Source organism: Echiichthys vipera (genome assembly GCF_963691815.1).
Source record: "Echiichthys vipera genome assembly, chromosome: 6".
Classification (NCBI taxonomy): domain Eukaryota; kingdom Metazoa; phylum Chordata; class Actinopteri; order Perciformes; family Trachinidae; genus Echiichthys; species Echiichthys vipera.
In genome coordinates, this window is record NC_139831.1 from 21,885,529 (window position 1) to 21,956,945 (window position 71,417).

At 39.7% G+C, this 71,417-nt stretch overlaps 6 protein-coding genes across 6 annotated transcripts; 3 read left to right on the plus strand and 3 right to left on the minus strand.

Annotated features, from left to right (window-relative positions):
• Positions 1-2,705: 2,705 nt before the first annotated feature.
• Positions 2,706-19,188, minus strand: lonrf4 (LON peptidase N-terminal domain and ring finger 4). The gene is made up of 12 exons (XM_083915637.1): positions 18,422-19,188; positions 14,635-14,753; positions 14,033-14,155; positions 10,793-10,981; positions 10,581-10,704; positions 10,162-10,237; positions 9,818-9,932; positions 9,290-9,411; positions 8,987-9,145; positions 7,656-7,818; positions 7,401-7,550; positions 2,706-5,900 (listed from the first exon to the last, which is right to left on the minus strand). The coding sequence occupies exons 1-12, from the start codon at positions 18,717-18,719 to the stop codon at positions 5,751-5,753; spliced, it is 1,788 nt and encodes a 595-aa protein (XP_083771763.1). The 5' UTR covers positions 18,720-19,188; the 3' UTR covers positions 2,706-5,750.
• Positions 19,189-20,343: 1,155 nt separating this feature from the next.
• On the minus strand, positions 20,344-22,724 carry med7 (mediator complex subunit 7). Its single transcript, XM_083915026.1, has 2 exons — positions 22,616-22,724; positions 20,344-21,369 (listed from the first exon to the last, which is right to left on the minus strand). Exon 2 carries the CDS (start codon positions 21,358-21,360, stop codon positions 20,596-20,598), a length of 765 nt encoding a protein of 254 aa, XP_083771152.1. The 5' UTR covers positions 21,361-21,369; positions 22,616-22,724; the 3' UTR covers positions 20,344-20,595.
• Positions 22,725-24,967: 2,243 nt separating this feature from the next.
• itk (IL2 inducible T cell kinase) lies at positions 24,968-31,688 on the plus strand. The gene is made up of 17 exons (XM_083914714.1): positions 24,968-25,118; positions 25,250-25,354; positions 25,464-25,545; positions 25,670-25,795; positions 26,047-26,084; positions 26,599-26,750; positions 26,886-26,951; positions 27,066-27,120; positions 27,575-27,654; positions 27,973-28,115; positions 28,255-28,329; positions 29,002-29,170; positions 29,258-29,474; positions 29,566-29,630; positions 29,762-29,880; positions 31,067-31,224; positions 31,329-31,688. The coding sequence occupies exons 1-17, from the start codon at positions 24,981-24,983 to the stop codon at positions 31,392-31,394; spliced, it is 1,854 nt and encodes a 617-aa protein (XP_083770840.1). The 5' UTR covers positions 24,968-24,980; the 3' UTR covers positions 31,395-31,688.
• A 1,849-nt stretch (positions 31,689-33,537) lies between these two features.
• On the plus strand, positions 33,538-59,458 carry cyfip2 (cytoplasmic FMR1 interacting protein 2). The gene is made up of 30 exons (XM_083915627.1): positions 33,538-33,673; positions 42,392-42,541; positions 42,644-42,733; positions 43,478-43,555; positions 45,024-45,125; positions 45,248-45,429; positions 45,512-45,608; positions 46,218-46,346; positions 46,448-46,552; positions 46,630-46,718; positions 46,856-47,093; positions 47,236-47,388; positions 48,542-48,681; positions 48,807-48,954; positions 49,345-49,498; positions 49,690-49,846; positions 50,580-50,676; positions 50,792-50,868; positions 50,951-51,059; positions 51,167-51,286; positions 51,386-51,585; positions 51,669-51,756; positions 51,902-52,045; positions 52,187-52,277; positions 55,446-55,576; positions 57,518-57,590; positions 57,698-57,792; positions 58,384-58,622; positions 58,840-58,987; positions 59,137-59,458. The coding sequence occupies exons 2-30, from the start codon at positions 42,425-42,427 to the stop codon at positions 59,302-59,304; spliced, it is 3,759 nt and encodes a 1,252-aa protein (XP_083771753.1). The 5' UTR covers positions 33,538-33,673; positions 42,392-42,424; the 3' UTR covers positions 59,305-59,458.
• Positions 59,459-62,025: 2,567 nt separating this feature from the next.
• hmmr (hyaluronan-mediated motility receptor (RHAMM)) lies at positions 62,026-69,448 on the plus strand (the record flags this gene model as incomplete). Its single annotated transcript, XM_083915849.1, has 20 exons — positions 62,026-62,071; positions 62,375-62,473; positions 62,565-62,641; positions 62,749-62,826; positions 63,012-63,200; positions 63,339-63,425; positions 63,564-63,675; positions 64,006-64,071; positions 64,257-64,330; positions 64,419-64,489; positions 64,564-64,931; positions 65,033-65,181; positions 65,265-65,500; positions 66,329-66,445; positions 66,550-66,750; positions 66,841-67,518; positions 67,638-67,710; positions 68,506-68,682; positions 68,822-68,975; positions 69,110-69,448. 20 exons carry the CDS (start codon positions 62,026-62,028, stop codon positions 69,124-69,126), a joined length of 3,069 nt encoding a protein of 1,022 aa, XP_083771975.1. The 3' UTR covers positions 69,127-69,448.
• Positions 69,449-69,908: 460 nt separating this feature from the next.
• insb (preproinsulin b) lies at positions 69,909-70,923 on the minus strand (the record flags this gene model as incomplete). The annotated part of the gene is made up of 2 exons (XM_083915028.1): positions 69,909-70,054; positions 70,734-70,923. The coding sequence occupies 2 exons, from the start codon at positions 70,921-70,923 to the stop codon at positions 69,909-69,911; spliced, it is 336 nt and encodes a 111-aa protein (XP_083771154.1).
• Positions 70,924-71,417: the final 494 nt, after the last annotated feature.

Below are 71,417 nucleotides of genomic sequence, written 5' to 3' on the forward strand. Positions count from 1 at the left end.
TGAGGAAGGTGAAATTCTTTTGTGCGCCTCACAAATCACAAGTTTCAGGTTTTTACCATCAAATGACATCTTTGGAAGGAAAGAAATAGCTTTCAGATGAAGACAGGAAAGAGTTTTGCTGGCTAATCCTGTGACACAATGCTCCTTCCCCAGCCTTTTGTTTGTTTGTTTTTTTTTTTTTTTTTGGATGGCTGTGTTTCTTTATATCAGAGTGTTTATGATGTGTCCCTTGGTGCAAACAAATGCAGGTGGTCATTATGTCTACCTTGGCACTCAGAGACACTGTCACACAAGAGCATACTTGTGGCTTTATCATCATGTTGACACTCAAGGGGATTATACAAAGACAGAAACAAGCATGGTTTATCAGCCTCATACCCACAGGAGAAAACATGAACCACACATACTGACACACCATGGAAAACTCCAATCCTACATAGAAGAGGAGCAATGAGCACTGCAAAAACACGTATACATACACACAATTTGGCAACTTGAGCTCTTTGTCACTATCTCCCTTTCCTCTGCAATTCATCACACTCCTATCTTTGGGAATTAGCTGCCTGCGTGTTGTCTTTCAGGCTGGGTAAGGTAAACAAAACGCTTTTCACTTCAAAGACAACAATTTCCTAATTGATAATCCAGCTCTTGACATTGAGCTGGGTTTTGTTCCTATGACAGCAGAGCTGCATACAGTACATCCTCTGCTGCTTTCTGCTGCTCTCTCGCTGTTGCTCTATGTTGCACCGACTATATTCACTCACAAACACACGCTCATTTATGCATTTGACTGAAAATATAGTCTTGCTAAATCTCTCTCTGGCACTTTAGCTTGACCCTTATTCCAACTTAAATCCTAAACCTATATTCTAACCCTAAACTAGCCAAAATTGTATTTTTCTTTCTATCCCAATGAGGGAATTTGGTCCTCTTAACAGCAGAAATACAAGAACACGCACACATCTAGGCACACACAGCCACAGACGGTTCCCCCTTTGCGATAACTCCTACAAAACGCCTGTCATCCTTACTCAGTCATACACAAGCAGGGAGTCAGCGCAAGCCGATGGATCAATTTAGTACAGAAAAGCTGTGGCATTCTTCAAATGTAATGGGCTTTGATGTAGACGCTGAGCTGCATTACAGAACCCTGCTGAAGCCACTGAAACCTCTTTTCATCTGCCTGCTTCCTATGCAGAGAACGTTGGCAGGAAACGTGCCTCACTTCTGCTATGCTGTTTTTTTTCTTCTCATGCTAAGAGGAGTGCTGTTCATGCCATGCACACCTAAACTCACACATCCTCTTTTACTTTCTATAATTTATGTTCTTTTAAACTGCATGGAAAAAAACTACCTCCTTCCAACTTTTCATATGACTGGTTCTACCTGCCAGCCAGAGTATCACTTTTGACCCCATTTGTAACACTAACATGATCACTTTGAGCCTTTATGAAATAAAAAAGGCCATATTCTTATGAGATGTCTCCTCGTGTGTAAAGTATGATTCCATCAGTGTAACTTTGGATGGTTCTTCCATAGCTACAGACTGCCCCCTGGTGGAAGGTTTGTTCATAGCATGTGTTTGAATTGCAGTGTTTCCCTGTAAGGACAGGTTTGTTCACAGTTCTTTCGTTGTAGTGAGGATGACACTTTGCAGTGACACCCGTTTCGGATTAAGTGATTGGTCTGGATTGGATAAAAAAAACTAGCAACTGTTTAAAGGAGACATATTTTCAGGTTCATACTCAATATTTTTGGGTTTTTCCTTGAACATGTTAATATGCTTTAATGTAATACTGTCTGTCTGTTCATACCATGTACATACCTGAATTCACCCTGTCTGAAATGCTCCGTTTTAGCTCCTGTCTCTTTAAGACCCCCTCATGAAAAAGCCCAGTCTGCTCTGATTGGTCAGCATTTCCAGGTCTTAAGCATCTGTGTTCTCTGCATCACAGCTTGGGAATGACTTTAACGGCACGTTCTACCAATTTATAGTATAGTTGTGACATCACAACTGTACAGAAGTCCTTGCGGCTCGTTTAAAGGCACAGTTTCTAAATACAGGCTGTGTGTATTACTCTGTGGATTGAGCGTTTTGATATTTTTCGAGTATGTTTATAGCACATTCACCTTCTTTATAATAAAAAAAGAAAAGACCAAAAGAAATCTCACTTTTTACAATATGGGACCTTTAAATCCCCCAAACTATCAGAAAGATAATATCTCTTGCCAATGGCGGAACTTAACAAACATTATTATTCAAAAATAGATAACTTTGATACGATAACTCATGCCATTTCAAAGTTATCTAATCATCCAATTAGTTTTGCACTGTGAATGCCCATTCTGTCTATTCTAATTGGAATTTCTAACCACAAGAGTAAACCAAATGCCTCTTTCACTCTGCAGCTGCAGCACTTCACAATTCTCTCAGTAATTATAACTGTTTCAATGCCAACGTGTCTTGCTATCTGTATGTGAGACACGTTTCACTCCAATCACCCCTGCTTTCTACCAAATTATGTCATGCTGTGAATTACAATAGATCCCGCCACTTCCATTTGCCTTGTAATGTCATCTTAACAACCAAAAAATTGGTCGCATAACAGTCAAATCACTGAGAAACTACATTAAATAGAGACCATGCATAATTTGCTTTGAAAAACTTTATTTATAATAACATTTAAAAAGTCATCCATGGGGCAAGCAGATAAAACAACAATGAGATCAAGATAATTAACTGCTCTTGGCTTGGTGGAGGAATTAATACAAATTCATCATCAGACATAAATTTCTTTCTTTTAAATCTACTTGGTAAGTGTTCATACTGCCTTCGAACCACTGATCATCAGACCACATCAGCCAACATATCCTGTGAGCCAGAGCACATAGCAAGAACACGCCATCATGGTGCTTTTCACAGCCTTTCCCAAGTGTAAGACTCATTCTCACGGGGGAGTTGCTGCCAAGAACGGGTCACTTATTGTGCTCCTTGTTCTGCATAAGAGACAATGTGAATTTGGTGAAAATTGTTGCAACCATGTTGGTGGACATTTTATGTTATTCTGCAACTAATGGACATCTGCTAGAGCTGCATTCTAAGTGGGATTATAAGTCATGATTGTGCTGCAATTCATTCATTTGAACTATTAATACACATTAAATTTAACCAATAGTGTTGGTGCTAAGTTCTGTTTTAAAAAGAGTAAACCAATATGAGACGGATTGCTTCGATCAACATACATCACCATTTTATTCAATGAAAGCCTCCATCTATAAGTAATAAAAGAGACAGGAATATGTATGACTTGAAGAGGAGAAACCTGTGAAAAACTGCAGCTGAGCATCAGAAAAAGAAACAAAATAATTTCAGTGTGCAAAAATATTTTCTTCCCTGATAAGATGTTGAACAGAGGAGTGAAATTCACCTCTGTGGCTGTGGTTGGCTTGTAGTCATGCATTTACTTCAAAGGCTTATGAGGACGCTTGTTCAAAAGATTCTATGAGGATCCCAATCCCTTTTTATTTGTGAGTGAGCTCTTTATCATGTCCGGTAGCAGCAAGAATGGACCTTTATGATACATGTGATTTTAAAGTGAAATCAACAGCTTTGGAGACATGCTGTGATAACTAGCACATTAAAAGACTTTGACTCCAACTTCAATCCCAGGTGGCTTCAAAAACATCAGCATTTATTGCTTAACCCATCTTCAGAAGATGGTAAAGTAGTAAAGTTCCGATGTAACCAATGCTGCCCCAGTATCCATCAGTCTATCCATTGGTTCGCCCTTTAGTGGGATATCTTGGTGCATGCAAAGTCTCATGATTACGACTTTCATTCTAAATGGTTCATGGCAAATGGACTTGTACTTTCATAGTGCCTTTCTGTTCTTCTGACCAATCAAGGTCACAGAGGCTGCTATACAAGGGACCACCTACCCGTCAGGATCTTATCTAATCATTTAGATTTCACACACCGATGGCACAGCCTTCAGGATTGGGGATTAATGTCTTGCCCAAGGACACTTCAACACAACAATTCAAACCTACAGTACCACACTCTCAGGGCTGCTGCTCTCTATCACACAAACTGTATCTATAAGTGCTTTTGCTGGACTAATTCTGACTGTTTAATGTGATATGCTAGCCATGATAAGATAGTTCAACGTCCACCATATAAAAAGGCATGAAGACCAACCTCAAAGTACATGATGCAGACAAACCTAAACACAGTGACTTTTGAGCTAACTATTCCTGTAAAACACAACACAGAAATATCTATGGCACATTTATAAAAGTATTTGTTAGTAAATTAACTCTACGTAACATTGCAGCTTCAACATCCCATGGAATGTAGCACTATAACAATAAAAATCAATGGCAAACAAGAACAGAAATCACACAGTCCATCACATATGTGGTGTAGAAACTCTTAAGACTTTCCTGTCTCCTAATGAGTTGGCCCAGGCACTCAAAGGCACCATGACGGGTCAGACAGGCAGGGAGACACAGCCGGGACCACACGTAGGTGATTCAGCTTACACAGAGGCACCGCAGGGGGACTCAGCCCTATTCAGACCCTTGCTAGATTATTTTACGGCTATCTCTGCACAGGAGATGTTAAACACTGTGATTTGGACTGACACGTCATTTATAAGCACAGCACCTCGAGGGAGCGCATGTGCCAGTAGCTGTGCTATGTGAAACTCTAAACAGAATAATCAGATAATGAGGTTGGCTACTGAGATAAATTACTTCTTATTTGACACACATACAGAGCTGCATCCGTCACCGTACATAATCACACAGGTTCAAACTGTAAAACAAAGCTGGTGTGTCTCCTCATTGTCCCATTTTCGCAGAAAACTTTTCCCACCAGATGATTTCAAATGGCATCTAGAGAGACATCTAGCAGCCACAGTAGCAGCTGCTTTCATTCATTAAAAAAGATCCTCCAGTTGCTGCCATTCCATGTGAAACTTAAAAACTATTGCAATATTTAATACTAAATAGGGATTTTTAAAGATTATTCTATAATATAAAATGAGCCATAGTCAATGGCTGCCAAGGCCAATAGATGAAACTCAAATGTAAGCACTACAAGCAGTGCCATTCTGTAATATCCAAATAATGTCAACCCTCTGATGTGCATAGTCCTGAAAATGGTCTACAAATCTCTACAAATTGTGTGCTATTAATGTTTACCCACTCCAAACTAAGCTATTTTACTGCACAGAATCTGATTGGAATAGGCAACACATGAGAATACAGTACTGTATTAACTTGGCTTATGCTGCATGTTCTTCATGTTTATAATAGTTGGAGAAAAAACAGTGACACCTAGTGCTCATTTTCAGCAATATTATTTGATCTGATTTGGTTGATCAACAAAATAATAATTTACCACTTTCGATGGACTTAAATAAGAAGCATCTTTGGTCAACCATGTAATTCTTACTATTGCAGCAAGTGCAATGTGTATATAGAAACTACTCTGAATCCTGCAATTCCTGGGGATGAAAACTGTATGAAAGAAAACGCATGCAAACCCAAACAGAAAACTCAGTGCAACTGCACTGTGTTTTGTCATAAAAATCACTTCCTCTCTGCTATTGATCAGATGATTTGGCCTTGAGTTGTGACTTTAAGATTAAGAGTAGACCCATCCCTCAAACTGTGGTGCAGATGCATTCATTGGTTTCCATTGACTCTCAGCTAGTTGTGGTCACAATACCACTGAGCTTTGGGGTCTAGCTCTGAGAAAAGTACTCCAGGACGAGGCGGAGGTGTCCCAAGCGGTCTTTGAGTGAAGCCAGGGACAGGACAGTGGTTTGATAGGCAGGGTCCAGCTGGAGGACAGACAGCAGCCACCAGCACCAGGCCGGACCGTTGGACGAAGCCTAGAGGATAATAAAAGAGGATTAGAATAGAAACATGTTTATCATGAGAATGCATTAAGATTATTAGCTTTTTTAGTACAAATCACTTGACATAACTGCTTCCCAACTGTGGTAGAAATTGTTTTTCAACATGAAGAAATGTATGTTTGTGCATTGTCATGGTTTGGTATTTTGAGAGGCCTTGTATAAGGCCATGTGTCCACCAGGGATGGGTACAAAACTTGGTACTTTTAAGGTTACCAATCAATTATGAAGTCAAATCAATCAGTGCCACGTTTAGATACCTGAGACTGCACAACTGTCAAACTTCTCTGCCCTTTCCTCCGCATGAATGACAGAAAGCAGGACTCAGCTCCGACACATACACACGCAGAGAGGGAGTAACACTATGCTGTCTCTGCAGCCTGTTCAAGTCAGGGAGTCCGAGCAATGGCAAGATGAAAGCAGTCACACGTGTGGTTAAATCTTTCAAAAATTGACACAGACAACGCTCGCTGCAATATAATGTAATATAATGGCGAGTCAAAAGGGGTTAGCTCCACTTCCTGTGAGACACAGACTACAGAATTCTCCACACTCTGGTGACGGACCGACAGGCTGGAGGTTATTGGGACAGGTTTGGGAGTGGAGAAGGAAGGGGTTTATTTTGTGTAAAATGTTCTAAATGAAATGACAAAATGTTCTAATAGGATAAAGAGGTTTGGAAAGTACCGCACAAAGGTACAGTTTGGCACCGGCACCGAATTCCAGGTGAACAGTACCAAACCCTAGCTTCCACCAAAGAATGTTTGGTTTTCCCAAGATGAAAACATCATCCGCTCTTCTGAATAAGCCCTGCTGGGAGTGCCTGATAACGCTTTGGAGGTGCAACGTTCTTTTCAGCTAAGATGCCTTGGTTGTGTCTTGTTGCTATGACATGGACTATACCCTGAAGTAAACATGTCGACACACGGTAGAGTACTTGCTATGGCCCTTGCTCTGAATGTAGGGAAGGCTGAAGCACATAGGGAGAGAGGACAGTTCCACTGTCTATATGAGTTTATTCAGGAATACTCTGAGATGCTGCTTGCCTTGTACCATAGCTTAAATATGCGGTGCTATTACTGCAGAGCATCAGCATTAAACAATAACTGAACTTTGAGAAAGTTCAATTAATGAAAGCAGATATTATTTTCTCTGTGAAGGACATATCTGCCTGATGAAGGTCTCGTGCCAAACGTCTCTAATAAATGTATCCTTGCAAGTTAGAAAGCATGTGATAATTTGTTTGCATTAATTACTTTTTTATTCCATCATGAAACTAATAGGTGAATGGAGCATGGACAAAACAGAAAAAATAAATTAAAAAAACGTAAAGCTATTAGCAAGTGGACCTGCTTATCAGCCACTGAATGACAAACAACCAATAATTGTTCAGTGGTTCCTGAGCACTGTTATAGACATATGTTGTTTAAGAATTAGAGCTACAGTAGGAGAATCACACTTGTGCTAAGGCCCAACCTGAATATTTTCCTCCTTATCTGGCATGGTGCCGTACTGTCTGTTGATCTGCTCACGAATGCGGCTGCCAAGGCGCTGATACCAGTCCTGAGCCTGCTGGTACACACTATCATGGAGAACCTCCAAAAGCTCCAACTCGCTACCATCGACCTGGAATAGATAGGATGCATAGACAAGAAAAAAGTCAAGGGATCAAGTTGTAATATTCTCAGAGTTTGTCATCTTTAGGCATTGCTGTAGTTCATGATGTCTGACCTTGAGATCCTCCAGGTACTCTATATCAGCGGTGTGGTAGCCGTCTCTCTGACCTCTCTTAAGCACCTTGAATCTGCTGCCACCCACTGCGTCCACAAAGGACCGTCCATCAGGCAGAAGCTCCAAACTGAGGATCTCCAACATGCAGCCATAGTCTGCAAACCTGAGGTAGGCAAAAGCATCACAGTCTTTAATGCCTAAACCTTTATTCAAATATTAATGTGATTTTTGCTGCATAAGTCAAAAAAAAATGTATTGACTTTATATAGTGCTTAATCTATAGCAATATATGGTATTTCATTTGTTGATAATATTTAGTATTAATAATCTGGATCTGTAAATAACTAAAGTAACCATATGAATGTAGTGGGGTAAAAAGTACTATATTGCCTCTGAAATGTAGTGCAGTAGAAGTATAAAGTAGCATAAAATGTAATTACTCAAGTACCTCAAAATTGTAAAAAATGAATGAGGATAAAAGATCATGGAATAATTGTAAAACATTTTAGATTTGTTTGATCTGATAGACAGCTAACTGAACAGATAAAGCAGCAGGATTAATAAATAAATCTCCACGGTAATTTAGGTGCCTGTGCTTTCGTGCAACCGGATCATGGACAAAGTAAGCCAGGATAACCGGAATATCCCTTTCATAGGTTTTCGTGCAATAGCCCTCTGGATTTTCCCCTATGGGGATCAGTAAAGGTCGAAATACAGTTTATAAACCCTAAAAGTTTAAAGGTAAGGATACCTCTGCATGGAAATCACTGAGATCATCAAACTCTTCTACATAGTTCCTTGCTTTTGCCATTTATGTTATTGTGTAAGGGGGAGCTAATCGCATAAGTTAAAATGAAACATTTTAGACAATAGGTTTATAAACTTGCACAATATAATAAGATAGAGAAACAAAATGCTTGAATACAACAATATTATGCACATTATTTCCATGTTTAAATATTAGTTTTGATGATTGGATATTTAATAATAATTATGCAGGGAAATGCAATACCATGACAACATACAGTGAAACTCAGAACAAATATGTGGAGGAATACCCAGCAGGTCTCACACCAGACTGGTGATCCTGCTGCTATTTCCCACCTACTCAGGGTCACTGATGACTGATTAAACTTTGCTCACTGTGCTGCCTGCTAGTTCTAGCATTTCTGAAAAACCCATCACGCTCCATCTAGCCTGCTGTGAGCCCAAGTTAGGTAATTGTCAAACAAGGTTTCTCTGTGCCCAGACAGTCTGGTCAAAATAACTGTCACGCCTGTGTAAATATAGGTTGCAACAGATAATTCAAACGACAAAAGGAAATGGCATACCCCTTGCCATGCTCATAGCTGCACATGCCAAACTTTTTGGTGCCAGTCTCCATGCAGCGACGCATCATCAGCCGATATCGGGGCTCGAAGATGTGCAGGGGGCAGGCCACTCCAGGGTAGGCCACCGTGCAAACAAATATAGGGATGTCCTTAGTTAGACTACAAAGGAAAACACAGAAGAAGGGAAACAAAAAGAAAAAAACAAAGATGATAGTAGGGAGAAAACGATAAAAAGAAAGTGTGAGGATAAGGCGCGATTAAAGTTGCTAGAATGAATCACAACAGTAGATTGTGGACAGTTACTTGGACAGTTCAGCCATCTCAGCATCGTGGACCTGTTTCCTTTCAGCCAACTGTGAGGGAAAAAGGTGGGTCATGATGTCCTGAAGCAGAACTGTGGGGTTGTACTTCCTGTTTTTAAAGAACTGAGAAGAGAAAAGAAAGAGCAATCAGCCATCATAGCAACATTATGACGCTTATGAGCAATTATACAAAATATATTACAACAATTCCCTCTACTGCAACACAGAAAACATGAGCATTAAAATGTGTTCTTCTTGCAATAAAGTCCTGCAATATGTTAGTAAAAAAATAAATATATATAAATGCACATAAATTAAACTGTTATGACAGTAATATTCATCATTGATGTGATCATTTATCAAGAGCAATGTATAAATGAGGTTCCAATCAAAATTGTGATTAGTAAAAAGTTTGAGGGCCCAACAGCAAAAAGCCGCTTCTAAAGTGGAGACATTCACATCCTGAAAACAATATCTAGCAACCTTTTTTTGTTTAAATAAATGTATGACAGTGTCTGTGGGGGGTTACCTCTTGTAGTGGCTGTTTGCAAAGTGGACAGCGGAGGTTGTGGTCCAGACTCCTCTCTATGCAGTTTTTACAGAAGGTGTGGCCACAGGGAGTAGTGACTGGCTCAAAAAATAACCTTTGGGGTACAAAGAAAGAAATGACTTCAAACTGCCTAGCTAGAGTAAGGATGCACATGCTATTTGTACAGCAGCTGTTAGTCTGATGAGTCTTTGTGTGCATACTGTGTGTGTGCTTAACATTAACCAGTGAGAGAGGAGAGCAGAATCAACCTGATACACGACACTGCCGGAGACAAGGTACACACAGCAATGCATTATTGATTAGAGTGAATCCAGGACACCAACCTAATGCAGAGAGGGCACTCAAAGTCTGACAAGGTGAGAACACCCAGAGTTTTCCCTCTGATGTGACCACTTTCACCTAAGACAGAGAGAGAGAGAGACAGAGAGAGGGAGAGAGGGAAAGAGGGAGAGAGAGAGAGAGAGAGAGAGAGAGAGAGAGAGAGAGAGAGAGAGAGAGAGAGAGAGAGAGAGAGAGAGAGAGAGAGAGAGAGAGAGAGAGAGAAAGAAAATACTTTATGATGAGCATGGCCCGCTGAGGAAGAGCTAGCAATTATTAGGCTATTTCAAACCATCTGGTAGGTGTTATGGTAAAACTTTTTGCAATGACAAAGATGATGAGGACTATGACAATGAAGATGACAGTCAATCTATAATAAATGTATGTCTGTGCGTTTGCAGGTGTTGTGTGCGTGTGTGCGTACCCATGCCATGCCCATCTTCCTTCCTCATCATCTCCTCATCCTCTTCAGCAGCAGGGAGGAAGGAAACAGCTTGGCAGAGGCTGAGGCAGCACTCAGTACCCGTGTCATGCTTCACCCTGGAGCCCTGAAGACACACAGGATTAATAGCACCTCCCATAACCAAGCATCAAAGAGCCGTTAACATTCTCCTCACCAAGTGTGAATGAGCTTACCAGCTGTGCCTCTCTACTCCCTTTTCCCTCTCCGTCCTCCCCACGTGGATGTTTGAGACCCTCAGGGTGAGTTGAGACCTGGGAGCTGCTGAGGCTGGTAATGGGGCAGGAACCTTTTAGGTACTCAGACACCACTTGCATGATGCAAGTCCCCTCGTCCGGCACTGCCATGCCCTCTGCCTCCAGAATCTGCCAGTTGAATCCATGTCATAAAAATGAGTCACATAAATCTATTGTTTGCCATTTGGAAATAAAATTTGAAGTTAAATGTGGATACACTTTGCATGTGAAATGCATGTTAACTAATTTCTAAAATTAAAGATATAGTGTTTGAATGACAGTGGAAGTTAAAATGTCTTCAGAAGTAAATAAGTATCAATACATTTAGCACTTAACTTTGCTTTACTACCACCACTACTAATGATAATAATAATAATAACAACAACAACAACAACAACAACTGTTGTATGATAAAAATAATAAATTCCCACTATCAAATACCCATAAAAAGTAAATTGTATTAGTTTTTATAGTTTGGCTTCTGAACATATGAACCATAATGTGACCCAAAGACCAAAGTCTTTCAAGTAAACTTGTTATTTGTCATTGTGCAACTCGCTGTGCTCCTTTGTTAAAAGAAGTAAAAAAGTACAATGATATCTATCTGCAGTTGTATACAAAGCGTGTTAAATTACATTGCCAGACTTTAAGGTTATAAAATGTCTTTTGAGGTGGTGCCAAATTGCATGAAAAATATCTCCTCACAGGATTCACGTATTTAAATATGGTTCGGCTGTTTCTTTTTCCTGTAATATTTTGATTGGTTTTCCACAGGCCACCTAGGGTCCGTTTCAAAAAGCAGGTTCAACAAACTCTGAGTCTAACCCGGAACTCTGAGTTGATCTACTCTGAGATAGGAAACTCTGAGTTTTCAGTTCCAGAACAGCAGATTTGCGTTAGTTTGTACAACTCGGAGTAGTTTGACCTGGAGTCAAGCGCGTGCACCACAAGTATAAAAAGACAGCATCAATGGAGCCCTGTTTCGACGAGTCACCATGGCAACGGGGAAGAGGCGTGCTACGCTACTACTGGAATTGGAAATATTAATGCACTCATACTGAGAGTTTGAGCAGGTTTACACCGCTGCAGCAGCAAAAGAGAGGGAGACGGCGTGGGAGAACATTGCTGCTCGGGTCAATGCGTAAGTTTAAATGTAGTCCTGTTGCAATCATAATAATATCACAGGGGGAACTGCTTGAGTGGTAGTCTATTAGTTTATTTCATTTAGGTGCAGTCCCACGGGGGAGAAGCACACTTGGCAGCGGCTTAAGATGAAACATAAAAACATTGTTCAAACAGGTAAAACATCGGAACAATCTCATGGTGACGCCTCATTTTGAGCATGTTTTATATGGTAAAGTAAATATTACCGTAAGTGACTGTTTTATATGTTGTATAAAAAAACTCCCATTTGCAAAAAATGCAGCGCAACACACAATATCTGCTGGGATGTGAGAGCATGACTTTGGTTGTTAATGTTGGAAATGTAAGGACGGATGAGGTTGTGTATGTAAATGATGGACTGTGACATGAAACGGTGTTGTGCTGTATTCAGCACCCCTGCCTGAAATGCACCCGCTCGCATTATAGATGATATTCTGCATCAGAAGGCTGTTGTTTGGACCTATAGGAGTAGTTTATATACTGGTAACCCAATTAAAAGCACACACTTTTGAACCTATGAATTGCAAGAAAAGCTGGGATTATATTTAGGAAACGCTGAGTCAAATACATTCAACTTGCTCAAAAGATCCATTTCATTCATTTTATAATTATGGCTGCAGTATATTTCCACAGAACATACAAAAAGGTGTTGTTTTGTGTTCGCTATTATCCAAGGTTGTGACTTTAAACTCTTTAAAATAGTTTAAAGACTGTAAGTAACCAGTGTTCTGGCCGTTGTGGGTTACCAGGATATATATATATATATATATATATATATATATATATATATAAACTACTCATATATATATATATATATATAAACTACTCCTATAGGTGGAAACAACAGCCTTCTGATCCAAAATATCACCTATAATGCGAGGGGGTCCATTTCACGGCAGGGGTGCTGAATATGGCACAACAACTACGGTACCGCTGGAAATGCAAGGACGTCTATGCGCGGTCTGATAATCAACTCCCGACGAATATTTAATTCTCTGTGGAGTAATTCTGCACCTTCATCCACGGGATCCTTATCAAATGGACATGCCATGGTAGTGGAACTATTCACCACCTAATATAACTTCTAATGTAGGCCTACTGAATGATGTTTGCAATGATTTTCTGAAAAAACTGGCGACAGAACTATACTACGCCAAAACTCGCCTGCTGACTGAATGAATGAGGAAATCAAAGACTGTGTGTGGCTGAAAGAGGGCGGAGACAGAGAGAAACTGGAGGTTTGCTGAGAAAAACCTGGTCCCGACCAGGTTAGGTTCAGAGAGCATGTTACCATGGTAACAGACCGAGAGGTTAAGTTACCTCTCTTTGTGAAACAGGCTAGAGATCCCCCTATCTCTCTGGTTTGAGTTAGCTCCCTTTGTGAAACGGAAAACTCAGAGTTTCCCTCATTTCAGGGTTAACATACTCAGAGTTTTCACTAAACCTGCTTTGTGAAAAGGACCCCTGCTCTCAAGAAGATAACAAGAGTAAAGAATTAAACAAAACAATAACTAAGTTAAGGGGGTTCCAGAGAAGACACTAAGCTATCTGCTGTTTCTGACAGTTGCTAGTATCTAGATAATAATGTTTTTCGTTATTAAGGCCAAAATGCAAAATCAAGGAGAGGAATTTACTTTAATTTTGTGACTGCTTAGCTGGGGTTTTAAGATTAAAAGGACTGTTAAAGTGGATGAAAGGTGGATATACACTAAGGTGCATGTGTCATAATGTGGAGAACTAACCCTGTGAGTGTGAGAACAACCAGAACAGCCTTACTGTTTAAAACAAGGTTGTCAACAGTTCCAAGCAAATTGTAATCAAAATGTATTTTTTTTGTTTTAACACAGTTTCATTTACTGAATCAGTGGGACACAGTTCATTGCATTTGACTACTAATTATTCATAATGATCATAAATTTGATTACTTTGGGAGATTTTACATTGGATCCCACATCTTCCAAATCAAGTCTAGCTGTAACTTTACCATCTGATGAGCACTCAGTAAGATGAACAAACCTTCTTGATCTGGCTCTGTGCAGGAAGAAAGTCAGCTTGAATTTTTAGGCAACGATGGAACTGGTTGAGGGCGTCGGTCTGCTGGCCCATTTCCAGCAGGACATTCCCTTTACGAAAGAAGCCCTGCATAAAGAGAAAAGGGACATTAGCTTATCCCATGAGTGAATCAAACATCGCTTGCATCTCACTGCCAGTAGCATAACAACTCTAGCTAAAGTCATCAGTAAACACACACACACACACACACACACACACATTTACTGTTGGCTGAACACATCGTGACATTTGTAAGTGATATAACATATCTCAGTATAACTGATTTTGCATTTCTGCATTTGCAGTGAGTCACCCACTGGCCCAAAATGGTTAAATGACATTATGACGTAAGTAGCTGTTTGCATAACTTACTAAATGACATAATGTCAATACAAGCAGAGAAATATTGCTCTTAAAAAGGGGTCAGCTTTGCACACTGAGATAAAATCTAAAAATAAAATAAAACAGCAGATACCAACCAGTGGAGAACATGTTGGGTTAGATTCAGCACAGATTTAAATCCGCTATTGCTGATGTGTCTGTCCAACACTGCCAATGTCCCTCACCTCAGTCCAGTTAGGATGAAGGCAGCAGAGGTAGTTAAGGTCTGTCAGAGCATCAGAGAAACGCATCAAGCTCAAGTTGGCTTCAGCTCTGTACATCTTCAAGCTTTGATCATCTGGAACTAAGGAAGCAAAAAAAAGTGTGTGAGAAAAAGAGAATATAAGAGATCAAGAAAGGTTCTTTGAAGAGCTGTGGTTTCAATCTTTAGGTATGCTTCTCTGTACACACCTTTTAATATCATAACATTCATTAACATGTAATGACAGGCAAGAATCAGTCAAGCTTGCTTTGAAACATGAGGGAAATCCCAAAACTGCACTGCAAGACATTACACATCTGCATTAAATACTCTTTCTTAGTCAAGTTCTTTATAAAATTGTAAAAGTGCAATTTGTATAATTGTATAATCTTATAAAGGTCATTTCATATTTCTATAACAATACATATCATGATATATGCTCTCTGGTAGTTCAATAAATAAATACACGCTTAAGATACAGTCACAGAACTACAGGTGTGTATTTAAGATCAAACACAATTAAACACTCATTCTACCACCACACATATTCCGCTCTCAAATTTAACACTTTAAACATTCTTTAAACATTTAATGTACCCATGAATCGATGTGCCGGTGGATCGTTAATCCTGTGTTGATTATATATTTAACAAACCCAAAGAATATTGAGTATTTTACTCATTTTATTAAGAACTTTAGTGCAAAATATAACCTGAAAATATTCCACATCAGATGTTCTTTTGAGCTTTAACTTAGTTTGTGCTTGTTATTATCAATTTAGATGTAATTGTGTATCACAATATCTCATCGGGATTCCACTGAAAGATGATAACTTATCAAATTGAATTATCACAGCCTCAGAACAGTCTCATTAAAATGTGCACAAGTCAAAAACAATGTTAAAGGTATCAAACTGGTGCAAAATATCCGTTATTGGCTAGTTTAGGTAACAGTATAGGTTGGTCAATTTTTGTGCTTTTTCATGCTGAATTGTGAGCACATCTCTTGTCGACACAAAATTTGAAGTGGTGCTTTGGCATGATTCTTTAAACTCAGTTTTACAGATCTGTCCATCAAATCAATGTATTTTTCGAATGTAAGTCAACTAAGAATTTATTTAATCAAGAACAGCCCTAGCATGTGTCTCTAATCTCTCTCAACTATTTTGTTCATCGATAAAGCATCAAGTTAGATTTGTAGACCAAAAAGTTAAAAATCCCAAAACATACTGAATTGCATGTGCTCATACATGCATATCCGTTGATGTTTAACTGTGCTTATATGTCAGTAAAACACTTACTGCAACACCAACATGTACACATTTAAGGTTCAAAGAGTCACTATTAACTAAAGCTGTTGCTCCAGTCAAGCTGTGTTTATTGGCAGGCTTAAATTAAAGACAGCGCTTAACAATGCCCACATTATGAAAAAATAACATTAACAAGTCAAGGCACGCACCTAAAACCTCCAACAACAAGGAGAAAACTGAAACAAATCTGACTGGAGATCATTACACAAGATGGTTGGAGCAAGGGAAGCAGCAGTATTTAATTGGGTTGGCAGAGATGGCTAAACATGTAGGTAATTCAACAGTATAAGCTGATTGACTACTACGATTCCCAGGACACCTACTGACTAGATAAACTCATCTAGGGCAGAAGTTGTCCCTCTTTTGTCCTTGCTGCTGCATGAAGAAACCAAGGTCAAATCCACATACAGAGAAAAGTGCAGAGGATCAGTAGTTGTGCAAATAAGGTAGTGACAATTTGTGTTTGCAGTATTTTTTTAAGTTATCTTGCTATTAAAGCTGTTGTACTGCTTCTTATGTGTGAGTGACAAAGACAGTGATGGGAACATGTCGAATCAGACTGATGCAGGGAAACTTTCTTCAGTGCACATTTATAATGTTGCATAATACGTAGTCATATAGCCATAGATGAAGTTAAAAGGAGCGCCTGGAGATCGTTTACTGACCCAGTTAGACATTCAGGTCATCAAAAGCCTTAAATAGTTGAAGACTCTACTATCTGTACCCTCAAATTTTACTAACACCATTGATCCTCGGGGTCAATTCGACCCCAGCAATTTAAACATCCATAAAATTATCATAATCAAAGTTGTTACTCAAGTTTTAATATCAGGTAGTAAATGTGTATTGGTTGACTATCTAAATAGCATTTAAAATTAAACACAGCACCCCAAACACCTTCTTAAACATCATATACCTATAGCATGGAAATATACAGTACATAAAAAAAACAAAATATTTTACAGATTGACTTTTATCGAGGGATATTTGTTTTTGTTTTAATGTAAGTATATTATTTGTAAGTACTATTTTGTGTTATTTATAATATTTGGAATGAAAGCCATTTCCATTATCAAGGACAGAGGCATGTATTACGTACAGGGTCAATGTAACCTCAGGAAAAACAAACAAAATTTCAAGCATTTCTTAATATTTTAATTGTATAATAGATAATGATAATAATATAGATAATAATAATGATTATAATATAATATATGTAAATAGATGATTATCATTTTAATGACATTAGCAGCACTAAGTTGACTCTGTCGTTCAAGTGAACGGGAAAATATGAACTTTCCATTTTTGGAAGGTAACGTGTCTGAGAGGCCACATGAGGTTCATCACTTAGGGTCTCACTCTCAGGGTCCTCCTCAACATTGTCCTCTGTCTCAGACACATTCTCCACTATGTCACTTTCACTGTAAAACAGCTGTGACAAAACCTCATTGACAGCAAACCTTTTCTTAGACATAATTTTCATGAAGAGAAAGCACACAGCACCAACAGAAATGGCCTAGAAGGCTGGGGTGCAGGCTTTTATATGTTTGCTCCACCCTTGAACTTTCACCAAATGTCCCTTCCCACAAGTCACAGGAAATATTAGTGGTTCTTGCACTACTACCATGGACATAGTCAGAAACGTCTATATACTATTGAAACAACGTTGGGATTGTTTGTGAGAATTGCTAACAGGTGTGGTCCCTTTGGGGGTTGCCAGCTTGTGTGTGTGTGTGTGTGTGTGTGTGTGTGTGTGTGTGTGTGTGTGTGTGTGTGTGTGTGTGTGTGTGTGTGTGTGTGTGTGTGTGTGTGTGTGTGTGTTAGGGTGTTTGGGTGTGCATTTGGTGAACTACATATTTCAAAGACAAACTTTTAAATATCATATTGACCATAATGTCATCCTAAACAACCAAAAACAAATGTGTAAAATAATTATTTGTTATGTGTTTTATACAGTTAAACAGCTTGGGGTAAAATTGACCTCAAGGATCCCCCATGCGATGGAAGTATGTGAACAGGACAATTAACATTTATAATCATGTCATTTTTAGTTTTTTTTTCCAGTTGTCCTCGTAAAATTAGGAAAAGTCATTGAATATGAAGCAAAAAACGATGTCAACAATGTATTTAGAGATGTTATGCATTGAATGGGGTTAAATTAACCTTAAGGGTTAACAGGAGGGTTACACATCCTGTATCTGACTGCAGCGCACATTATGATTGAGTTCTGCAGAGAAGATGGGGATGCACCAACAGTCACCTTCACTGGCCCACCAGCCCAAACTGTGAGCAGTGCGTAAGAGTGGGTTTCCACGCTGTAAGAGTGGGTTTCCACGCTGTGAGTGTGTGTGTGTGTGTGTGTGTGTGTGTGTGTGTGTGTGTGTGTGTGTGTGTGTGTGTGTGTGTGTGTGTGTGTGTGTGCGTGTGCGTGTGTGGGTGTGTCTGTGTGTGTGTGTCTTACCTAAGTGTAGCCCCTCGTTCGCGATGCGTAAAGCTTCCGTAAACTCGTTGGCCTTGAGCTTCTCCAGTATATGACACTTCGTCTTTGTTTCTTTGGGGCAGCACTTCTCCACGACGCTGATGATCAAAACGTTGTTCTTCATGCTTTTCACCTCTCTTTGTTTTAACCTCTCTTTGCACAACGGGCATTTGGACGGGAGGTAGCCTCCCACGCATCTCCGGCAGAAAGTGTGACCGCAAGACATGGTCACCGGCTCGCACATCAGGAAGAGACAGAGCGGACACTCCAGCAGATCCATGGCAAATGGGTTATGTCACCGTAAAACAATTATTTATTTATTTATACAGCGTTTTATCGGCAAAGCAATGCAGACGGAGATGCTTCTCTGTGGGATATGAGCTTATTGCCTGGACTATTTAAATAACATACTGACAGCTAGCGATACTATCCCTTCTTTAATCATCTACTCAAACCCGACCAGTTTCTATCTAGCTAGGCTACTGCTAATTTGAGCTATCATATGCTCACCTTACAAATTCCCTTTGTAGACAAAAATGTATCCATTGACATTGTCCATTTCCAACCCTAACTTAGTCTTTGGTTTGGGATACATAACATTGTCCTCTTTCAATAAACCAAAACTCAGCTTCCAGCTCAATGCGCCGCTCCCCCCTCCGCTCCGAACTCCCTGAACGCAACACGAACCAGTCCAGAATATTGTCCCATTAATATTTCTTCTTTTTTAGTTATCCGTTGTCCGCTTTTAACCCCTGTTGAGACCCATACACCGCCACAAAGCTGGGTTACTGTGTAACACCATTACATTACATAAATAAAGACCACGTGACGCAGCAGCGCGCGTTCCTATTGGACGAAATAGTGACTTTCCGCCCTGTTGTGAAACCCGAGGATCCCGAGTTTCATAACCTAATTCCTGCGACAAAAAGTTCTTGGATTTTTATTCTGTTTAATTACAGCACCTGGGGGGCATGCACTGATAGGCTCGTGCGTGTAGTCACTGGAGCAATAATAATAATTATTAAAATCAAGAGTAGCGACGTGATATGGAAATCACTCTGTCGCGGTGAAGGGAATCCCTGCAGCCAGGGGGAGGGGTGACAGGATTATGACACAAACCCAGTTGTGTTCACCCCCAGCTTTTACATACATACCAGAAAGATGAAGCCACGTGTAAACATGCGTACATTTGGTAATGTTAAAATGAACTTTTTGGAAACTGCACACACAGGCTTATGTTACTGTTTTCTGCAGTTTTGCTCATGGCAGAACATAAACCTCTATACATGTTTTAACAGTGCTGTGAGGTGGGGCAAGAGCCTGCGGCCTGCCAGGCACATACACTTATTCATTCACATTATGTAAACACACACGAAGTCATGCTTACATAAATCCAAATGTCATCTTCCAACCTGCATTCTTCTCACCGGACACTGAAAGGTTTTACTTTTGTTAATCGCACCCCTGAAACAGTCTGTGTGTGAACGCTCAAGACAAATTTTTAAAATGACTTATTTGGCTCTGTTTTGCAATGAGAAAATTAGAGCTTTCTAAGGCAATGTGTGCTTGGTAGAGTTTACATAACTAAAAACAAGTGCTGCTGCTGCTGCTGCTGAAAACTGAAACACAAAGAAGGCAACTAAACACTGGCTTTAGTACTAGGTTTTTTTTCTCCACAAAACACTAATGAGAAATGGCTTTAGGAGGAGTGACTGCATACTGACCTTTCCATGACCATTCTCACTGGATTAGACAGAATGCAAGGTATGCAACAGGAATTAAGTGTTTTGTGAACATAACATATCAACACATATGACTGAAATACATGGAATTATCTGCGATATGATGCAGTTTCCCTAAAAACAGGTTTAATGAACATGATTGTGAAAGCAATGCCCTACTACTGCAATTGAAAATGTCTTTATTGATTTTGTTACAAAACTGAAAGTAGGCACCCCAGTTGATTGATTCACGGTCTTCAACAATCTTCACAGAACTAATAATAATATCTACATAATGGCTTTTTATTAAAATCCCATTCCACTCAAGACAGGATTTCAGGCCCAGTGAAAACACAGAATACATACGGAGTACAGAATACGAAAAGAAACACAGTTTAGGTTTACAAAAAGTAACACAACTAGTCAACAGAAAATTTAAGCAATTTCATCAATAATACTGCACATGGCAGCATCCTTGTCCAATATTTTGTCCCTCTTTGAAGTAGGGACGCTCTTGTCCTGCTGAGCTGCAGCCATACAGCTGGCACCTGCTTCTTCTACATCCATTGGTTCCGTTTTCAGCCGGGGGACCTGCCCTGAGGAGCAACCAACACTAGCTGCTGCAGACACACTCCTTGTCCCATCACTACCACCATCCGGACCCTCCATCTGTGGTAAGTCATCAGGTAAGGAGGCAAGACACCCCTGGATCATCTCCACCACTCTCTCCAGATGTTTCTGGAACCTCTCCGCTGTCTCTAGCCTCTGTCTCTTCTGCACCTCCATCATCACCCTCAGTGTCTCCCTGGCTTGATGTGGCCTGTACTCATTTATCAGGTGGTGCATATGAACAAACAGAAGCTTTAAGTCCTCCAGCTTCTCTTCACGCTTTATACTGCCAGGGCTCTTAATAAGAATGTCCAGCAGGTCCAGAAAGTTCACAAGAATGGACATGTTGAGCTTTTTAAGCTCCCGTTTGTGGTCGAACTGCATAGGATGGAGCCTCTCAATACCTTGGCTCTCCAGCGGCCGGATGATGAGGTCATCACACTGGAACTGGTTGCCAAACATCATGTAGCTGTCTCTGATGGGTGGAGGTGGCTTAGGAGCCAGACCCTTGCGGATGTTTTCATCTGTGTACTCTTTGATGTACTGCATAGGTGGAGGAGGCAGGGCACTAACCTGTTGTGGTTCACCCATGGTGCTGACCTGAAACAGTAAAAAAACATGTTAATCTGTTTTTATTACCAGGCAATGCAAAACAAGTAGTTCTCCCATTTTTTAAATAAGAAATAATTTACATTTTTGTACACCAAATGTGAGTGTAACTTCAACCCCAGATCTGAGCCTAATGGCCAGGCCACACATCTTGCCTTATAGGTTGGTAACATGTTTAACTTTGAAAATATAGATAAATCCCAACTGCTCAACTCATTGGACTTGCAGGGTAAGGGCTGATTTAAAACATGAGATTGTGTGTTGAGTAACTTCCAACTCATGAAATGCAGATGAATTCATGCATTGGTGTGCATTATTTAGTTTACAGCTCAAAAACATTTTTCCAAGTGTGCAATACCTCCTTAAATAGCACTTAAGGTTTCCTCCTACTGATATGCATATGCATAGGTGAACAGGTAATCGAAACAAACAGGCTGTGCGGTAAAAAAAAAAGTGCGCACAAGTTGTGTAACACTGTAGTGCTTTAAGTTAAGTACAGCGATATGTAGGGTGTAAGATTAGAAGCGCCTGTTCCAAAGAATGGTCACTTTCAGAGTACACTGTATTGAAACTGTATTAAAAGAGTAATGAGTAGGACTTAGGTAAGCCTAGATTTTGCCACTAATTTTTTTAACTATAGTATTTCAATTTACAGCGATGTTTACCTTTGTATGTAAAATAGGAATCAAACTAACCTCTAACTGCAGCTGTCACTAAAACATAAACAAAAAAATGTTGTGGGGTAAAATGTTAAGTGGCAACACTGGAAGAACACAATTCACCAGTAAAATAGCCTATTTAAATGAATTAATTGTGTACAAATATCTGGTCAGTTGGCAGTCGGCAATATAGGGGACATTTGACTGCTTTTCTTCGCAGCAGCGTTAAGATCTTCCACATAAAAGTATGCAAGAACAAAGTTAGCCTGCCTGCAGTAACGTTACGGGTGAAGGATAATGCCGCGAGCGACATTGGCTCAGCTAATTTATGAACAGACATTATCATGTATTATGAAAAACGTGTATTCATGTTGGTGAATGCCTAACGTTAGCTCTCCACTTAGTTCTACATTAGTAGAACCAGTTTGGTTTAGATAAAAACGTAGCTGACGTTAGCTCAGGTGGCTAGTGCTAGGCTAGCCATACTTCTGCTAACTAGCTTAGCTACGCCGGTGCTGCAAACTAACTACAAAAAGGAGCGTGTGGAGAAAAACAACAGCTATGATGATTCTACACACCTCTTAAATTACTTCTCAGTTGCTGAATGTAGACGTTAGAGATGGAATTCCAAAGAGGTATCCAACCGGACGGTTTAGCTCATGACTAGCTTAGCTGCTTCCATTCAATCACCCGAACGTTCGTCCCAATCCCATTGGCTGCAATGTGCGCGTGACACCGTTTGGGTGGTGCGGATTGGACTGTACCTGTTAACAAACTTAACGCTGATTGGTTCGCAAAATGACAGCTCGTTTCTTCAACAAGTTAGTGGTGGTATTATATTTAATTTAAAACTCAAAAATTATAAATCTACTAGATTATTTAGCCATTTCAGATTTACTCCCGTATTTTGGCAGACCCATACGTTCTTGTTTTTGTTGTTCTTCATGCATTTTCTAGGTTTTGCTGTCTTTGTGCAGTATATTTCAATGTATAATATTATTATCTACACTTTGAAATACATTGTTGGCATTGTTCATAACGCTGGAATACGTAAGAAAAACTATGTTTAACTTTATCGATAATAGATCATTTATAGGGCACATTTCAAGCAAGAAGCACAATGTGATTTCCAAAATTAGAAAAGTAAATGACAATGGCATGACATAACCAACATTAAAACAGTTGCCTGAGGTAAACCTTTACACGCCATTGTATGACTTAGTTTATAACCAAGTTTTAAAAAAGTAAACTCACTATGAAATAATTGAAAATCAAGAAATTAGCTGTGGCAATGGACATATTACATCTTAAATTTATTAGTTGATAAGAAAAAAACAAAAAATATTGTTTTGGCTTAAACGTGTCAAGCCCAAACAATGTGTAGCCTATGTTATAAAGCAATTTCAATTATTCTAAGAATTATTATTATATTATTAATATACCGATTTATATATATATATATATATATATATATATATATATATATATATATATATATATATATATATATATATATATATATATATATATATATATATATATATATATATATATATATATATATGCAATGCATTAATACTTTTTTTTTACCCCTACTACTAGACATTTTTTTTACCCTCAATCCCAATTTTGTGTTATTTTCTTTTGGCCTCTATCTGCTCCTTTTAACAAAAAAGTGCCATACCTTCAATGAAAATTCATCCAAACCAGATGGTAGTCCATTTTCATCCAACATTTGAATTTTCCTGACGGTCTAAATCTTCCACATTTTGTGAGGATGACTTATTGAGGTTTTAGCTCTCTGTCCTTCTACAATTTTACTCACAACCATTGTTTTTCCCTTTATAACTACTTGAACCCAACTTTTGTTACTTAAAGCTTTAATCAGCATTGTCTTTCTAACATAGCCCAAATAATCCTGTTTCTTTCAGTCCATGTGCTGTATAAAGAGCAGAGACTGATATGATGACAGTTTGGCTTAATCAAATAAACAAGGAACCCTATATATACACTGGAGATCAAAATTAGAGAACACATTTTAAAAACTTGATTTATTCTTAAGTACTGTTGTATTTTATTGTACAGAATTTGATACAATATCCCCTGTGGCTACCACATAAAGAATCTCTGGAAAATCTTTGGCAACAAAGTAATTGCTAAAAAAAACCTTAAAAAAAACACTACAGTTACCGAACTGTGGAAGAGACTGAAGAAGAATGGACTCAGATCAAACCAGAGCAGTGGTAGAAACTGGTGATGTCCTGTGGGCACAGGTGTGCTGAAGTCATTCAAAGCAAGGGCCTCTATACTTCCTGATCATTTTTGGATCCTATAGCCCGAAGAAAACAGTGTTTAAATCTTCTCTTCTGACACTGAAGAAATAAATAAAGTTTTTGTTGAAGTGCCTTGGTTATTTAAAAAAAACATGCTAATACACACACACACACAGACACACACACACACACACATATATATATATATATATATAAATGGAAAACAAATCTAAATTTGTTTAGTAGGTGTTGTTTTGATAGTGAAATTAAGTTTATGCTCTCAGTCTTTTGTTAAATTAACACCCCTGTCCAATCTTTACATGTCTGCCCACACTTTTTGTCGACAGGATATATTATTAACTTCAAGGGGAATTTTTAGGGGGGCTGGAAAATACAGTGCAGAGAATAGAGAATCACCCACCTACTGCACACTCTACACACTGGTGTGTTGCAACATAGTGAAAGTACATGTGAGTGCTTGTATGTGTGTGTGTGTTTTTGTGAGGGTGTGCACAAGCACAACCCATTTCATGCCGTAAGGATGTGGTTTACCGAGTGCAACAACTTTATGCCGGAAGCTCCTCAGCTTCTATCAAGTGTCTGTACTCCTTCTCTCTCCGTAAGCCAAAAGTCGCCAGTGTTTTTCATAGTGTTGCTCATAGCTGTTACCATGTTCCCAAGGGTGATTTTAAAGGGTACTATGATTAAAAAATCTCAACAAAAGAAGAGAACATCACCATGCAACTACAAAGAGAGGTTTTTTGTATTGGACACACAAGATCTGAAGTATTCTGAACGCCGCCCGGGGGTAAGCATTTAACCCATGAATACACTGGATTTATTAGGACATTATTCAATCTGGAGAAGTGACCTCACAGGAAACAACAATTATCCGAATTATACCCATGGTGTGTATAGCACATATAAATGTTGTTTCAGAAAAAACCCATGCTGAAAGGTTGCATCGAGCTGTCCAGAATCAAGTGTGTGGAGATTGTGTGTAGTGATGTTTCCATACCATGCAACTATAAGTACCCTTTTCAGGTGAGGTTAAACACAAATGTGTGTTATCCTGTAAGTATAATGTGTGATTAAGTATGTAGTTTTACAAAAGACAAAAAGGAACATTTCTCAATTGCAAAAATCTCCACAGGTTTTTCACAACAACCACTACCTTTACATTTTCGCCCCAGATAATGATTGCCGTCAGAGATGGGTCAGAGCTCTTAAAGAGGGTAAGCAATGTTACAACATCATGATTCAGACAATCATGGAAGTGCAACTCATCATTGTGAGCCTTGATTGTAATTCATAAGCTTGATACTTAAAATGATCTTTATTTTATTCTGTCTGATATAGAGATAAAACGTAATCATTTGGTTGCAAAATACCACCCAAACTTCTGGATGGATGGAAAATGGAGATGTTGCCAACAAACAGAGAAACTGGCGGCAGGTTGTCATGTATATGACCCAGTGGGTTATGGTTTGTATAATTTCTTCTTGTCTCCTTTTTCTAATATTTCCATCTTTTTAAGTCTAATTTGTGTGTTTCATTCAGCCTGACATATAGATGTACATGAAACAATGTAAGTAAAGTTTGTAAGTGAATAACGTAAAATAATGTTTTTTTTCTAACATGTGCTTAACGCCAATCTTGATCATCATGTAATGTTAGAAAAAAATGTATTTGGTACATTTGGACATTTTTCCAATTACATTTTTCTAATTTCACAGCTTCTAAAAAGCCACTTCCTCAACTCCCGGATCCAGAGGTACCACTTTCTAAAGCATAAATATTATATAATACATTATATATATTATTGGTATGTTAATCAATACTATTCAAATTATAGGTAGTAGAAAAACTTACTTTTTGATATTGATTCAAATGCACATCACAGATGATTTCGCAACTTGGTTTGTTATCTTGCATTGGTAATATCCTGCCATTGCAAGGCCTCCTCTAATAACTGACAATGACGCTTGTTAAAAACATAAATGTGTATCATTTAATCTAGTATAACCCAGATAGCATGGTGATTAAGTTAAAGTCATTTTCGATGCAGTGTTTCAGTCTATTTTGTGTTTTGTCACTTGGTCACTGCTGGTTATTTTTTAGCTTCTTTATGTGAAGATAACTGCCGTAAAACATTTTGTGTTTTCAAATTTTACACAGTAATTGTTCTCCTCAAAAAATATGTTGTTGAAAATATATATATGCTGTTATATAAAAGTATATAAAATATATAAATATATACATATATATATATTATCATGTTTTTTTAGATGGGACAGCATAATGCCGGACAGAGGATGGTCATCGCTCTGCATGACTACACACCGCTCGGAGATGATGACTTGCCCCTTAAGAAAGACCAGGAGTACATCCTGATTAACAGCTCCCACTGTGACTGGTGGTCGGTACAGGATGACAAGGGGTAAGGCACATAAAGATGCCCATCCCAGTCTTAGTTACAGCTTTCAAATAAAATAATGGCACTTTTTTTCTATAGTACATGTATGATATATAGTACAGTCTATGATAAATTAATATTTTTCCTGACCCTTATCAGGAACACAGGCTTTGTACCGAGTACTTCTGTTGCTGAAAAATTTGGCAACAACTTTCAGAGATTTGAGTGAGTTTAATTTTATTCTGTACACTGTGCTTGTCATTGTTAACATGTGACTAACGTAAATCCATCATGTCATCTACAATTGATTTATTTGTGGTTAATTATGTCTTCTCACAGATGGTACAACAAAAACATCACCAGAGGGGAAGCAGAAGATTTGTTAATGATACAGGTACAAATAATGTCTCCAGTGATTACTCCATTGTCATTTCTTTATGCTTCCAGCCGTGTTTTGACAGAAAACATGCTCTAAATAATAGTTCTGATGATAATTAGGAGGATGTTGCTCCCATGTGACGCAGTTTGGCTGTGACTGTGCCACCTACAGCAGTCTCACATTTGCAAAAAATAATGCAAATGCACCTGCACAACAAGACCGTGATATGACATGGGACATGAAAAATGTCTCACAACCACAGTGTTTCCACCAATGTTGAATTTCCTGCTGTGAAGTGCTTTGCTAGGTTTTGTAAGCAGGAGGTAAAACAGCTATCCCATCATCTATTACTCAAAATGACTGCTAGGCCAGTTCTGGTATGAGCTGCAGATTAAAAAGCCAGTTAACATTGTCTAACATTACAGAAGTTTTATTTCATTTTGGATGATTATGCGGTTTCTACCTTTAGGGAAAAGAAGGTGCATTCATGGTGCGTGACTCGAGACAGGCCGGAGTCTACACAGTGTCAGTCTTCACCAAAGCACCGGGGTAATTTTACTTCCTTCTGACATATTTCGCTGGTACAAATGATGACAGATGAATAGATTAGATAACATGGTGCTATATATACATACATTTGATATACGTGATGACATAAGTAAATCTTTGTTTAAATCATTAGAAGCTCCATTATAAGTAATAAGACCTCAATGTTCTAAATGTACAGTGGACGTGACTGGAAATTAATGGCATTCTTGTAAACACATACAGTTTATTGTACTTAACTGTAAACATTTCACAATTAAAATGCTCACTTTGGGAACTTGTGTGATTTATTGCATTAAAAAATCTATTTGTGGTCTTTAGGTCTAACGGGGAGAAGAATCCAAGAGTGAAACATTACCAAATTAGACAGACAGAAACAGGAGTGGCCGCATTTTACCTGGCAGAGAAATACCTGTTCAGCACCATTCCTGAGCTCATCCATTACCACCAACACAATGCTGCCGGTAGGTGCGCTCGCAACAGTAATAACACCAAAAAAAAAAATTCAGCTGATAAAACAGCTTGTGTCTCATAAACATTGTAACAAAGGGATATTGTTATATGTTTTAAAGGAATATGTATGAACATGTATCATCTGTGCAGGCCTGATAACACGTTTAAGACACCCTGTATCTCAAGATGGAGGCTGCTCTCAGGACACTGCTGACCCCGCAAAAGGTTAGAGGATATACTGTTGTGTAAATTGGTCAGCTGGTTGAACTGGAGCTCAAAACAGTCATACCTTAATGCTGAAGATCTTGTTATTGCTGACCTCTAGTGGTTCTCAGACAGTGTAGTCGGGTGCTTTCAGGTGACAATCAGCTGAATGTTCGCTGTTGTGCAACAAACCATGAACTTTTATATTTATTTGATTATAATTATAAAAACTAAATATAATACTATTTTATTTTAACTTAAAGGTTTCATTGTATACTTATTTTCAGTTTCATACTTTGTATTTTGGGTTTCTACTAGAGCATGTTTACATGCTTTAATGTAAAAAAAAACACATCATTTTTCTCATACTGCTGTCTGAATATTCCTTTATTCACCCTCTATATGAAATGCTAGGTATTATGGCGTCTCTGTAGTAGGGGCACTTTCTATATTGTGTTATAGTTTTGAAATCAGAAATGTAAAGAACTCCTGACAGCTCGTTTAAAGTCACAATGAATACAGGTATGCATTTTTATGTAGATTGAGTGCTTTGATACTGTAACAGTATACAAATATATAGCACCTAGGCCTGCTTTGTAATTTTTTTAAAAAGCCATGAAAAACTTGCTTTTTACAATATGGGACCTTTAACAAGATATCAGTGTTGTTCACCACCCATTTGCTGTGCAACAGATCAGTGGGAGGTGGACCCTGAGGAGCTGACCTTGGGCCAGGAGTTAGGCAGCGGACAGTTTGGGCTGGTACTGGAAGGGAGATGGAGAGACAAGAAGGTGGCAGTGAAGATGATAAGAGAAGAGTGCATGTCAGATGAGGAATTTAAAGAAGAGGCAAGAGTCATGATGTAAGTACAATTCATAAAGCTTTTGAATCATATTGCTCAGGTAAAATGAACCACTCAGCTCATGTATGTGTCTGTGTGTATGAACAGGAAATTGTCCCATTGTAAGTTGGTTCAGCTCTATGGTGTGCGCACCCAGTGTTCTCCCATGTGTCTGGTGTTTGAGTTCATGGAGAACGGCTGTCTGTCAGACTACCTGCGAGCTAGGAAAGGGCGTTTGTCTCAGGACATGATGTTGGGGATGTGTCTGGATGTCAGTGAGGGGATGGCTTACCTGGAGAGCTCCAACTTCATCCACAGAGATCTGGTAAATGAGCAGATTTGAAGTATGATACACTTCTGTGTCTCTGCGGTAGAATATTAATCTTTTAATTCCTCTGTTCCTCTTTCTTTTGCAGGCTGCTAGAAACTGTCTTGTTTCAAAGAACAATGAGGTGAAAGTATCTGACTTTGGTATGACCAGGTATGCTTTTCATTACATTGTCAACCATATTTTGTGGAAAAATCCAAATATGTATTATGTTTTTGACTAAAAGTTATCTTCATCTATATCCACTGCTGTATAATGACGTGTGTCCGTTTTCCACACTGTAGATTTGTGCTTGATGATCAGTACACAAGCTCCCAGTGCTCCAAGTTCCCTGTCAAGTGGTCAGCCCCAGAGGTCATCAAGTACTGCAAGTTCAGTAGCAAGTCAGACGTCTGGTCATTCGGTGTGTTCATCCCTCTATCTCTGAACCTTTCACTTATTTTGTGTGTTTTATGTCTGACTTGCTAGTTTTGTAGTCATATAACATCCCTCTTTTTTTTTTTAACCATTTATTGATTTTGAGATTGGATGTGTAGCTATCATTGGAAAACAGTTGATCTTTGGAGTTTTGCTGGCTGGTTGACTACACACCAAAATCATCTGTTTTCCCCCCTGATAGCACAAACTGTATACTCTAAACTAGACCAGATGATCTAAGAGATGCAGAATAGCAGGGTAAAAATAATTTGGTTTAACTATACATACTCAATAATACTTAATTAATTCAGTTCCACAGAAATCAGTATGTTAATACATATCTGACAGGATAAAAATAAACTGGTTTATAAATAATGAGATTTTTATGTATTTTTTGATTATAAAGCAGGTTGAGCTGCTATATAAATAATATCAGAATATTCAGAAACCATGTATTTAAATGAGCAGTCAGGACTTTTACACAGTTGTGATGTCACAACTATACTTTTTTAAAGGTAGAAAGTGCAGCTACAGTGACGGCTACATTTGCAATGACGGTGCAGAGATGCAGGGACTGCAGATGAGGAAGCATGAAATGCTGACCAATCACAGCAGACTGGGTTTTTCAGGGGGTTGGCTTAAAGAAGCAGGCACTAAAACAAAGAGTTTCAGACAGAGGGCAAATATTCAGACATACAGTACGAGAAAAATAATGTGTTTTTTGAACATTAAACCATGTAAACATGTTCTATTCGAAACACAAAACACAAGTATGAGTCTCAAAATTAGCATAACATGGGACTGTTAAGTGCAGTAGCAGGTGATTTCTCTCTTTTTTTTTTAAATACATAACAAGTTGGTGGACGACACAAGACTGAATATAGACAAAAAGTACTGCTAAATGGATAAATACATTGCCAAAAGCAGTCTATAATTAAAGTGTCAGCCATTCCTCTTACTTCGAATGAAGCTAGTCATAATCATTTAAAATAGTACAATGTATGCAAAAGCGCTTACATGGAAGAACCAACACGTGCAAGTGAATAGCCAGACATTTCATCAGAGTTTCTCTGCTTCACTTAAAAGGTCAACTGGCCAACAGTCAATTGCTCTTTGGGTGTGTTTATTCTATAATAATTGGAGTCTCCCAATGTCTGTTCACCTCTGCCCAGGCGTGTTCATGTGGGAGGTGTACAACGAGGGTCGTCTTCCTTATGAGAACCGCACTAATGCTGAGGTGGTGGAGTCCCTGAACTCAGGCCTGAGGCTCCTAAAGCCACGCTTGGCCCCAGACGCCGTCCACCTGCTCATGGAGTGGTGCTGGAAGGAGGTGGGCACAGGAATCAAACGTATTCCTAGTAGAAGAACTTACACAAAACAGAGACGACTAAACTATTTGTAATAATGCTTTTGTTTTCATGTTGTGATTCTCAGAAACCAGAAGACCGCCCATCCTTTGCTCTCCTCCTGCATGAGCTGGCTTCCCTCTCAGACCTGTGAAGATAAGATTTGAGGTTGATAAGAGTACTTATATTTATTTTATTTATTGGTTTGTTACCCATTGCTTGTGAAATGTTTTTCAAATGACTGTCAATTAAGATGATTACAGAAAAGACAATTACGTAATTACTGGATTTTGCACTTTATCTGTTTCGTTGTATACAGTCTATCTAGAAGGCTCACACAGTCCATCCACACAGCTACTGCTGCAGGTTTATATTAAGGTTTATGTGTAGCGAACTGTCTCTGTACATTAAATAGGTGAGATGGTAATGTTGTTTAATCCTCTGTTAATTAAATGGATCCATTTTCAATAAAAATTCTTCATATTTATCTTCCTCATGTTCTGCACATTTTCAACACTACAATAATGGAAACCACTACTCAACATAATCCCTGTCCCTGCTGCTCAAGTGTCGGTATTTGTGCGCCCAAAGGTCACCGTGGCTACATGCATCTCAATTTCCTTCACTACGAAAATTCAGTCTCACATACCTGAAAATTTAAAAAGCGATTCTAATAAACTATTTTAATGGTGCAAATGTAGCGTGTGTGCGGAGGGGGTAACAATAACAGGTAAATAATCAATTTCGGTCAATCGAGCCTTGCGTTCTGCTCTGCAGGTGCAGTGGGACCACAGGCCAGGCAATGCTCTGTGGCCCAGAGAGACCTTCTACAAGTAAACTGTCACAATAAGTTAAAGGTGCATAACCTTCATTACGAGAGAAAAAATATGTTCAACAAATTTCTTGGTCATCACACACATTTCTAAATGACTATTTCAATCTATAGAGCCTATTTGCCGACTGTTAGGAGAGAAGAGCCACAGAAAAGGAAAAGACAAATGTAGTAGTAAGATTTACTAATTTGGCCTCAAGTGTTGAGTACATCCATGCAGCCAAACACCAATAAAACAGTCTGTCTTCTAGCTGCCACATAACTATCAATGGTCATCTATCTTAATAATGAGGATATACACTCGGCAGCCACTTTATTAGGCTGGAAAGTAGGTGGTGTTGTGTGTTCACAGATGCTCTCCTGGATTCCTCTGTTGTAACCAGTGGATATTTGAGTTACTGGTGCCTTTCTATCAGCTCCAACCAGTCTGGCCTTTGCACCCATAGAACTGCCGCTCACTGGACCATTTTCTGTAAACCCTAGAGATGGTTGTGCGTGAAACTCCCAGTAGATCAGCAGTTTTTGAAATACTCAGACCAGCCCGCCTGGCACCAACAACCATGCCACGTTCAAAGTCACTTAAATCACCTTTCTTCCCCATTCTGATGCTCGGTTTGAACTGCAGCACATCGTCTTCATCATGTCTACATGCCTAAATTAGTTGAGTTGCTGCCATGTGATTGGCTGATTAGAAATTTGCGTTAATGAGCAGTTGGACAGGTGCACCTAATAAGGTGGCCGGGGAGTGTATGTCATAAATAATAAAATATATTGAATATGTGGGTAGCCTTGGCCTGGAGTGCATGTTATAATATCATAATGAATCTATTTCACACATTTTGAATGATATATACAAAAAATAAGTACAAGCTAAGCACAATTTAAACAGTAGGATTCTACATGACAAATAGGGCGATATGGCCCCAATGACATCTCGACACAGGGGCTGAAATGATTATGGTTTATTGTTGTTCCATTTTATGGCTATTTTTTATTTTTTATTTAAAATAATATTGTCTCTCTATATCTTTAAAATCATATACAAAACATAAACAAAATGCAAAATGAAAACACACCCGTAAGCACCACAAATCCCAGTGGTAGTGACTGAGAAAATAGAGGACAACTGGCCTGTTTTATGTCAGGGATCACAGTCCAGCTGATCACCAACTCCCTACACCTACATTCTCACACACACACACAAACACACACACACACACATACACACACACACACACACACACACACACAGACACACATAGGCTGCTAGTTTTAATTTGAATAATAATGTCAAAAGTAAATGCACTACTAATACAAAGCTGAAATGAATAGAATCAACATGTCAGGGACTCCCTCTTCATCACTCATCACTCGGCTGCTGTGACTGTCCCTTTAAGAAAATGCACTTGCAGCCATTTTCTGCTCTTTGTGTGGGGCGGATTAGCACTGGGTAGGTACGGGGCGAAAAACTAGAGCATCAATCGGCACAGAAGACGAGAAAAAAAAAAAAAAGAAGCTCAGCAAACATCGGATCGCCGTCGCACACCGCGACACCCTCCGCCAGCTTTTTGGAGATCGCCGGACGGACATGCAATTTACAGGTATGTGACAAATGTAGCGATGGATGGAGCCGCAGCGCTGAAGATGAACGGGGCTGGGGATGTGCGCTGGGTAGTGATGATGGCTGGAGACTGGAGGGCTTGCTTTTTTCCCCCCTTTCCTGTCCTCTTGGCTCTGTGCATTACTCCCGTCACTGATCTGCCCGTGCGTAAATAAGATTATAATGTTGATCGCTGAGAAATCGCCCCTCCGTGAGCCGATATCGAGCGTCCCGGTTGTGTCGCGGATTATTCTGACTCATGAATGGGATCCCCGTTAGCTTCCATCGGCATCGTAGCTCACAGTGAGATGGGTGGGGTGAGGAGAGGGTGCCTGTGTAGCAAGTGCACCGAGGAACGATGGATCACGGGGGAAAGCGGAGCGATTTTCTGACCTGATAGCAGCCTTTTCGCCATACCGAGGAAAAGAGATGTCCGCTATGATAAGGAGGATCATTTGATGTTTCAGCCGGCTCCATTTCGCCGCTTTCACTCTTTTTCATCGTTTTTTTCCCTTCCCTGGATCTCCTCCTTGACCCATCCAACCAGCAGGGCACAACATGTAATGCATTATAGACGTTTTCACAGCCATCATGGAAGACAGGCCCGTTAACTGATGCACAAATGACAGGTTCACCTACTTCCGTTTCACACAGACATCTCATGCCGAGCTCTCTATTGCATGCTATCCTTTTTCGATCCTGTGATTTCTATAATCTGTCCATCCAGTATAACTTAGAGTAGAAATATGAATGTGCCACTGTTGCAGTAGTGTTGAGTTGTAAATCTGTATGCCAGCCCCTTCACCAGTAAGCAGTGATGTAATGATAGGCTGTGGGTGCTTTGCTGCTGCTAATACTGATCCATAGTAAATTAAAAATCTGTATTAATCCAGTATTATTTCTAGTCAAGTCAATTCTATTTATATATCCCACATTCGTCCAAAGTTTTTTTTACAAGTTGTGCAGCATTTGACACCCTCTTCCATTAAGACATTAAGTTTGGATATGAAAAAAATAAACGAGGACAGACATGCAAAAGATGTGGTAAGAGATTGTAGAGATAACTGGTTGTTTATTGCACTCAGTCTTAAGTTTTTTCCTCTCAGTGACATCACTGTAATACAGAGATCTTCAAAAGGGGGCCTAGGGCCCCCAAATTATGGTTTGGTCACTTTTTAAGAGTTTTTTTTCCTTCCCAAAATGAAAATATACATTAACATGAATCCAACATATTATGAGCAAAGATAAATCAGCCTATTTGTGTAATTATCAACATTGGACATTTACTTTGCCATCCACATGTAGGCCTGTGTTTCATGTAAAATCATGAATATGTAAATAATTATTATTTGAATAACTTTGTATTGAATGCATCTTAAAAAGGTATGTGTATAGGTTTTTGGCCACCCTACACATTATTGTAGGTCAGTTTAATATGCAACTTAAGCTGTTTTCACATATGAACGCTGGGCAATGTCAGGAGAATCAGGTCCAGAGATAGTTCGGAGTTTCTGTTTCATACTTGCAGCACACAACTGGAGATTCTGTGTCTCAGACATGTTCTCACTGACTAGAAATACTCTGTTTGACTCAGGTGAGTGGGCATGACAAGGATCACACCTCGATGATGAAGCCAGATAATAATCTGGTCACAAACGACAGAGTCTCTTGCCGTGCTTTGAGTTTTGTTGATGATTTTAGTGTTGGTCCAAATTGTCGTCGTCTCTCCAGTTAGACATTTTCGTTGCCATTTTTGTGTGTATCACCCTTCTTCTTCAGCGTCAGAAGTTTGTTTGGTGCCGCTGTTCACAGACTCATGATATAAACGTCATCAAGACGCCCCATTCAATGGGAGATTGCTCGGTCTTTGTACTAGGGAGCTGGCTGGGTAAACTCTGTTTAATGTCTAGTCCGATTTAATTGGATATTTGCGTTTACATGTACAGCCCAAAATTTCAGGTCTCCAGTGCATATGTGAAAGGGGGTTTTATTAGTTTTTAGAATATATGTAGTAGGGAGTCCCCTCTCTGTCTCTCGTTTAAGCTTCACAAATGTGAGGAATTTTCTCCTTTTTTCTGTTTTCATATTTTAAATGGTATATCTTCGGACTGTCGGTTGGACAAAACAAGACATTTGAGGACTTCATCTCGAGCTCTGAGATATTGTGATGGAAATGTGGTGACAGTTTATATTGACATCTATTTTAAAAAATCAACTGTTTAGTCAATAATGAAAATAACCACATTAGTTTCAGCCCAAGTAATATGCCCATTGGAACATCCGTATAGTAGAATTGTAGTTATATATCATTCCATATTAAAAGCATTAAAGGTCCCATGGACTTGTATAGCAAGGTGCTTTACATTACTTGCCACATTCACCCATTCACACAGACATTCATACACTGATAGCAGAGGCCTCTTGCCCATCATCTAATCTTATCATTCAAACACAACTGTCGCACAGCTTTGGAAGCAATTTGGGGTTCAGTGTCTTGCCCAAATGACACTTAGACAGATGGACCGGTGGAGCCGGGTATCAAACCCCCGATCTTCCAATTAGAGGATGAGCCGCTCTACCTTTTAGCCACATCCGTAAAAAATGAGATTTCCATGTCCAAGTATCAAAATGCTCAATCCAGAGAGATATGCACACAGCCTGTATTCAGAAACCGTGACTTTAAATGAGCCGTCAGGACTTATGTATGTTGTGATGTCACAACAATACTACTGTATACATAGGTAAAAGGTGCTGTTACAGTTCCCGGCTAAAATGATGGTGCAAAGATGCAGAGAGTGTAGAAGGCCCAGAAATGCTGACGAGTCAGAGCAGACTTGGCTTTTTCAGGAGGGAGGTCTTAGAGACAGCATTTCAGTCAGAGAGTGAATACAGGGGCTCCACTTTAGTACGTTTTTTGGGTTGAACGTTGCCTTGCGCAGCAGCCAAATTCTCGTGATAATGTCACACAATCCATCTTGTCAGGCTCCAAGTAATGAAGTCATCAGCCAATCAGCGTCATGTGAGACTACTGGCATGAGAGAAGAGTACAGTACTGAAGGCGTTTCTCGATGGAAAAGATGTTTGTTTTTTTCTTCTCCTGACAGAGTTTGACAGATGGTTCATCCAATCACCTGACAGGTATGTTTTGAACGCTTTGACCCCTTCCCAAACAGTTTCCAACAAGGTCTTCTCAGATGGTTCTGTGTAAAAACCATCTGATGAGTCAGGTTAGGTTGAATAACGTGTTGTCGCGTAACAGTGTGCAATGGTGTACATTGGCAACAGGCTTTGATGTATGTTTTCTTCCGTTTGGTGGGTGTGTCAGAATTGTTACCCAATCTGCAGCGAAGTGTTAACTCGTGGTAGTAAAAAGGCAATGCACTTGCATACACAACAGGGTGTTCAGAGCACCATTGTTTCAGTTTATATGAACATTTTGCTTCGTTTAGTTAGGGCTAAACACAGCCCCAGGTATATTTAGAGTTTTTTGAACATTTAAAGCATGTAAACATGTGCTAGTAGAAATCCAAAATACAAGACTGGCATCCTGTCCAGGATGTACCCCGCCTCACGCCCGATGTCAGCTGGGATCGGCTCCAGCCCTCCCCCGACATGAATAAATGAATGAAAGTATGACTAGAAAAAATTTGCATAACATGTCCCATTTTATGGGGCGGCAGTAGCTCAGTCCATAGGTGACTTGGCTGGTAACCGTAGGGTCGCTGGTTCAAGTCTTGTTGTGGACCATGTATGGAGTGTGGACTGGTGGCTGGAGAGGTGCCAGTTCATCTCCTGGGCACTGCCGAGGGGCTGTTGAGCAAGGCACCGAACCCCCAACTGTTCGGGGCGCCGGTCACTGTCAGCCCCCTCACTCTAGCATCTCTCCTTAATTGCATGTACAGGTCCTGTTTGTGCATGTGTGTATTTCAGGCCTGTGTGTGTAACATGATTAATAATAAGAGTGAAAAAATTCATAAATAAATGGGATAAATAAACTAATTCTTCTTCTTCTTCTTAATATAGCTATTACCTGACAACATGATCATGTGCAGCCATTTTAAGCTGATAGTACTGTTGCTGTTTTTAGTTGGGTAAATTGAGAGACAAAGACAGAAAGAGGCCTTTGGGCATGAATAATCAACCCACTAAGCTTAGCCAAAGAAAACAGAAGTAGGGGTCAACCATGCAGACAAACAATAGTGAATAGAAACCATGTGTATGTCACATTAGTAACATTAGTTTGATACCGCAGGCTATCATAACTACGACAAATCCATACTTGATAATAACCTTACAAAGACATATCTGCAAATTTAAAACCTGATGATATTAGTTTCAGTTTTAGTTTACCATCCTCTTCACCTGTCAAGCTTGGTCACGTGAGCCAGACCCCCCCATTGCATATTTATGTGATGGTCATTGTTGTTAGTCTAAAAGGAGAGTGTGACTTCATGGGGATCATGAGATGACAGCAGTTTTGTGATGCTGCTCTCTCAAATGACAATCAGCCTGTAGAATCCCTCAGCTACCCAGCGTACTACACACGATCACCCACTGCAGACTGCACAGATGCTGCTGGAACGTGTGTACGTTTGTGTATGTGGATGTGTGTGTGTGTGTGTGTGTGTGTTTGTGGGTGTGTGCGTGTGTGTGCGTGTGTGTGCATGAAACGATCATGTGTAGGCGTGTGTCTAAATGCTCATGATTTCTTCCATGCACGGAAGGAGGATGAATATATATTACAAAGCTTGCCTTGGGGGGGTGGGGCATCCCATTGAGCGGTGTGACCCTAGAGTTGACACACTTTCTCTCACTCTGTCTTTCTCTCAGGCAAGATGTAATACATGCACGCCTAGCAGCAAATTTGGGTTATTCTTTTCATCTACAAATGCTGTTTTTTGCCATTTTGGTATTTTTCCTACTTTTGCCTCATTCCCATTCTTCTATTTAGTCGTAATATTATTAAGCACTTCCTCAAAGTTCTTGATTGGTTTAGTGTTGTCATGAGGAGACCTCACCCAAGCTTGTCATGTATAGTAGCTTTAGTTATAATGCCCGATTGGCCAGAGGGAATTTGTATGCATATTATTAATGTTCAAGTCAACTAAAAAGAGTTGTCTTGTGTAGTCTTACTTGGTCGTTCCAGTTTAAAATAGGCCTATGGCTAGGTTACTAAGTGTCTGGAAGGGAATGAAGAGGCCCTTTGCTTTGTAAAGATACACACACACACACACACACACACACACACACACACACACCCCAACTGTTGTACAGAGTCGGGTACAGGGTGGGAAAGTTTATTCAGCCAACCCAGGCCTCAGTTCCCGTCTGTATTCCCAAGCACAGATGGGAGTTTAGTAGCACTGAGCATGTTTGTCTGTCTGACAGAACCTCTTGTTTTGAGCTGCATGTTTCATTTTCTATAAGCTGAACAGTTAAAAATAACCAGCTCAGTCTTCAAAGAATCCGAGTGTGTGAGGATCTCATGAATCTATGTTGTAGATTGGAAAGAAAACCGAAAACAACATTCCTTTAAAACTTAAACATTAAGGCTGCAGCAGCACAGGGTTAAGTCTTCATCAGTGTACACCAGTATCATTTCAAATCTGCATGTTGCTTATTTCAGGTTCATACTTTCAATATATTCATATTGGTCACATCTTTATTTGACTACTGAGCATACATAAAATTATCTGCAAAGGACTTCAACTCCCAGAATGTCAGCATGTGCTACAATGAAAACAGAAGAAAGTAATATAATTTGACGATATCACTGGTACACATACAGTAAAGGCAGAACAGGATGTAGAACAATATAGATCTGACATGAAACCAGTAAACCTTACTCTAGATGAATTAACCTCATCACCATCTATATGGGACTGCCAATACATTGAAGTGTCGCTCAGTGAAGTATCAGTAGAAGTTTGACAGTCTCTAATTGTGTGGCCTCAGCGGTGTGTCAGCCCTGCAGAAAAGTCGTCTGCAAAAGTTAACATTATGGGATTGATGGGGAAAAAACGTTCTGTCTTGTTTGTATTTCTTTAACCAATCACAACCATCTTGGGTGGTGCTTGGACCCGGATTCAGCAGTGGTGCCCTTGCAAAAAATAGGATTATTCTGTCAGAATAATTTTGGCCTCAAGACTGGTGGGTTGCCTCAAATACAACCATTGTGTATGGTTTCTATGACAGTTTGATATAACAGGAAATGCCACCCACCTCCTCTTCACGCCATTTGTGATGCTACAGTAGAAGTGGGCCTTTGCATGTGGCCATCATCTACAGCAATGTGTCTCAGTGAATGTAGAATGCAAATTCATGCTGGATGCTACAGGAAGACTTTCCATTTTAGTTCATAATCTTTTGAAATAACTTGATGACAGTGGCTTTTTTTGTTGACTGCCACTTGTGTGTAGAACTATTACTGTGCTTGAAAGTAGGTAAGTTCATCTATCTGTTTATTTGATCCTCAGTCTTTGGCTGACTTCCAAGACAAATCAAAACTTGTTTGACTATATAAGATCCCATAACCCGACCTAATGCATATTGAATTTAAAATTACTGTATCTATCATCAATTTTACGCAACACTTTCCGTTCTGATATTGCAAGCCCTTTGTCTACTTATGGCAAGGAGAAAAGAGGCAGCCATGTTTAGTTTTATCTGCCTCTTTTCTCTTCGCTGTTTGGCTCCTGGACCTCAGCTTTGGTTGTGCTCTCTCTGGCTGTGAATATTAAGCTGATTATTGGCCCTGTCAGCCCTGTCAGCCCTGTCTGCCCGGTCAGACGTAAAACACATATTTGTGAGAGGCACATGATATACGGGTCAGTGCATACACACTGCTTTTTACACACTTTGGCTGGGCTGGTGTTTTCTAATGAGGAAGAGGGCACTGCAATGGCTCTACTGTTAAAATGGGACCCTGCAATTTATTCCAAACCAGGATGGATCAGATGAAAGACAATTACTATAGGACCTTTGGATTTTTTAGTCTTATGGATGGGGTGCATGTACATACTGCTTTTATATACCGTATATCACGCAATATTAAGCTTGCCTAAAGTTTCTGTACAAAACACATTTGCCAATTTGTCTTACCAAGATAACACTTTTTGTGTTTGTCACAAAATTTCTATTTCAAGATTTCTAGGTCTCGGCATTTCAAGAATTTTACGCTTCAAATATTACTCTAGTCAAATGAAAAGGTAAAAAGGAAACAGAGAGGGGCCTCTGCCTTTTACTTTCCCTGAGCGTTAGCCTGATATTAACATATAGTTAAATGGAAGAGGATACAGGTGCAGAGCAAGCGAACAGATGTACTGCACCACAGAGCCCAAACAGGGTTTCAAAAGAGGAAGTGATGCAATGATAATGCTTTTCACTCACAAACAAATACACCAAATATTCTCATCTGACTATGGCATATATTTAAAGTTGCTGTACTTGAAAATGCTGAAAAAAGTGGTCTGTAATTGCCTCCACATGGCTTTCATAGATTGTTGCTCAATTCGTAAAATATAGATGTTTTGTCACAATGTCTGATACTGACGCACAAGGCTATAAACACAAACAACAGAGAAACTCAGATTACAACACATACACACACACTGACTTCATTCTCAGCTTAGGATGCCATTACACCACTATATTTTTACATAGCAAATATTTGTTTGCTGATACATTAAACATGCTCTGAATGTTGTGTAAAGCTGTATGATGTCCTTCCTTCCATTTGATCTAATCATCATCAGCAACTTATGATCTTTTTTCCTACCACTTTGAGTGGAAGAAGCTGAATGTTCAGTTATCCATTACTTTTACTATATTTTTGACCATTTACTCCATCCAATACTATTAGGTATTTAAGTAATTTTTCACTTAGCTAACTAACTATTTAGCTAACTATTTCAACTACGGTATTTTCCAATTACTTTTAGCTAACTATTAGGCTTACTATTCCAACCATTTTCTAATGACTTTTAGCTAACTATTTCAACTACGGTATTTTCCAATTACTTTTAGCTAACTATTAGGCTTACTATTCCAACCATTTTCTAATGACTTTTAGCTAACTATTTCAACCGTTTTCCAATAACTTTTAGCTAACTATTTCAACCGTTTTCCAATTACTTTTAGCTAACTATTTCAACCGTTTTCCAATTACTTTTAGCTAACTATTGAGCTAACTATTTTCAACCATTTTCTAATGACTTTTAGCTAACTATTAAGCTAACTATTTAAACTATTTTCCAATTATTTTTAGCTAACAATTAAGCTACTGTAAACATTTAAACCATTTTCTAATTACTTTTAGCTAATAATATAGCTATCTATTTTAGCAGATTATCTATAACTTTTTGTTATTGCCTATTATACATTACTTTAGGCTATCTATTATAACCCCACTTAACTAATTATTTCAAATTCTCAGCTCGCTTGGTAATTATTTTTCATTCATTCATGGTTTGTACACAGTGTTCCGCTCTGACTCAATATTTGTATATATATATATATATATATATATATATATATATATATTTTATATAACCACATTGTATTTTATCAAATGTACTACACAGTCTTCCCACATACTCCCCTGCAATTGCAGAATAACCCGTTGGGCTACCAGAGTTCGAATCTTCTGACTTTTCTGTCAAAGAGCTCCTTCAGCAACCCCATCTTACATAATCGCTATCTTTTGCTCTGTTTCTCTTAGACCAGGGTGTTGTGTGAGTGACGCCTTGTTACTATGACGACCCACGTGACCCTGGAGGATGCCCTGTCTAATGTGGACCTGCTGGAGGAGCTGCCCCTCCCGGACCAGCAGCCATGCATCGAACCCCCTCCCTCCTCTATCATGTACCAGGTACACACTCACACACGCTGTCACCGCCACCCACAGTCACTCCAGTTATTAAGCCATTTAAATGCACGCCTTTCACGCTTTTCTCCCTCTTTCTTTCTGCAGGCTAATTTTGACACCAACTTTGAAGACAGGAATGCATTTGTGACCGGCATCGCTCGTTATATAGAGCAAGCTACAGTCCACTCCAGCATGGTGAGACATGTGCTCCAGTTTAAGAAATAGCTCATGCCATGGCTTGTCATCATATTGGGTTTTACCTCTTGTGTTGTCTATCTTGAATAGTTGCTGCTCCCCTTTCAGTGAACACTAAGCCGACTGTGAGAAGCAGTCTCACTTCCTTAAAGAGAGCCTTGTATTTTTTTTTTTGTGTGTGAATTGATTATCATTTGGCTCTTTTGTTAGGATTTGGCTCTGTCCGTTGCAGGGCACACACATACAAATGCACATTCATATAGACCCACACTTCCCTAACACTGGTGAATCAGGCAGGCAGTGGTCCACTAAAGCTCTTTCCCCTGATGGTGAATGAGTGGAGAGTGTGATTTGACTGCCAAAGAGGGGAAGTGGCACTTTATTTAACCTTATTTAATGAGGAAGTCCCACTAAGGTTGAAGCACGTCTATTTGAGAAGCTCCTTTTTTTAACCAGAGTGATTGAGGAATCTGTCTGAATGGAAGAAATGTTCCCCTGCTAAAATATGTATCAGGCCTCATTCACGCTGGAATATATAACTCGTCTGAGACATTGGAAATGTTTTGTACTGTCTGATGCCTTTACAAAATTTAGTTTTATAACATACGCATATTAAATAAGTGGAGAAACAAGGACATAAGGCTTCTGCCAGTTTCGTATTTGCTAAGAATAAAAATAATAATGTTTGGATAATTGCATTGACACTTGATATATGTCTTTGTTGTATTTTGTCCCTCTGTGCAGAATGAGATGCTGGAGGAAGGACATGAGTATGCTGTGATGCTTTACACTTGGAGAAGCTGCTCTAGAGCTATTCCCCAGGTAACACACACACACACACACACACACACACACACACACACACACACACACACACACACACACACACACACACACACACACACACACACACACACACACACACACACACACACACACACACACACACACACACACACACACAGAGGGCCTGAAGTTAACTTTTTTGGCCACAAACCACTGGATTTTGAAATCCACCTGCCACAGTGGTTTTTTTACCAGCTAAATTTTTTTTATGCCTAAAATAAAGATGAATGACTCAGAAAATGCATAGGAATGGTTCTTGAACTTGTACAGAATCCACATTAAAGTGCTGTTGAGTTATAAATCTCATTAATGACTAGACCTACATAATGACTTACAACTTTATCTGACCTGGTGTCGCAGGCATTTAGAATAGAAAATAACATTAATCAAAACAGCCAATCACCTCACTGATTGTCTCACCCAACTGCAATCCATTATTTACTGTTTCTTTGTCACTGTAGCGTCATTAGATACCCAGGTTCAACTGTTTTTTTTTTAATTTTAGATTAACAATAAACATTACATTTATAACAAATGACGCGCCAACGTGGCAGGTAGAGTGACAGTTTCACCTGCCAATCACAAAAGTTACCCGCATTTGACGTGTGGGCGGGTGCCAATTTAATGCCCTGCACACACACACTTGTTTTAATCTCTTAAAATACCTTATTTCTTACTTTTTATTGTCCATCCCTGTTTAATTTTCCTTCAGTTCGCGATATGATCTTTTACAGCAGACTGAGACTGCAAAATAATTGTGATTTGAATTTCTGTTAACATCGTCACACTGTGGTTGTCAATTGGCACGGTCAACCTGCAAATTACTTATCACTTGGCAGCCTGAAAACACAGCGAAAAAAAACCCTAATGGAACGCGTAACCATGGCAGAAGTTGCAGAACAAGTAATGTGGCTGTTCTCTTCCCAAACCTGACGTCATTCAGCCACTGATGAAGAAACTCAGCTGTCAGCATTTATTTCCTTCACTTAATATAAATCTGATTGACTTCCTTATTTGACTTAATATGATGTCCTCTAATTGGACAGTTGCAGCTTATCCATACACAAAAATAGGAAACCTTGGTGGGAGAGAGAAATGAGAGAGAAAAAAAAACGCCTTGTCAAAGGCAAGACACGTTTATTTTTATAGCACATTTCAACAACAAGTTCATTTTAAGTGCTTCACATAAAATATTATAAACATTGGAAAGAAACACATAAAATGAATTTTTAATAAAAAGGAAAAAAGGAAAAACAAGGAATTGATGTTGCTAAAATTGCTTTGCAGCAATGACACAACATAAAACAATGACCGTATATTCAATATATTGTTGAAAATTAAATATCTCTTTGTATCACGTTTACCTGCAAACAGGCAGAACTAAACAAACTGCACTGCTGCTACAATGTCTAGCTATATGATGGCGCCCTCTTGTGTTTGCCAGGTGAAATGCAACGAGCAGCCCAACAGAGTGGAGATCTATGAGAAAACAGTGGAGGTGTTAGAACCTGAAGTGACCAAGCTCATGAAGTTCATGTACTTCCAGGTAAGCAAGATGATGTCTTTCATATTTTATGGTCAACCGGGTCAAGAGGCATGCAATGCCAAAATTGTTTTTTTAGATTTATTCTAACAATTCCATGTATACTGATTTCTTTGTCTTCACAGCGTAAAGCCATAGAACGTTTCTGTAGTGAAGTGAAGCGTCTTTGTCATGCTGAGAGAAGGAAGGACTTTGTGTCTGAGGCCTACCTGCTCACTCTGGGCAAATTTATTAACATGTTTGCAGTACTGGATGAACTGAAGAACATGAAGTGTAGCGTTAAGAACGATCACTCGGCCTACAAAAGGTAGTGAACACTAAATCCAAGTCCTAATGTAGAGTAGTTTAGTTAGATCCAAGGTAACATTTTTCTCCTCCTCTGCCTTCAGAGCAGCTCAATTCTTGAGGAAGATGGCTGACCCTCAGTCCATCCAGGAGTCCCAGAATCTCTCGATGTTTTTAGCCAACCACAACAGGATCACTCAGGTGGGTGTGCAGTTTCCAGACTGTCTTCACAGCATGTGATGAAAAATGTGTAACTATGTGAGGACATCGAGGATGGGTGATTTACTTGCAGGTGTAAGGTGTAACATGTGTGTGTGTGTGTGTGTGTGTGTGTGTGTGTGTGTGTGTGTGTGTGTGTGTGTGTGTGTGTGTGTGTGTGTGTGTGTGTGTGTGTGTGTGTGTGTGTGTGTGTGTGTGTGTGTGTGTGTGTGTGTGTGTGTGTGTGTGTGTGTGTGTGTGTGTGTGTGTGTGTGTGTGTGTGTGTGTGTGTGTGTGTGTGTGTGTGTGTGTGTGTGTGTGTGTGTGTGTGTGTGTGTGTGTGTGTGTGTGTGTGTGTGTGTGTGTGTGTGTGTGTGTGTGAATAATGTTTTTTTTTTAACATAAAAGCATGTAAACATGTTTCAGTAGAAATCAAAATAGAACTATGAACCTGAAAATTAGCATAATATGTCCCCTTTATTGTATGTCTTACCTGACATGATCATGAGTAACCATTTGCAGCTGATAGGTTGGGTAAATTGGAGGAAACATGCAAATAAGCATAATATGGGACCTTTTAAATATATATACCTGTTCTCTGTTTGCGAGTAGTGTCTGCACCAACAGTTGGAGGTGATCCCTGGCTACGAGGAGCTTTTGGCAGACATCGTCAACATCTGTGTAGACTATTATGAGAACAAGATGTATTTGACACCCAGTGAGAAACACATGCTGCTCAAGGTACAAGCATATTTTCCTGCTGCCAACCTTTAACTGTCAATGTTGTGATCTTTAGCTGGCTAAATGCCCCTCCTCTCTGTCTCTCTGTCTCTCTGTGTCAGGTGATGGGCTTTGGTCTGTACCTGATGGATGGGAATGTGAGCAATATCTATAAACTTGATGCCAAAAAGAGGATCAACCTGAGCAAGATTGACAAGTTCTTTAAAGTAAGGCTCTTGCTTTTTACAGCAAAATTTTATCCAAAGCTATATTTGTGTGCATGACAAGGGTCTGTGTTTTTCAGCTTCAAGTGGTGCCACTATTTGGAGACATGCAGATAGAGTTGTCACGCTACATTGAGACAAGTGCCCACTACGAAGAAAACAAGTCCAAGTAAGAAGACCTGTCTAGCCATCTTTATACCTTGTGCACAGAAATGCTCTCAACCACAAAAAAACAGCAATTTTTGATCACCCTGCCATCTGCTCCCGCCCACCCCCAACCCTCCATCTTTTCCATTTTGTGCCCAGGTGGACATGCACCCAGAGCAGCATCTCGCCACAGTACAACTTGTGCGAGCAGATGGTGCAGATCAGGGAGGACCACATCCGCTTCATCTCGGAGCTGGCGCGCTACAGTAACAGCGAAGTGGTGACGGGCTCGGGCCTGGACAGCCAGAAGTCCGATGAGGAGTACAGAGAGCTGTTTGACCTCGCTCTGAGGGGTCTGCAGCTGCTGTCCAAGTGGAGCACACACGTCATGGAAGTTGTGAGTAAAGCGAGGGATTGATTGTGTTTGCATGTGGAAAATGCTGCAGTCAATATGCCTGGGTTCAGGTATGAAATGTTTGTGTTTTTGTCATTGATCGTTGTAGCTTTGATCTATTTATAGCTCACCTTGTATCTTTCAGTACTCTTGGAAGCTGGTTCATCCCACGGATAAATTCTGTAACAAGGACTGTCCAGGCACAGCAGAGGAGTATGAACGAGCCACGCGATACAATTACACCAGTGAGGAGAAATTTGCCCTGGTGGAGGTCATTGCCATGATTAAAGGGCTGCAGGTAAAAAACTGGTGACCCCGACAGGTGTTGAGTAGCTCTTTCATTGATGCTGCCAACAGCTGGTGGTCAGAGGACATTTTTAAAACTTTGTCTGTAGATATATAAATGGATATGAAGCATATTTAGTCAGAAAATGGTATTGAACAGTAGAAACATATTTGATGGCATCCATTGTTAACCTCAAAGATATAGCTTGACATTTTGGGAAATACATTTACTTCCTTTCTAGCTGACGTTGAAAACACAGCAAGCAGCTGCAAAGTGCTTGATGCATTATTTTCAATCTTCTAAGGCAGGGAGGCTTGTTAATGTGTTTCAAGCGGCAATACATTCTTTGTAGGGATAGGTCAGCATGTCACAGGACTCTGTTACTGATTGGCTGCTGGTATTATCTGACCACACTTCACCATTGCTTTGTGTGTATTTGGAGTGAAAGTTGGATGAGAAGTCAATATCTCTATCAATTCCGCTTACATATGTGTCCATTGAATTGGACAGCTTAGCTAAGCATAAAGTGTTAGCTTGTCTTAAAAGAATTATTTTTGACACTTTCACTAATAAGCGTATGGCACATAAAAATGTACCACCAGGCGTTAAAACGTAGTAATATTCAATTCAATTCAATTCTGACCAGTCATTTTATTCGGTCCAAATAAACTACTTGCTGAGCTTCCTGCCTGTCATCCATCGCTCCGTTTCACTTGCGCTGCCGTGCTGCGTTCAAGTGCCATGGGAAGTCCGAAGTTTCGGACATCCAACTAGAAAAAGTGCACTGGAATGCCTGTCAAAGTGGAACCTACAGGTAATAGGAGGTTACGCAACCTAAATATTAGCACAATGTAGGACCTTGTAATATAAGTAAGTATATTTCAGCATTTTTGAGCAAGTTGACAAGTCACTGAACTTTGTTTGCAAAAAACATCAGACATTATTATTCAGAATTTAGTTTTTTTGGCTTAAAACTTGTGGAGATCATCTTTAACGGACATATATGAGAGTATTATTGGGCTTCTTATCTTACTCTCTGAAGGAAAGTGAATAAGTGTATTTTCCAAAATGTCAAAGACTTTCTTTAATAACTGAGTTGATGGTCAGTAATGCTTATGAACAAGATGATGACGGTGATCATGGTGCTGTGTAATGACATGTGTAGGTTCTGATGGGCCGGATGGAGTCAGTGTTTAACCAAGCTATCAGGAATACCATCTATGCAGCGCTACAGGACTTTGCCCAGATGACCCTCAGAGAGCCTCTGCGCCAGGCTGTACGCAAAAAGAAGAACGTCCTCATTAGGTACGCGCACACAGTGATGATCTGATGCACATCAAATGTACATTAAACTTAAATCTCATGGATCTTGTGTTCGTAACTCTTAAAGACCTAAATTGCTTTAATAATCCTGTTTTCTTTGTCTGTAGTGTTCTTCAGGCCATACGAAAAACTGTGTGTGACTGGGATGGGTCGAGGGAACCTCCAAATGACCCCTGCCTGAGGGGAGAGAAGGACCCAAAAGGTGGATTTGACATCAAAGTGCCCCGCAGGGCTGTAGGACCGTCCAGCACACAGGTTAGACAAAAAAGACTAAGGTGCTCAGGGAAAGAAGCTTAAACCGAATGCCGTTGGCTCTTATTGTAAACAAAGTGTTTTACTAAAAACATTCTGGTTTACTGGAATCACATTAGTTCTAGTGTTGTACTTAATTACTTCATTTGCAGCAATTGCAAATCATTTTGTTGTTAGTATTTTGGGTGTCTTTGAGCAAGGCTTTTATTCTGAAGGGTCAAAACTATTTTTTCTTCTTTTTCTCTTGAATAAACTGCACGCTACATTAAAAGTATAATCAGAAAATGGCATGGCATGTTTTAATAATGTGTGGGCAAATGAGTAATGATTTATTTAATTTGCCTCCTTAAACTTGCTGTGAGTCACGTGTTTACCTTTGATTTCCCTTTGCAGCTGTACATGGTGCGCACCATGCTGGAATCATTGATAGCAGATAAGAGCGGGTCGAAGAAGACTCTCCGCAGCAGTCTGGATGGACCCATAGTGGTGGCCATTGAAGACTTCCACAAACATTCCTTCTTCTTCACACACCTGCTCAACTTCAGTGGTGAGTAGAAACTCTCAGCACAGACAGCAAACAAACTAAAACGACAAAAATAGTCAAGAGATGAGGCCACAAGGGCCCTTGTAAAAATGACCTGATGGGTTTTCAAATTAGATGCAAAACCTGTAGATCTGTGGACATTCAAAGTAATGTCTTCCTCCTCTGCTCCCTGCTCGTTTCCTTCCACCCTCCAGAGGCTCTGCAGCAATGCTGTGACCTGTCCCAGCTGTGGTTCAGAGAGTTCTTCCTGGAGCTGACCATGGGTCGCAGAATCCAGTTCCCCATTGAGATGTCCATGCCCTGGATCCTCACCGACCACATCCTGGAGACTAAGGAGCCCTCCATGATGGAGTAAGACAAAACTTCCATTAAAAATCTCAAGTTAAAGTCGTTTTCTCATATGAACTCGACGAATCAGGTCGACATTGTCTGAAGTTGCCCTTTCACACATGAAGCACCCAACAGGAGTTTGTTTATGAGATGCATTCTAACCTAATGGAAATTAGAGATAAAACAGTATGAACATTTCATATCATGATCAAAATTCTCATGATTATCAGAATGTATTTATTAAAATGAGCTGAGTATGCTGCGTATTTACCGTGACTTTTTCAAAGTGCGATAATAAAACCTGGTTTTGATGATTATTCAAATATAAATGGTAATATTACCGTCTACTGCAGTTTTTCATTAAACCGTTAACTGTATTGTACTGTATTGTACTGTATTAGTTTAGAGGGTTCGCTCCTTGGTAGAGCGTGCAGGAGGCGGGACATGATGCGCATTACACTGCAGTCACGCAACTGGTTCTTCATTTGGTCACTAATGGCCGAGTCTCCTGGAATTTGTGTGATTTCAGTGTCCCACATGGGCTCAAACGGATATTAAACAGACCTTGTACAAGGGAGCATTCAGTGTAAAGTCTAGTCCAGCTGATTTGGATATTTGCATTCTCACATACAGCTCTGCGGGGTAACAGTATATACAGTATAAGTGCAGGGTTGCAGTGCACATGTGAACGCGGCTCAATGTTTTTACCTTGAGAAAACAGACTGTATTATAAGTTCCATTCTCCCTCCTCCAGATATGTGCTGTATCCTCTAGACTTGTATAACGACAGTGGCTACTACGCTCTAACTAAGTTCAAGAAACAGTTCCTTTATGATGAAATCGAGGCTGAGGTAAGGTCTTATAGTCAATCGCATTCAAATTCACATTTCAAATTCAAATGCAGCGATCTTTACCCCAGCGTTGCTCTATAAAACAGGGCCTTCATAGTATGTTTCTTGTTCTCAGGTAAATCTGTGCTTTGACCAGTTTGTCTACAAGTTAGCAGATCAGATATTTGCCTACTACAAAGCAATGGCTGGAAGGTAAGAAACTTGACTTCCTTTGGAGATATTTGCAAATGTTGTCTTCACAAATTTCATCTACCAAATCACATGTGTTTTACAGCGTCCTCCTAGACAAGCGTTTCAGAGCAGAGTGTAAAAACTATGGTGTCATCATCCCGTACCCTCCATCAAACCGCTATGAGACGCTGCTCAAACAGAGACACGTACAGGTACTAGAAACATGGAAACTGTCCTCCATGGCTTATCTTGGACTACCTTTTTGCACTTTATTTGTGTGTATACTATATTTCTTAACCAATCCTCTTGTGTCTTGCAGCTGCTAGGTCGCTCAATTGACCTGAACCGTCTGATCACCCAGAGGATCTCAGCAGCGATGTACAAGTCTCTGGACCATGCCATCAGCCGCTTTGAGAGCGAGGATCTCACTTCCATAGTGGTAATAATCCACACCAGGGACACAGAATACAAAACTTTACTATATCTGTATCAAATCAGCTTTGTGTTCTGATTCAATTCTTGCATCCCTCCTCGACAGGAGTTGGAGTGGCTTCTGGAGATCAATAGACTAACCCACCGGCTCCTGTGTAAGCACATGACCCTGGACAGCTTTGACGCCATGTTCCGCGAGGCCAACCACAACGTCTCGGCTCCCTACGGAAGAATCACACTCCACGTCTTCTGGGAGCTCAACTTCGATTTCCTCCCCAACTACTGCTACAACGGATCCACAAACCGGTCAGTTTGTCGGTATATATTTGTAGAGATGCGCCTTTTAATAACCATTTTTTTCTTGGGTTTAAACTTTGTTTTCTCTTTAGCTTTGTACGTACAGCCATTCCCTTCACCCAGGAGCCTCAAAGAGACAAGCCAGCCAACGTGCAGCCTTACTACCTGTATGGGTCCAAGGTATGGTCCCACGGACGACTTGTATTTGATATTACAGTCAAGATTTGTCCTGAAATCTTTTAGGAGCATGTGTAAAGAAAACCCATCTTCCTGCTCTTCTAGATTAACATGGCTTCTGTTTCTCTGTTTCCTCCTATCTTCTCAGCCTCTGAACATTGCCTACTCCCACATATACAGCTCCTACAGAAATTTTGTTGGCCCGCCTCACTTCAAGACTATCTGCCGTCTCCTTGGTTACCAAGGCATTGCTGTAGTGATGGAGGAACTGCTTAAGATTGTCAAGAGCCTGGTATTTATTTTCGTTTATCTCCGCATACATAACAATATGTTTCTTTCCTCAGCGTGCTGGATTCTTGCAGTGATTATTTTCTTTGTGCCCTCTCTTCCCGTTGTCTACTGTGTTCTATCTATCTTCCTTGTCACTTTGCAGTTACAGGGCACCATCCTGCAGTATGTCAAAACACTGATAGAAGTAATGCCCAAGATTTGCCGCCTACCGCGCCATGAGTATGGTTCTCCAGGTGAGCTTACAGCCCCAATGTTAAAGTGATGGAAAGCATGCAGGATTTTGTCTGTAGAATTTACATCATCAATTTTCATGCAATTTTAAGGGGAACACCACCTAAATGATTTTATTTCCATGGCCTAGGAAAGTTCAATCAATATTTGTGAACATGAGCTACTCTCTCAAACCAGTCAGAAACCAAAAAGGTAAATCTCCATCGTGTGATGTCAGTATAAATATGTCAAGTATAAATTGAGCTGATCTATAGATAATGAATGGAATACTGACTTATTTCGCTTTAAGTCTTTAAGATAAGATAACATTTTATTGTCCGTTTGCACGGAATTTTTTCTTGCATCACAAGCTCAAACAATTATGCATGAATACATGTGACAACAACATTAAAAACATGAACAACAATTGTGAATAATACATATGATGGAGGTCCAGCCCTGCAAGAGTGGTCATAAATAATCTGGGGGTAAGAGTCACTTCTTTGCATCCAGGCCATTTGAGGCCATTTGCATGAGAATTGCAACAGCGTCTGGGGTGCTGGCATTTGCCTGTGAGGGGTCAAGTTTGTCCTGTACAGACTGAGATAGCAGATGGGAAATTATTTTCTCCAATGACTTCGTTATTACAGATGCTAGTGCCACAGGTCGGAAGTCATTGCACTACTAGGGGCAGGATTTCTTTGAGAGGGGGATGATGTGTGATGTTTTCCAGGCCGTTGGGACAGTTTGTGTGTCTATGGACTGTTGGAAAATGGGCCACATCGGGGCTAGCTCCTTAATGCAGGTTTTCAGGATAGTTGTCTGGGCCGACTATGAGTGTATAGTGAAACCTTAGTATGAAAACTATTTGCATACTATTTCCTTTGAAATATGTATAGTAATTATATATAAGTATGAAAACGCTGCACAGTATAAATATCCCACAATGCAATAAAGTAGAAACAGCAATGTTCATAACAGACAGATAGGCAGTGACAAAGTCAACTCTGTAGCGTTAATAATGCTTCAATTTACATTTACATTTCGACAGTTGGACTAGTTGCTAACCCTTTCCAGTAATTTAAAAATGTATCTGGTGACTCCGGTAGAGCTCATTTTGGCACTGGTTGGCTCGGGTTGGCCTGGGTTGCCAAGGTTGCTTGTCTCCAACCAGCAAGGAAGGCTGTCAGAAAGTGACGTGGTATTTACAGCTCAGTGTGTCTAACAAAATATATACCACTGCTAATTCAATCAAAAGTCTGTTGAACAATAGAACTCATACAGTATATTGAGCATGTAGTGCATAATATGCAATTTCAGACACAGCCATCGTCTGTGGAGCAGGGCCACACTTCATACTTGATGACATCACAAATTTAAGTTTCAGCCCTCTAGTTTGGGGATTTGGGAGATAGTTGTTGATGTTTACTAATACTTTTGGACTGTATTGGACCATAGAAATAACATGTTTGAATTTTGAAAATGGGCCTTGTTCCCTTTCAAACTGTAATAAGTTATGCTTATTACATATACATGCATCGCAGAGTGGTCGACATATAGGGAGGCATTCACATATTCATCTGAAAAATGAACCTTAATTGAGTCAAATTAATCTTAATGACCAATTGGTTCTACATTCAGTACACTTCCATGACAATACTTTATTTAATACTTTCCCTCTGTTGTTATGCATACCATGCAGTCCCATTCCCATTTTAACACTAGCTCAGTCTTCTTCCTTTCAAACCATCTAGTGTTTTGCGCACACTCTACCTCTTTGAGTGCAGCCAGGGCTTGGAAACATCACTGGAATAAGATATTACTTGGAGCAGCAGTTTAACATTTGCAGCACACAGCCAGCAGAAGAAAATGCTGACAACATATAAACCACTACATCAATAAGATTCCAACTGCCAGCATTGTAAAATACTTAGGAACGGTGTAAATGAGCCGATTGGGAACACAGTGGGGAAAATCGCAACTCTGCTGCAAAGGTAATGAAATTTGGAATAGGTGATATAATATAATATAACACAATGTAATATAATATAAATAAAACATATACACAAAGAGTTCTAAATGAACGCATAATGCAGAAATACAGTTAAGGACAGAAATGCTTTAAAATTGAGATCAGACATACTAAAGTGTCCCATTTAAACCGTAAAATATGCTTTAGTTACTTAAGATCTCTGTGCATTTCCTGACCTGACCTCCCTCTGTGCATTTTGTGCAATCTGTGTGCAGATTAGAGGCCAGTCAGATGGGATGTCCCTATGAGGAGGGTTTAGTAATCTGTAGATTACTGATGTTCTGTACCCTGACTGCTGTACCTGGCTTACAGCCTGTGATCTTGCTGTCAGCAGTTAATGATCCTCCAGTCCTCTGCAGTGAGGGCCTGATGAAGTGGACCAGGCCAGAGGCACAAGGGCATATTCACACCTTGTCTTTTTTTTTAAAATTTGACTATCCATTTGGCTCTCGCTCTGACACATGCATGCCTTCTCTTTTTTCTTCTCCTGCACACCTGTGGATTGGACCACTGAACCAAATGCAGAGAGTAACCCTGTCCTATAATCTGGAGCAACCTGTTTGAAGCCCCAGTCATTCGAACTCCTAAACACCTTAAAGAATTTGCAGTCAAGAGCTGAGAGAAAAGTAAATTGAACAAGGTTTAAATAAAAGAAAACAAGTTATCTTGTTGCATTATTAAGTCTTAAGTTATATAATCATCTTTTAACATGGTGCTCTTAAGTGCTACTACAGCTACTAACCGTACTAGCACAGGCATCTATTATGCATGTTCTCTATTATGACCCAAACCTGTTCATCGTGATACATTTCAAACTCTTAGAGCTTGGTAATCTGTAGATTACTGATGTTCTGTACCTGGCTTACTGCCTGTGATCTTACTGTCAGCAGTTAATGATCCTCCCGTCCTCTGCAGTGAGGGCCTGATGCTCGGACCAAATGTGGGTCAGGGCAGCTGGGCAGACCTGCTGACATCACCCCGATTCATCCTGGTAGCGATAGATTATCAATGACACAATAAGGTATTAGTGGCGGCCCACTGCTTGGCTGTATGTTTGACTGTGGGAATAAAGCGGTGGTTCAATAATAGTTTTTGTTCTAACAAAACGGTGGATTTAGCAAGGTATCATGGCTGTTTTTTTCTATTTCTGCCATTCCAGGTATCTTGGAGTTCTTCCACCATCAGCTCAAGGATATTATTGAGTATGCTGAGCTGAAGACAGATGTCTTCCAGAGCTTAAGGGAGGTGGGGAATGCCATCCTTTTCTGCCTGCTCATTGAGCAAGCTCTGGTAAGACATTTTCTTTAGTTTCCATTTCCTTTCAAACTATTATATGACTCTGTTATACCCCTGACTTTCTGTACTTCCTTGCCATTATTAGTTGTCTCCCTTATCCCACTGCTTTTCACTGTTAATTCCCTCTGTGACTGAGGGTCCTCTAATGTTTAGCTGTCTTTACTGCCATGTTTTTGTGTGGGTGGCCAATAACCTGGGTGTCTGACGGTTTCTGCCCAATTTACGGTGTGGATTCACATCGTAAATCAAATTTTGACAGACAGAAACTGTCAGGCCCCGGTCCTTGTGCCCCCACGTATGTTTGATCTCTTTTTCTGAAATACAACTCTATTTTTCATTACACGCTGGCAACTACCACAGGTGGTAAGGATTTAGGTTTTTATCTTTGGTACCAAATAACACAGAGATGGAATGTTTTTTTCCCCTCTTTTATCTCTTGTTGGTTTGGGCTGCTCTGTTCCTTATTTTTCTACCATGTTAGTTTTGGCACACACGGTTCCACCTCCAATCAGCCATGGAAGCAAAAGGACTAAGATCATTTTACTGGCTTTTTATTTTACTAAGAATTAGTTGAAAATATCGCCTTTGACTAAAAAAAAACAAAGAAATGATTTGTATTTGAAGAAAGACATTTGATCAAGACAATTTAATAAGTCAAGTAGTTATTAAGTCGGAAATTGTCAAAAAATGGCTGTTGTATTGTAGAATTTTTATGTCCTTGTCTTCCATGGAAAAGTATCTGGTTGTTGTTGGTACAGTCTTGTGCTTAACTCGGCACTCCTTCCTCCCAATCTCTTCTGGTTCTGGGTGCTTGTGATGCCTGTCCACATAACACTACTCAGTTGTCACTCTTTCTACCATTTCTCTCTGACTGCACTGACTTGTGAGTGTGCGTGCGTGCGTGCGTGTGTGTGTGTGAGATAAAATAGTGAAAGATGTCAGATCAATGTTCCCCAGACGTCCTGAGATGTTCTGTTTAGTAATCCCATAGGACCCCACAACCCAAAGATTTTCCATTTACTGTTGCTACTCTCAAAGAGGATTACAGAAAACAGAAAATATTAACATTTATGAAAGTGCAATTAAAGAATTTTAACATTTTTTTCTTAAAAAATGACTCAAACCAGTTAAAATAGTGTGTGTGTGTGTGTGTGTGTGTGTGTGTGTGTGTGTGTGTGTGTGTGTGTGTGTGTGTGTGTGTGTGTGTGTGTGTGTGTGTGTGTGTGTGTGTGTGTGTGTGTGTGTGTGTGTGTGTGTGTGTGTGTGTGTGTGTGTGTGTGTGTGTGTGTGTGTGTGTGTGTGTGTGTGTGTGTGTGTGTGTGTGTGTGTGTGTGTGTGTGTGTGTGTGTGTGTGTGTGTCTTTTATCATTGCATGGCTCTTTTCTCATTCATCACCCTATAGTTTCAAGATGCAGTTCCTCTGCATTTAGTTTGATTTATAGCTTTTGTCTTGACTAACAATCGCCATAATAACAACCTAGATAGACAACAACCTCTATATTTTACCCATACCCAAAAGGTTTCAACTTAGGGATGATGGATGTAAACTAGCCCTCTTGCTGCTAAACCAGATTAGTTGGGAGGTTGAACTTTGAGCGTGACAAATATATAATCCTGCCACTATTGGCCGGATCGCTCATCATGGCTTGATAAACACAGGTTTGTGGTAATTACATAAGCTGAAGATAGTGTTGAATACTCTGACAGTATCGAGCTCATACTAGTTTTCTAATTTTAAAATATGCTTGAAAAGCAATCATTCTTAATGCTTTGAGAGTTAGTGAAGGAATTCAGCTGGCCTTATTGAGAGGTAGGTTCTTTTAAACAACATCACTTCATGGCTATCTGCATGCTTTGTAAGAGTTTCCATAAAGCAAAGTGGATGGTGTTCTTTGAATTAAAATGACCCTTTCTTGTGTTGTGCTTGAATCTTAGTCTCAGGAGGAAGTGTGTGACCTGCTTCATGCCGCTCCCTTCCAGAACATTCTGCCCAGAGTATACATCAAAGGTATCAGAAGCCTTAAATGCAAGGCAGATGGGTAAAAAAATAAAATCTAATTACTGATTGATTGATTGATGTGTCATTTTTGTACATATCCTTCCTTGTGTTTGTAGAGGGAGAGCGTCTGGAGGTGAGGATGAAACGTCTGGAAGCGAAGTACGCCCCTCTCCACCTTGTGCCTCTAATTGAGAGGTTGGGAACCCCACAGGTAAGTTCAACATCACTCTGTCTTTAATAAGGCTGACAGATGAGGACAAAGCTGATTCTTAATTTCTCCTACTTTATAAAATATTTAGCATAATACTTTATTTAAAGCAATTATTTCTTTTCTGGCATGTTGCTCAGCACTTAGTTAAAATTTGAACATGGAAAAACTCTGCCTCCCTCCAAAGTCCCACCCTCTTCCCCCTGCATGACACCCAGACACTCCCTCCTCCCCCATTACAAGCGGTGAAAGCGGGAGGCAACTGGAAGGGACGCTGCGATGATTACAGGCAGGAAGCTTGGCAAATCATTTTATTCTGATCGAAAAACTTAATTGGTCAGACTTTTATCTGAAATATATGAGAATAGAATGTTGATGTTTCAACACCTACTGGATTTCTTTTACATGTGAGTGTGACATACACTTATTAGGAGCATTTTAAGATTACAAAAGAAAAGTGTAAAAACGCCAGAAAGGTAAGAATTGCTTTAAAAGAAACTTGAAATGAAGTACTTTTAATATTTTAAGTTCTGTTTATCCCTTAATATTTCAATATGACTAATAATAAAGTATCATGGCTGTTCTTTTTCTCAGCAAATTGCCATTGCCCGTGAGGGGGACCTGCTGACCAAAGAGCGTCTGTGCTGCGGCCTTTCAATGTTTGAGGTCATCCTGACACGCATCCGCAGCTTCCTGCAGGACGGGGTGTGGCGTGGGCCTCCGCCCACTAACGGTGTGATGCATGTCGACGAGTGTATGGAATTCCACCGCCTGTGGAGTGCCATGCAGTTCGTCTACTGCATCCCTGTGGGCACGCACGAATTCACAGCGGAGTAAGTGGCACCTGGTTTGCAGATGTGTATTATCAACCACAACTGCAGCCAAACATGATCACCTAGCTCAACACTTCTATGCGTGTTGGTTATATTTTAAACTGATTTTATTCCTGGAGGAATTTGTGGAGTTGTCTTTTATTTTTGTTTGAATACACTATTTGAACAAACTTTAACAGAGACATAACTCCTGTGTTATACGTGCCTTGCCTTCTAGGCAGTGTTTCGGTGATGGGCTGAACTGGGCTGGCTGTGCCATCATTGTACTGTTGGGACAGCAGCGTCGTTTTGACCTCTTTGACTTCTGCTACCACCTGCTGAAAGTCCAGAGACAGGATGGCAAGGATGAGATCATCAAAAACGTGGTGGGTATACTTTAATACCACTACATTCACTCACACGCATAAACGTACCTTTTCCACTCTTATCCTGAACGACCCTATCTTATACTCCCTGATTTCATGTGACAAATATACTGATATCGTCCGATTTTTTCTTTTGTTTTCCTGGTCAGCCCCTGAAGAAGATGGCAGACCGCATCAGGAAGTACCAGATCCTCAACAACGAGATTTTTGCCATCCTCAACAAATACATGAAGGCGGTGGAGACGGACAGTTCCACTGTGGAGCATGTTCGCTGTTTCCAGCCTCCTATACACCAATCCCTGGCTACCACCTGTTGAAATAGACCCTTCACACATAGTGCACACACAGACACACTCGAACACACATAGCTGTGATACTAGTTTCTGCTTCTCCCTGGTCCCATAGAGGTGTAGATAACAATGATGGCTCCACACTGGCTTTAAGAATCCAAAGACAAATCATCTCAAACTGTTCCTCTATCTAAAAATGTGTCTGTCTTAGAATTCTTAAACTGCTAGAACCCTTAAAAGTGGATCAGGCCGGAGGCAGAAGTGTATAATCACACCTTGTCTTTTTTTTAATTTTACTATCTGACTCATGCATGCCTTCTCTTATTCCTTCAACTGCACACCTGTGGATTGTACCACCGACACAAATGCCAAATGAGTGGTTCCTCCTCTGTAATCTGGAGCCACCTGTTTGAAGTCCAAGCCATTGGGACTCCTAAACACCTTTTAGAATTTACAATCAAGAGTTGAGACAAAAGTAAATTGAACAAAGTTTAAATAAAACAAGACTCAGAAGACTAGATAATGCAACTAATTAGCCCATTTTCTAAGTTCTATAATCATCTTTTAACATGGTGCTCTTAAGTGCTACTACAGCTACTAACCGTACTAGCACAGATGCCTGTGCTACTATTATGCGTTTCCTCTATTAAAGCCCAAACCTGTTAGTCGTGATACATTTCAAACTCTTCACTCATTTGTATAATAATCTGGTCTACCCTCGTTCATGGTACACATGGTCTATCATGATCACCTGCTTGCTTTCAAAGGAATGAAGGCACATCACATTCTTGATTTGCTTTTATTTATTCCTGACACGTTTTTTTTTTTATTCGATACCAGTTCCACTGTAAATTTCACTGTTGAACTAAGTGAAGTGTTGAGTGTTGTAATTGTTCTTGTTTTTAATTATTAATATTTTAATTTACACATCCTTGGTATACTTGCCTCTCTACTACTGGCTGGAAACCTCATCAACTGTTTTCTTTCTCTCTCTTTTGTCTGTTGGAAATATTTTTTTATATTCTGTACATGAACACAGTGATATTATTTACAACTGGAAAAGATACGACTTCATCTCTGTGTTTGCTTTTTCAAAAGAAAAAAAACAAAAGAACACGATTAGAAAATACCTCTAGGTTGTATAAAGACAGTGCTGTACTAGATTAACCTGTTCTCAGTGTGAATGGATGATGTTGGTCTAGCAGTCCTATGACATACTCTGCACATAAAGGAGAAAGAATCATAACTAAAATGTCAGTTATAATTAAAGGGCAATTTCCTAAATATAGTCAGTATTTACTATTGTTGGATTTTGATTTAGATTTAGCAGTGTTAGCAAAATATGCAAAATTTGTCTGTATTTTTTTTCAAATGAAGGAAAACAAATTCATTAAGAAGTAACCCTTCCCAAACTACCCTAAGATCTTTTTCTGCTCCGTTTTGAATGAACAACCTTTCTTTTGTAACTCCAGTGTGTTTTTATCATATTTATTCAACTCTGACGTATTGTTCATTTAAAGGTTAATCTAGTAAAAATGAAGGTACCAATGTATCATCTCAAAACCTTAGCATGGCAAGTGTAATTTATTGTCATCAATGGCTCCATTTGTGACATGAGGCTTTGTTTATGATATTGTTGTACAAGTGACCATGTTTTGAAGTACAAAAAAGTGGAGAAAAAGAATATAAAACGTACAACAATGGTCCTGGAAAGGATTCAAAATGATGTTGTATTTCCATGAAATAAAAAATGTTTAACTCAAAAAATTAAAAATGTGTTTACGATATTGCTTTTTCAGTTTGTTCTACATGTAAGTGCTGCTCTTACCTGTACTCTATTTGTAAACAGACCTGCTACTTCTTGGCCTTTTCCCCTTAACATGCAGAACTTAATGAGCTGACTAGGTCTGTTGTCTTACTGACACGTACATAGTAATACAATACATGATGAGAATTAAATGAAATATGATTTAAGATATATAACACCAAAGATGTTGTTTTTGAAAAAACAACAACAATCTGCATAGGATAAGCAGTTATATATGTATTAGTTGATGGAAAACTTAAAACTCAAAAATAATAAATTGGCAAAAACTATTAGATTCATTAGTAATTTAATATTTACTCCTTTAGTTTAGCAGAACCCACAAATTTTTGTTTTTCTTCATTTCTTTTTCTATGTTTTACTGACTGTACATTTTAATTTATGTTATTTCTACATTTAGAAATACCTTTTTTAGTACTGTGTATAACTCTGGAACATGTAATGAAAGTTTATATTGAATTAAAAAAAATAATACAGTGTATATATATATATACGGTATATACACATATATACATATATATATATATATATATATATATATATATATATATATATATATATATATATATATATATATATATACATTAATTGATAGTTCGATTGTATAAATACTACTTTATAATACTTCCATACACACACAAACCAGCTACTTGTTTAATATATATATAAATATATAGTATATTTATCTATGATATCTATGATGGGGACAAGGATGGAATGGGAGGGTCTTTGGGTGGACGGCATCTGACGTCATCCAGGACTGGCTGCCTAATTGGCCACACGTACGTAAACGTACGTATGACGTTAGTTTGAAATTTCAGCGGTGAAGCGTTATTGTTGTGTGTCATTAGTAGAGCTGCACACTGCAGTCTTGTTGATACGGTTGGAAATTCAAAAATAGTTACGTACAGACCGGATTAAAAATGTCTTTTTCAAGAGCCCCGTTGAAAAGATTCAACGAGAACCTAGGTAAGTGTCGTTAAAAAGCAAACACGTTGGAAATTGTCCACTCGCGTTATTCCACGGTAAATTAAGAGACGTTAATTTATGCTAAACTAGCTGAAATGCGAAACTAACTAAGTTATCGGTAACGTTAGTAGCGTTATAATTGCTAAGTTACGCTTAACGTTAACTAGCAAGCAAGGTTACACTGTCATGTTACGGTCAGTAAGTAAACATAAAGCTAGCTAACGTAGGTTAGGTTTGAACCAACGAAGACGTGAATGTTAGCATGCTGTAACTTAATGTAACTTGCCTAACCTTGTGCCGAAGGTTTTGGCCCTGCACCGGGGTCCTATGAGATCAAATCTGGCGATCTGAAGGGAGCTGCTTCCTTCGACAAATCTGATCGGTTCAGACTTGGCAAGTCGGGTGGGTACATTTCATAAGTCATGCAACAAGAAAAGAAAACTAACGTGATCTATAACATGAAGTTTTATGCGACTATTGTCTGTGTCTCCAGGTGCTATGCCACCACCGTCGCCCTCTAAAAATTACCTGGTTTCACCTGTCCGTAGGACTATGTCGGTTGATGGTCTTGTAAGTTGTATTATATTTCATCAAACAACTCCTCAGTAACACATCTGCCAGTTTATCAACTACTCCTGTCATGAAAGTAACCCGCTTTATGTCTTGTGAAAATCTAGGTTGAAGGTTCAAGTGTAAAGAGGGAGAAGAATGGCATATCCATGGAAAGGAAGCAGCAGATGCTCTTGGAGAAAGAGGTAGCTACACTTCATAAGCGAAACATTTGTGCTATAGGTTTACCAAAAAATGTTGTGTTTTCTGTTATCAGTGACTTGTGAGTCATAACTGAGCAACAGGTCAATCAACAGATGTTTACATATTCGTTATTTCTACTACTACAGATGTCAAAGTCCTAACCTTAGCTTTGTTTCCATCCAACCAGATAAGGTCCCTGGTTCAGCAGCGAGGGGAGCAGGATCGTAGCTTGCTGGCTCTGGAAGAGGAGCTCAAGAAGGTGGAGGCCAAGCTGCTGGCTGCAGTAAGGGAGAGGACAGGCCTGGCTGCTAATGTTACGACCCTTGAACGACAGCGGGCTGAGCTCAAGAAAGTCAACGAGTTCCTAAAAAACAAGGTGGGTTTGATGTTTATATTTAGCCTATTTTAGAAATTCTGTCTTGATTACACCTTAATGAGTGTGTCTTGGATGCATTCTTAGCAGAGCTGCTTAAAAAGTGTGACTGAGTACATCATTTTTTTTTTTTTTTTTAAGGTTTCTGCTGACACTTCAAAGAAGAAAATAAATTCTCTCACAATGGAGTTGATGGAGGCCAGGAATACTTTAGATGTTAAAAACAAGGTATAATGACTTGCATACACATCACATACTTCCTTTTATTTTTCAGTAAAACAAATCCCTCCCTGGTTTGATCACAGCTAATAGCTAATCACATTTTCAGACACAGTTGATGCTGATGTTTGTTTTGTGGGTGTACAGGAGTTACGTGTCCTGCAGATCAACACTGAAGGCCAAGTAAAGGTGCTAGAAACTGACCTCCAAGCGGCCAGGGCTACTGCCACTGCTCTGAAAGACAGGAATAAGGACTTGGGTAAGATTTAACAGCAACAGATAGCATGGAGCTCATTGAGATTATTTATATTGTTAAAACAATCTAAACATCAAACGGTTCATTTTTCTATGTTGTTTCTATCACAATGTGGACAAAAACGACAATATTTACAGCATTTGAATGGTGTTTTCATTTTGATCCTTGACTGTTGTGTTCATTTTGCACTAATTAAGAAAATTAGGAAATATATGATACCTTTTTAATTTGTCAAGTATTTACATGCTACTAATAAGACAACATGCTTACATGTATAGAGGAATAAAAGTGGATGTATTAACCAGGGCTGTAATGGTTTTTACATTTTTACAGAGGCCCTTCATCAAGTCACCAAAACCCTAAATGAAGAGCTGGAGAATGAGAATGCTAAATTGCATGGTGAGTTCTGTGTGTACGACCTTATTTTTCTTCGTCCTGTGGACATTAAGATGTATATATGTATGTCTGTGTTATTGCCCTTGATGTACAAATTGACACCATAGGTTACAGGTAACAGTATTCCTGCATGTGTTTGTGCGTTTACTTCCTAATCCTACCAACCATAATCCTGTGTTATTTTCCAGCTGTAGTATTAGAGCTGAGGGAGGAGATCAAAGTTGTGCAGGGATACCTGGACACAGCCAATGACCAGATCCAGGTATAAACTTTGCTAATAAAAGCAATTCTTACAAAAGTTGACATCTTTTAGTCATACTTTGTGAACTACATGCTTAACCTGTTTGCAGGATCTCCGTTTGAAGCTCAGAGAGAAGACACAGGAAGACAGTGTTGCTGGTTCCCAGGTGGAGAAAATCAGGTAAGCAAATTTTTCTTCCAATCAAGTTAGATCTCAATTGTATACCATGGCACTCATTTGCCATCTTCCCACAGGCAACTAAAGACCAAACAAGAGCAGCGCACTACTGAGCTAGAAACCATCCAAGATGTGTTAAGACTAAAAGAGGAGGAGGCACAGAAACTCCAGCAAGAGCTGCAGGTGTCAAGGGATGCTTTAGTGGAAGTGGAGAAGAGGTTGAAGAACCAAGAGCTGGAGCTTCAATCTTCACAAAGTTCAGTGCATGACATGGTGGAGCAAATGGAGTCAGCCGACCAAGAAGTTCTAGACTCTCAAGCAACAGTTCGACAGCAGGAGGCAGAACTCGCAAGACTGAGAGAGGTGCTCCGAAGGACGGAGAAAGAACTGGATGAAAGAGTGGCACATCTTGAACAGAGGTGTCTATTTTCTGAGGAAGAGAGAAGTATGTTTTGCAAGATCCTCTTACAATGTCAATTCAAATTGCAAACATAGATTGAAGGTTATGTAATGCATGTTTTGTGTTTCTCTTTGCGGCGGATTTAGGCAAGACTCAGGAGGAGGGGATAAAGAGAGTGGAGGAGTTGAAAAAAGAGCTCATCTTGCTTAAGGAAACTCAAAGAGATGAGAAAAAGAGACAGATTCAGTGTGAACAAGAACATGTTGCTCTTACCGAGGAACTGACAAAAGAAAAGGTTTTTGTCTCACATGGCGCATGCTTTTTGGATTCAGTACAGGTTCACCTAAGCCGCGACTGACTCCTTTCTCTTTGTTACAGTCACTTGTAGACTCCCTGTCTGTACTGGTGGAGCAGGAGAGGGAGGAGTCTGAGGAGCGGCTGAGACTGCTTAAGGAGGAGATGGAGGAGGTGCTGGGGGAGCTTGCTGTCTTGGAAGATCAAGAGCAGAGGAGGCAGGATATGGCAGAGAGGAGTCAGAAGACCCTCCAAAGGCTGCAGGAGGAAAACAACGAGCTGGAGAGACAGCTGAGTGATACCAGGGCACTGTTAGAGAGGTGAGAGCAACCAAAGGCCATGCATACTGATGAAATGTATTGATACTGTATGTTACTATATAGAGGCACAGGCAGCTGGTAGCATGTCCTAGCATAAACTAAGCGGCATAAAGTAATAAAAAATAATTGACAGGTTGCCAGTCCATCACAGCTCTGACACAGACAGTGGGTCACTGTCTATTTCTGTTTATGCCCAATTTGAAGTTTGCAAGTCACCTCACCACCTTTTTCTGAATCTGAGGGAAATGAGGGCACTTGGATGGGAACAAGTTTTTTGTTTTTATTACAGTTGTTATTATTAGACAAAGCAGAGACAGGGAATAACAGTAGGCATGACACTCAACAAACATCATAATTGGAACAGAGTATTTTGACATGTAGCTTACAACTAAAATGATTTTCATTTGTCAACTATTTTCTGGATTGTTTGATGAATGTCGAACAAAGCAGCAAATTGTTATATTTGGGAAGCTAGAGCCCGGATTATATTTGGGATTTTTGCTTGTTAAATTACACAAATGGTTTATTTATTCCCAAAAATAGTTTAAGATTAATTTCCTCTCAATTGATTGTTACAAAAGCATTTTTAAAGCATTGCTCTGCTGTGCAATTCACCATTGATGGGAGACATAGAGTTTGTAATGATGGACCCGTATTTCAGAAATACAGTATTTATTAGAAAATGTTAGCTTTAAAGCACATTTCCACAACCATTAGAAGTTTGTCAAATGTATTAAAATATGTAAAATATAAATCTTATGACAATGCTTGCATTTAGTCAAGATACCTAGTTTTAACACATCAAAACTGTGTACTTGTCATTTTAAGCAAGAGCAATGATGTGGCATCTTCAAAAGAGGAGCATTTAGCAGCCATGACAGAACTCCAAGAGGCACACACAAACTCACTGAGCAGGATGGGAGACCTTGTCACTGAGCTTGAAAGGTGAGCACTTAATTTGACAGTATCCCTGGAATGTGAGTTGGATTCGTGTTTAGGTTAAAATTCAGTCAGTGTCTAAGCTTCACAGTGCTTGTCTTACTTTGCAGCACCAAAGAGGCCCTGCAGGGAATGGAGGGAAGACAGAAAGAACTGGAAGTGGAGCTGGAGAGAGTGACGCAGCAGATGAAGGAGGAGATGGACAAAGTGTTCCAGCGGAAAGAGGAGGAGGTCAACAGATTGAAGGAGGGGTTAGAGGATTACCAGGAGAAGCAGTTAGCCGAAGCCAAAGCCAGGGAGGAGAATTCAAGGTAGTCTTTGATTTCATTTTGAGTCTACGTTGAAATAACTGTCACTTTTCCACCTTTTTTTATATTCCCCCATTTTCATTGACTTGATAGAAAGTTGCTGGAGGTGCAGACTCGACTTGCACAAAAAGATGAGGAGATAAAGGCCATGGAGGAGAGCCATGCTGCCCTGATCCATCAGCTACAGCAGGAGCTAAAGCTGCAGACAAAGACAAGAGAAGAGGCACTGGGGCAACTAGAGGAACAGATAGGTCAGGGTGTGACTCTGCTCCAAGATGAGAAAGAAAAAGCTCAGAAACTGGTAGAGGATCTTAGCCAGGAAAAAGGGGAAATGATTAAACGGCTCCAACAAGAAAGAGAAGAGAGAGTTAATATCCAGACATCCCTTCAGGAGGAAAGGGACTGCCACCAACAGGTTAGGTCAGAGCTGCTCAAACTACAGGGAGAGCTTGAGAGGGTAGACGACGAAAGAATGAGTCTTCTGTCTCAAGTAACACTCAAAGATCAGTCTAGGCTTGTTCTTGAAAATCAATTAAATGTGGCAGAGCAGGAGAGAAACCGACTTCAGTCTCGCCTGGATGGGGTTGAACGAGAGTGTTTAAGCTTCCAGGCCCAATTAGACCTTATGGAGGAAAACACACAAACTCTGCAGCGTGAGTTGGAGGAACAAGTACAAGACAGACGGGCTCTGCAGGAGCAGGTGGAAGTACTGACTCAGGAAAAGGTTACACTGCAGTGGGAGATGGAGGAACAGCGACAGGAACTCCAAAGGTGAACAAGACTGGATTATTTTTGTGTGTGCAATTTAGAGGTGTGTGTTTATTTTTATTTATTTTTTTATTTTTACAATTAGCAAATTTTAACCTCCTTTTTAATTAATTTCTACTAAGCTCACCAAGTTCAGAGACAGAACACTGGAGGAAACTATATGAGGAGCTGTTTGCGAAAGTCAAGCCCTTCCAGGTCAGTCATTTCCACATGAGTTATAATATGAAGTCTCAGAATGGCCCAGATCATCTTTCATTAAAGCTGCTGCTCTAATCAATATTTGTATATTAGCAGTGGGAAAAAATGATTGTGTAATGTGAAAGGTGTTGTTTGAAAACCTTCGGATAATTGTCAGCGTCTCTGCAGTTCACTCAGCTTTCTAGTAACTTTCATCTCACTATTTTGATTCAGTCTCACTGCTCTCATTAATTTTGTTTCTATATGTCAGTGTTGTGTTTACAGGTTGTTGCCATGCCCAACAAGTGGCCAAAATTATCAATTCATGCAGGTTTTAGTTAAAATCATAGATGGTATATAAAAATGGACGGCTTGCCAGCTCCCCAAAAGTAAAGCCAAACCACTTGATCATAAACCCCACTCCTTCCATGTTAGCGGATGGGACTGAAAAAAGTACACCTCAGATAACATTATCCCAAAGATGGATTCTGTCATTTTAGCTAGTTTTTATCCAGCTATTTGTGTTCATTTATCTGATACTTTTGGTTTAAATTATTGATTTGATGCTATGAAAAGGGGGTGAAACATCATGATGGACAGCAGTGATCGGTTCAGCGGGTGTATGAACGGGACTTTGATGATGTGGCTCCACCAAAGTTATAACATTTAATGTTGTATCTGAGATATTTTGCACATTTTACAGCGTAAGGAAGTGGAGAGGCATCATCCATCTTTATCTACAGTCTATGGTTAAAATAAACAGATTAGTTTTTGTGAGACCCTCTCAATGTTCATGCTGGTGTGTGCCCACAGGAACAGCTCAATGCATTTGCAGCAGAGCGAAATGCACTACTAAATGAAAACGGAGCAAACCAGGAAGAGTTGAACAAGTTGTCCAATGCTTATGCTCTTCTGCTGGGCCATCAGAACCAGAAGCAGAAGATTAAACATGTGATGAAGCTGAAAGATGAGAATACAACCCTAAAACAGGTGATGCACGAGAGCAGCAGTGACTGCTTCCCAAACCACGCACGTTTGGTCTCAATCTCAAGTGTGTGCACCATATTCAAATTGTTTGTGTGTGTGTGTGTGTGTGTGTGTGTGTGTGTGTGTGTGTGTGTGTGTGTAGGAGGTGTCTAAGCTTCGGTCCCAGGTGTGCAAGCACAAGAGTGATATGGAGCAGCTGAAGTCAAAGCTCCATGGCACTCCTTGCCGCAAGTTTGATCCAAGCCAAGCTTTCAAACACGACAAGGAGAACAGGCAAACTGAAACTCTTAAAGAAGGTAAGAAATAAACTGCAACACCGTGAACATAATAGAGGTGATGAGAATTGAACGGAATTTTTGCAGACGATTTTCACCTCATGCAGTTGCTGACATATTTGTGTGGAAGCCTAATTCTTTGTTTGTCTTGTCAGGAAATCATTATGCATAATGGAGCTCTTCTGCCAAACAAGAACTGACTACTGAATGAAGTTTCTGTGGTTTAGTCTTTGTAATTCTTATTAACCCCTTTCTTGGATCATTCTGGATTTGTACAATTAATGTGTTCGTTTTGTTAACTGGTTTCCAACTTACAGCATTTTGTGTCCCTTGTTACACAGAGAGTGAGGTTGTATGTATCTGTTTTGATTTTAAAAAGAAATCTTACATTGTATGTGGGCAGGAGCAGTGTGTGAGGATGATGAGAAAATTGATTACTTCAAACATATGCACCATCTATAGAACAATAGCATAGTCAGCATTACAATATGTGTTTTTGGAATTGTATCTTTTTAACTTTCTTAGCAATTCTTAGGGTGGCAGGACCAGTTACTATTCAAGCTCTTTATGAATCATTCTTCTTTGTGAATAAAGACAGATTTTAATACTCTTTTTAAACAAAAGTCTTACTGCGATTTATTTACTTCACAAGTGTAAAAAATGCTATGTATAAAGCCTTTTTTCTTCTCGTCCATGTCTGTCCTCAGCCAGTAGGGAGCACTCTAGGACTGCAGCCACAAGTTAAAGCACAGCAAAAGGTGATTACAAATTACAACCCATGTTTCAGCCACACTATACACCCGCTACAAAGAATACACATCCACACATCTTTGCAGAGAGGAGCCTTGGGTTATGGGTCATGAAGCTTTATTTCCTTCAGTTGATAAGACATAGCCAGCAAGTATTGGGTCAGAGATTGACTTTTACAAGCTATGAGTGGTAGTAGTTATGGAGTCAGTCGCAGTAGCCCTCCAAGTGGTAAATGCTGCACGGCTTATGGCAGCACTGCTCCACGATTCCTCTCTTCACCTTGGGCTCTTCACGGCCAGACAGAGCCCTCCATAATCGCTCCTCCTGTCTGGCTCTTTTAGACAGGAACCCTTTGAAGTGGAGAAAGTTTCCATAGCCCTTTGTTAAGTCCTGCTGCTGCTGTGCAAACCTCCAGTTCCTCAAACTACCATTTAAACTGTTCACACTTTAATGGAGACTTAATGGCTAGGTAATCTGATCTCCCCAATCCATTTAGTCTTGTTAGTCTCCACTTCAAGAGGAGATATGATGGAGCTCCATCAGACATATCATAGCTTACATCTCTAAAGTTAACTTCAAAACATCAATAGAATGTTTGAGGTGGAACCCCCAAATAATGTGTTTTGAGAATGATGTACTGAGAAATTTGGGATTTTGTGAGTTTTGTGATATCTTTTTATTTTTTTATTTTTTTATTTGTCTCATAGATGTTGAAAGCGACAATATTAAAAGCCTGGCCACCACTGAATTCAAAAGAGAGGGGCTTTGCACTCTAATGATGGTTCGGACAAATGCATAGAACGAGCTTCCAGCATGTTGTCCTCAAACATTTTCCCTCCAGCTAGAATCCAAATTGGCGTTCTCATTAGACTGAGTCTGAACCTCAGACATGGTGGGCAGAGACACAAAGCCAGTCTGTCGTGTCGGGGGCAATGTCACACTGTTCCTTTCTGAACTCCCACCATCAAGGGGGTAATTAGAACTCAGTTTACACAAGTCAAACCGAATAAGTCAAAAACATTGACTTACCGAGCAGATGTTCCAGATCCCGCTTGTGGGGTCTGTGTGGACTGTAGAAAAAGCCCCGCTCTCCACATACGAAGTAGAGGGCATCCACCAGGTGGGAGCCACACAGGTGCTGGGCGGGCACCGTCGACACCCGCGGAAAGCAGAGCGCCAGCAGTAACAGCATGGACACTGCACATGGTACCCTGGCCATAGAAGGGAGACCTCTTGGATAGAGCACATAAAGAAAAGTTCACATAAAATAGTATACATCTGATAAAAATGTTATTAGGCTAGGTTTCAAAGACAAACAGTTGAACTGAATCCACTCATCAATACTTAATATCTCGAGGCCAGCTGGATGAAAGCTAAAAAGATGAAGCGATGTTTAAATTCAATCAGACCTTTTATTGAGGACACTCGGGCATTAGAGGACCACTTTCTTTGTATAACAGTAGATTTAGATACTTTACGATGTGCCTTTGAAATTCTACAAGATAGCGCCAGGCCTTGAGAGTATAATAGCTCAGAGACAACACTGAAGGCATGCAGCAATACCCCAACTCAAAATAAGAGCTTTGAAGTGAGCAAAAACCTGAACAATTATTCCATTGGAAATCAAAGGCCAGGGATGAAAAGGTGCAGAGAAATGAGGTCTGCTGAAAAGTCATTGGAGGACATTTGACTCAAATTTCTAAATCTGACATT

Bases quoted from the DNA above. Each gene is read 5' to 3' on its own strand.
- med7 (XM_083915026.1), bottom strand. From the start codon at position 21,360: ATGGGTGAACCACAACAGGTTAGTGCCCTGCCTCCTCCACCTATGCAG.
- lonrf4 (XM_083915637.1), bottom strand. From the start codon at position 18,719: ATGGATCTGCTGGAGTGTCCGCTCTGTCTCTTCCTGATGTGCGAGCCG. The intron at 10,982-14,032 runs GTTTGTTCATCT...TTCAACTGGCAG, and splicing joins CACAGAGCCAGATCAAGAAG to ATTCTGGAGGCAGAGGGCAT. The intron at 5,901-7,400 runs GTTGGGCCTTAG...ATTATCCTCTAG, and splicing joins ATAAGGAGGAAAATATTCAG to GCTTCGTCCAACGGTCCGGC.
- itk (XM_083914714.1), top strand. From the start codon at position 24,981: ATGTTCCCAAGGGTGATTTTAAAGGGTACTATGATTAAAAAATCTCAA. The intron at 29,171-29,257 runs GTAAGTACAATT...GTGTATGAACAG, and splicing joins GAAGAGGCAAGAGTCATGAT to GAAATTGTCCCATTGTAAGT. The intron at 31,225-31,328 runs GTGGGCACAGGA...TGTGATTCTCAG, and splicing joins TGGAGTGGTGCTGGAAGGAG to AAACCAGAAGACCGCCCATC.
- cyfip2 (XM_083915627.1), top strand. From the start codon at position 42,425: ATGACGACCCACGTGACCCTGGAGGATGCCCTGTCTAATGTGGACCTG. The intron at 42,734-43,477 runs GTGAGACATGTG...CCCTCTGTGCAG, and splicing joins CTACAGTCCACTCCAGCATG to AATGAGATGCTGGAGGAAGG. The intron at 58,623-58,839 runs GTAAGTGGCACC...CTTGCCTTCTAG, and splicing joins ACGCACGAATTCACAGCGGA to GCAGTGTTTCGGTGATGGGC.